Source organism: Peromyscus eremicus, chromosome 2 (genome assembly GCF_949786415.1).
Source record: "Peromyscus eremicus chromosome 2, PerEre_H2_v1, whole genome shotgun sequence".
Lineage (NCBI taxonomy): Eukaryota > Metazoa > Chordata > Mammalia > Rodentia > Cricetidae > Peromyscus > Peromyscus eremicus.
Window position 1 is genome coordinate 131,817,533 of NC_081417.1, and position 68,719 is coordinate 131,886,251.

The following is a 68,719-nucleotide window of genomic DNA, read 5'->3' on the forward strand; positions in this document are numbered from 1 at the left end:
GGCATTTGTCACAATGCCTAGCTAAAAACTAAAAATTTTTTTAAAGAATATTTTTTTTAATTTGAAGGAGTTGTTAAACTACTCCATTTATCTGTCCTTCAAAATATGGATCCAATTAAATCAGTGGTTTTAACCTGTGGGTCATGATCCCCTTGCAGGTCAAACAACCCTAAGACATTAGAAAACACAGATACTTACATTACGATTCATAACAGTAGCAAAATTAGTTATGGAGTAGCAATGAAAATAATTTTATGGTAGGGTCACCACAACATGAGGGACTGTATTAAAGGGCCACAGCATTAGGAAGTTTGAGAACCACTGAGTTAAATGATGAATTCAAGAGTCCAGGAAAAAAAATGGGTTAAAAAAAATCTCATCTTACTTATGAAGCCTGACAACCCAGAGAATGTAAATGGTGTTTATGACAATAAATTTTGAACATTTCAGTCTAAAAGAAGAAAAACTAAAGAGAAAATTACATGTTGGTTTATACCCTGCTGATCCCATTGGAAAACGCTTGAGCGTTAGGAAGGAATTAAGCTCACAATTGTAGACCTGAATGTAGCTGGCTTTCTTGGACCACCAGCCCAAAATCATGACACAGGGACTTACTATCAACCACAATTGCTCAGCCCTAACGTAGGCTTGTTTCCAGCTAGCCCTTTTTAAATTCAAATCAACCCATTTCTATTAACCAATGTGCTGCCCCAAGGCTCATTTACCTCATCTACATACTGTCCATCCTGCTTTCTCTGCACGTGGCTGTGGCGGTTGTCTGGCTGGCTTCCCTTTTCTCTCTGCCCGCCAGCCCCGCCTATCCTGTTCTGCCCAGTCACCAGCCATCTAGCCCTCCACTAGACCAATCAGGTGCTCCAGGCAGGCAAGGTAAAACAGTAACACATCCCCACACAGTTAAGCAACTGCAGCATAAACAAATGCAACACATCCTTACATAGTTACATATTCTATTCCATGACATCCGAGTTTTCCAAAATTCCAGTTTTCATATGAAAGCCCACATTTTAAACCATGTATTCCAAGTGTTTGTTTGCATGTATATATGTGCCCACAGAGGCCAGAAGAGGGCATGGGATTCCTGAAACTGGGGTCACAGATAATTGTGCACTAACATGTTGATGCTGGAAACAAAATCTAAGTCCTCTGCAAAAGCAGGCAGTGTTGGTAACTGTGGAGCTGTCTCTCCCGCCTCCCAAAACACACCCCTCTCCCCACAGAACTTTTTCTTGAAATGACAGGCACACTCAGTTCACACTTCAGGAAAACCCAGTTGGACTTGCCCTAGCTTGTGTGTTTGACCTCCCAGGGGGAAGTAAATCTTCAGGTTAGAAATGGGAAAATGGACTTTTAGAGATTAAACATTTCACTCAGGACCAGACCTACAAAAGCAATAGGGTTCTGTCACAGGATTCCTCAGACATGGAGCATTGCTTTGAGAAAGCAATCTCCACCACCCTGGGTTTAGACCAGAAACCCGCCTAGACTCCCTCCCTGACTTCATCCGAGTGCTGAATGAGCTCTCACGTCATCCTTTACCTTTGTGCTTATGTGGAAGCCCAGGAAGCGTGTCAGAAAAACTGCTTTCTAGGAAATAAAGGTGCTGAGGTGAGCTGGCAGATGACCCCCAGCCTGCTGAGAGACAGCCAGACTCTGCAAGGAACTCTCAGCTGCCTTGGCACTGCCCCGTGTCACTAACCCAAGGGGCAAAAGCAAACCAATAGAGTGAGAGTTATTACTGCTACAGTTGCTGAGTAGTTCAGTTGTCAAAGCCGCCTTCTTAACTCTGCTCCTGCCACTTAAAATGGACCCGATTCTAGTGGCGTGCTTGTTTGAGGGTTGGTTTGTTTGTTTTGAACATAGAAACAGCCAGAAATCATTTGGTTAAAACTCGGAAGTAGTGTGAGGACACCATTGACTAATCTCAAATATCAGGTTTTTGAACAAAATTGAATTGGTTGAGAATAACGCAAGCATTGTTTCCTCACACCTACTCTATGGAGGCGCCATGCTAGCTGTTGGTCCCTAAGCTCATGCGACAATCGTTGTGAAGGTTTGGGTGAGTGTAGACTCACACTGACATGAGTGTTCAGCATGGAAGACCCCAAGTGGATGTACTGTTACTATAATAACCTTCTTTATAACATCTGAGAATCCACAGGGAAATCTGCAAAGTAAACATTTTCTTTTTAGTGCTGGGCACCTTGGCACGTAGTAGAAATAAGCATAAATGAAAGGCAATAATGTTCTAGCAGAACATAGCAGCTCTGTCTAACAGTGACCGCAGAAGAGATGAAATGAGCACTGGGGAAGAGAGCCTGGGAGAGAGGGTGCTGCCAGCCTCTAACCTAGAGTTGTAATGATGTTGGCATTTTCCTTTGTTCCTTAATTTGCAAGTTTTTTTTTTAATCTAGTTTTAGATTTGAGGCAAATTGACCACATATATGCTACTCTTAAGACGCCAATGGCAGACACGTTGTAGAGGAGCTCAGGCGCCACCGTGTGGGAAGAGGCAGAATTAGCCAGCAGTCCTTTGGATGTTCCGGCTGAAGACAGAATCCAGAGTGAAGCTGGGCTCCCTGGTTATTCTCCTTAAGGTGCAGCTTTGGATACGATATAAGAGCATGCAGTATTTCCATCTGATTTGTAGTTTCACAAGACAAAGTGACATCTGAGTAGAGTTTAGTGTTTGAGAACTTAGAAAAGATACACACAGAGTGGGATCCCTGAAGCCAGGTGTGATGGCTAGTCTTGGTTGTCAGCTACATCTGGAACTAACTAAACCCAAGCAGGTACACCTGTGAGGGATTTTTCTTTTTCTTTTTTTTCCCCCTCTTCTTTTTCAGACAGGTTCTCTCTTTGTAGTACTGGCTATCCTGGAATTCTCTATGTAGACCAGGCTGGCCTCGAACTCACAGAGATCCACCTGGCTCTGCCTCCCGAGTGCTGGGACTAAAGGTGGGAGGCAGAGCCAGGCAGATCTCTGTGAGTTCGAAGTCTGCCTGGTTCGAGGCAGAGCGAGATCCAGGACAGGTACCAAAATTAAACAGAGAAACCCTGTTTTGAAAAACAAAACAAAAAAAGCATGTGCCACCATGCCTGGTGGAATTTTCTTAATTTAAAGATAGAAGACCCACCTTTAATCAGGATTTTTTGAGGTGGGAAGATCCACCTTTAATCTGGGCCACACCTGGTGGCAGCCTATAGCAGTAAAGCACATGGGAGAAGGAAGCTTCTGTTCTTTGCCTGCTTGCCCTCATTCCTTCACTGGCATCAGAGCCTGCTTCTTTAGGATTATGTCATATACTGAAGACCAGCTGAGATGTCCAGCTTCATAGACTGAACAACTACTGGATTCTTGGTATTTCTGTTGGTAGACAGCCATTGTTGGACTAACTGGATCACAGTCTATAAGCCTCTCTAATAAATCCCCTTTACACATAGATAGATAGATAGATAGATAGATAGATAGATAGATAGATAGATAGATAAACAGACCGACAGAGACAGATTCATTCTATCTGTTCTGTTCCTCTAGAGAACCCTGACTAATACACCAGGTGATGCATTTGGGCTGCCAATCAATTTTTTGAGATAACATCTCATGTATCCAAGGCTGGCCTGGAACTCCTAATCCTGAGCTGAAACTCAAACCCAGCCCAAACTTAGCTTGGAAACAAAAGTTTATCGTACATAACTGATTCAAGTATTACCCAAAATGGGTGGTGGTGGTGCATACTTTTAATCCCAGCACTCAAGAGGCAGAGACAGGCAGATCTCTGAGTTCAAGGCCAGCCTACAGAGTGAGTTCCAGGACAGCCTGGGCAACACAGAGAAACCTGTCTCAAAAAACACAAAAAGCAAACAAAAAAACCTGTTTCAAGTATTACCCAAAAGGTAGTCTGAACCCTGAATAAGGAGAAAAAAGCAAAGGCTTCTGGGCGCACTGTGGGTTGCTGTGATTCAAGACAAGAGATAGCATATGAGAACACAGGTGCCAGGAAAGCTTTAGTGAGGATGAGGCAGGTCTTGATCCAGCATGCTAAGTGCAGAGCCCACAGAGCCAGCAGGAGTGGTGAAGCTGTGGTTTCCTCCTTGCTAGAGCTTAATACAAATTCCCCTGCCCCACAGTGCATCTGGGAAGAAGATGTAGGAGAGCGACCAGATGAGGCAGTAAAAGGCGGTGAGTGAGAATGGGGAGAGGAACAGCATGATAACACCTGTGAAGAGAGAAGCAGACGCTCAGTTTCATGAAGTGCCTCACATGGCTCCTACCCCACCCTCTGTCCCTCACAGGTCACCCACAGAGCTGAGGAAACAGCACCAAGAGAGGCAGAAGCCCCATGTTTAAGGTCAGTTTAGTAAGTATATGTAAGCCCTTAATTGGAAGCTAATGCAACCTCAGGGTCCATTCTGTTGATCTCGGACCAGAAGCCAAGTCCTGGCCAAACTGAATCAAGTTGACCAGAACCTTTTCTTGGGGGAAAAAATCTTCCTGATTGTTTGGAGTTTAACATGCAAGGTTACATGCCTGAGACTGCTTACAGAATGACCTCCGCTCTCACACCAAGATCTCTGAGTAAGCAGAGTGGCTCGCTTTGCCTAGACTATGCAAGTCCATGGTCTGTGCTGAGCAGCCACTCTCTTTCAGGAGTCTGGAATTCGGTACCTGCTAGGCAGAGGGTCCCTAAGTGAGTCTCTGATGACCTTCCCTGGGAGACAGTGCTTCATGTGAATGACTGCAGTTCAGGGCTTGAGGAATTGAATGTGACTCTGATGCCACCTGGAGAGGACTCTGGGAATCCGCATCTCATTTCGTGGTCACTTCCCATGCACCTTTGCCCTCTGCTGATCCTGAGCCACATCCTTGTTTCTTCTTTTTATTTGTTTGTTTCAGTTTGTCAAGACAGGTTTCTCTGTTCTAGCCCTGGCTGTCCTTGAACTGGCTCTGTAGACCAGGCTGGCCTAGAACTCGAGCTCCAGCTGCCTCTGCCTCCCGAGTGCTAGGATTAAGGTCATATGTCACCAGCCCACATCCTTGTGTTCTAACTGGTTTTAGCTATGAGTACATGCTGAGTCCTGAGGCCACTGTTAACAAATTGCTGAGCCTGGATCTAGTCAGGAACTCCCAAGACCATCTGAATTGCAGATGAAACACTATCAGGAATAAGGACTCCAAAATTAGTGGCACATCTACTCAGTACTAGCTACTCTGCTAGGTACTACCGATTGCTTCACTTCATAATACTCCCATGACTTAGAATTGCATCTGTGTTCCTCATAGATGATAGAGGGGAAGTAACTTACACAGAGGCCTGACATTTAAAAACTAGACAGTCTTCCTCAGTTAATAAGAATATGGGGCAACAATAGTCTCATGACAGGCTCTCACGTAACACAGGCTGGCCTCAAACTTGCTATGTAGCTGAGGAGGACTGTGAACTTCTGACCCACCTCCAGAGTGCTGAGCTTACAGGTATGCACCACCACAGCCAGTGTGTGCAGTACTATAGATCAAACCCCAGGGATCTGTGCAGGCTAAGCAAGTACTCTTCCAGCCAGGCTACAGGCCCAACCTGACCACCATGTATTTGGTGAAATCCTGCTAGATCATGACAGGTGACCTAACAAAAGGTCATTTCTGGGGACAAGAATCAGTTAAGATGTGCTAGAGTTTTGAATACTGCAATTGGAGAGCAGTCATTGATCTGCTGAGGCAAGGAGGCGATGTTTAAAGCCAAAACTGTCCTAAAAAATAGATGGCATTATCTCTCCAAAACTAGCCATGGCCAGCTTCTTGAAGTCTGGAGCTCTGTAGGAAGAAGGGTCTTCAATCTGAGGTAACTGGTTGTCCCCCAGGCAAGCGGAAGATCAACAGCATCCACTTTGAAATGTGTACAATACTGACATTAACTGGTGTCAGAATCTGTGAGGTGCCATTTCCTCCTTAATTCACACAGCAGTGCAGCCCAGGAGTCTCATGCTAAGTGTATGGTTTATTTGAGCAAAGGGGAACACTCCAGGAACAGTGACCTCTGAGGGAAACACTTGCTAGGAGCTAGGAGAGGGGAGGTAGAAAAGATGGAGCAGGGGCTGGAGAGATGGCTCAATGGTTAAGAGCACTGACTGCTCCTCTAGAGGTCCTGAGTTCAATTCCCGGCAACCACATGGTGGCTCACAGCCACCTGTAATGAGATCTGGTGCCCTCTTCTAGCCTGCAGGGACACATGCAGGCAGAATACTGTATACATAATAAATAAATAAATCTTAATAAAATAAAATAAAAAAATTTAAAAAAAAGAAAAGATGGAGCAGCAATTGTCATTTATAGCCCAGGAGCCACCAGAGAACTACCTCATTGCCTCATTCAATCTCAGTGAGGCTCTAAGCTAGCAACTTGGAGCTTTATTTATAGGTGAAGAAAACTGAGTTCAAAATGTGCAGAAGTCAGAGCTTCAACTGAGGTATGTTTAGCTACAAACCCAGACTCTCCTCGCCATTCTGCCTCTGCCTAGGCACAGGAGAGCCAGCACACCACAACTTGGTTAAGCATACTGTACTAATGCCACATAAGGTATACACCTGAAGGAAACCCTACAACCACCCAGAGTGGATTCACAGCAAAGGAATAATGGGAGAAACTCCAGCCCCCAGGGCTTATCTCAAGGCCAGTTGCCTTCTTCATCCATCACGCCACCACCTCCCATCTGAACACCTCCTCCTGGTACCTGCTGTCTGTTCTCCACAGTCCAGTGGTTGTCAGGAAGCTGCTGCCCTGACCATCTATCACCTGCTACCTGGGTCTTCCCCCACAAGTTCCAGCCACACTGCTCCACTAACATTTCCAGCACCTTCTTGGTCTCCCAGCCATCACAAAACAGTGTCCTCTCCTGAACCACTCTTCCTACTCATCTGTGAGCTTATCTTTCCAATCTCACTTAAACATAAAGAGCATTTCCTCCTCTCACGTCATCTCGGTCTAAATGAGTCACCCTCTGAGAGCACCCTGTACTTTCCCAGAGCATCAAACTGTTTGTAAAGCCGGGCGGTGGTGGCGCATGCCTTTAATCCCAGCACTCGGGAGGCAGAGCCAGGCGGATCTCTGTGAGTTCGAGGCCAGCCTGGACTACCAAGTGAGTTCCAGGAAAGGCGCAAAGCTACACAGAGAAACCCTGTCTCGAAAAACCAAAAAAAAAAAAAAAAAAAAAAAAAAAACCAAACTGTTTGTAGTTACTTTATTTATTGCTTTAGACAGAATTTCACTCTATAGCTCAGGCTGTCCTGGAACTCACTATATCTGGAATTTGCAATGATCCTCCAGCCTCAGCCTCCTAAGAACTGGAATTACAAATACAAGCCACTGTACCCAGTTTTGTTTGTTTCCAATTATTTTGGCCATTTTTATTTGTTGGTTTGTTTTGGTTTTCAGTAACTTTCTCCTTACCTGAGACAAGGACTGTCTAGTGCCAGATTGACTCCCTGTACCTAGCACATAGGCACACATTCCCTAAATTCTACTGAACTCATTAACATTAGGTAGGTATTTATTGAGCACAGCCTAATTCTATGCACCGGAAATTAGAGCATAAAGAAAAAGGCCTCCATGGAGGTGAGTACATTTAGTATTTTCAGACACTAAGAAATAGTCACTGTGTCCTATGTTGGATAATGCTGATGTGAGAAGTGCAGGAGACAAAGGGCATGGACAAAGCTGCTGTGAGACACTGTGACGGTAAACATCTGGTGGCAGTTATCTGAACTCACCTCCCATATAAACCACTTTTTTCCAGTTCTCTGACTCCAGGATCTCATCGTGTGGGTAGCAACTCTGGTCGATCATGAACAGAATCATGAGTGAGGCCATGCAGCAGAGGATAAACGTGTTGCCCTTAGTCAGAAGGCAGGTGGAGGCCAAAACACAGGAAGCGTAGGGGCAGGGTAGACCTTTGTATGCAGAGGGACCTCCTAGGGAAAGATCATGGGGTCAGCAGCTTCCTGGCTTCAAGGGCATCTGTCACTTTGGGGCTCCTCTCCCTGAGCTACCAAATTCCCTTAGCCCAGGGGTGCGGAGGAGGGTGTAGCTCATTTGGTCATTACTAGCAGATGCTGTGCAGGTTTGGCTTTGTGTTGGTTTCTGGGGGACAGCAGGCAATTAGTGTAGACCAGGGGTACCCACACCTTAAAGGAGTCCTTGGAAGCCAGTCTGAGCTCAGTGCTGGGTTTGCACCCCTTTCTGTGTGGTCTTAGGAAGGCAGCTACCCTCCCTTTATCACAGCTTCTCTTGTTTGGGGGAACTGGGGAACCCCATTTCTAGAGTGTGCAAAGCAATGCTCCATACAAATACAATACAGGACAGAGCCATAGATGCTCAAGAAGCAAGAGCTCATTTCTCTTAGACCAGGGCTCTGCCAGTACAGCCTCAACTTGCAGTAGGCACGGGGCTCATGAGGAGGAAGAGGGAGTCCATGAGTGGCTGCTGGCTTCTGGTTCCCAACAGTTTCTCCTGCCCCTTGATCCCTGTCACAGTCCTAAGATAGACTGGGTTCCACTCACCAGTTGAATAGAAACACAGGCGGAAAGACGTCGTTAAGACATAGATGACGGCCAGGAACCCATTCAGAGGCCCTTCCACACCAAGCAGCAGAGCCGAAGCCAGGCCAAAGGTGGTGAAGACAGCAAAATCATTCAGCTCAAGTCCTGCTTCAGAGGTCAAGGTTAACTTACGGGCATGTGGTCTACACTCTAGCCTCTCTCAGGTGGCTGGAGCAGTGACAGTTGGGGTGCTGGGGTCTCAGAGGGCAGCAGCTGCTCCCTAAAGATGGCCTGTACATCAAAGTCTGGGTCGTCCCCCCACCCCCCAGCTCTGCCTCTGCTGGTCCTCATCACTCAACATGCAAGGCTTAGCACACAAGTTCACAAGCCTTAGGACCTTTTTCAGGCAAAATCTTACATGAAAACATTTTGAGGTACTTTGAACCAGCTGCTTTGCCTAGGGGTGTTTCTCATCTCACTGACCCTCACCATCCTCCTCACTTCACTAATAAATCTATAGAGGATATTCTTCACTTAGAATGAAGGTGAGCCCAGTGAACACTTGGAAGGCAAGAAAGGATAAACAGCAAAGAAACTGCTTGAGTAACTCAAAGGGAAATCTTACCTCATAAAACTCAAAATAACATAATAATACACTATAAACACAAGACCAAAATCTTCAGCAAAATCACATAAATCAGAAGAAGAGTAAATGAAATTAAAGCAGAGGGGTGAGGAAGATAAGGACTAAACCCTACGGTGAGGACGGGGCAAAGATGGGGAAGAGAGCCAACCCAGGAGATGGCTCCTGGCTGCAGACAGCCTGACTCCCAGGGCAGGACTGCTTCCGCTGTTAACAGAGGCATATGAACAATCGGGGGTGACTGAGGAAGGCCTGCCTGATGGAGAGGATGGATGGCAGCCTGAGATGGATGCAGGGTAGGGACTAGAGGGGGGCTGAGGTCCAGACTCACCCAATTTGTGGCAGATGTTGAGGTGTCTGGTCATCGTCCCTATTGCCATGTCTAACAGGAAGCTGATCAGCAGCATCCAGGAAGCACAGTGGGGTTTCCTAGAGTGCAGGTCAGCAGGGCAGCTTCTCGTACCACCCACTCTTGACAAACTCCTACACCCTCACACATAAGCATACCCATGTGCATTCCCTCACTCATATCTCCTCTGGTATACACTGCTTTAAGTGTTTCACACACACCCTCATATATGGCTCTGTCCCTCCCAAACTCCTAACCATAGTCTTTTTTAATAATTGCTTGTATTATTTTATGTGTCTGACTTGTTATTGCCTGCATATATGTCTGCACCACATTCAATGCATTGCCCAGGAAGACCAGAAGAGGATGTGGGATCTCATGGGATGAGCTACAGATGGCTGTGAGCCACACCATATGGGTGCTGATAATCAAACCCAGGCTCTCTAGAAGAGCAGCCAGTGCTCTTAACCACTGAGCCAGCTTTTCAGCCTCCAAACCATAGTTTAAAGAGGTTCTCTGACACTCCCAACCTCCAGTAATCACCAAGGTCCCTTACAACTCTTTTTTTTTTTTTGAGGGGGGAGGATATTTTGAGACAGAGTTTCTCTGTGTAGCCCTGGCTGTCTTGAAACTCGCTCCGTAGACCAGGCTAGCCTCAAACTCAGAGATCCACCTGCCTCTGCCTCCCAAGTGCTGGGATTAAAAGCATGCACCACTACCACCCGGCCCCTTCTAACTCTTAAGCCTCAGTGTATGTGATGGCACAGACTCATTCCTAGTTCCTAGTGCAGCCTCTGCCACTGTCCCACTGTGACTCTTCAGATAAATTACTGTTTGTCTCTCTCTGTCTCTTTCTCCGCTTGTGAAATGAAGGACTTGTGCTGTGACTTCCTCTCCTTTCTTCTCTTCCCCCTCTTCTCTCCTTTCCTTTCTTTCATTCTGTGGGGGTTTGAATGAGAATGTCCCCCATAGCTCATATGTTCAAATACTTGGTCCCCAGTTGGTAGAACTGTTTGGGAAGGATTAAGTGTCGCCTTGTTGAAGAAGGTGTGTCATGGGGACAGACTTTGAAGTTTCAAAAGACTCCTGCCATTCCCAGTGTCACTCTCTCTGCCCCTGGCGTTCAGATCAAGATGGGAGCCCTCAGCTATTTCTGACACGTGCCTTTGCTCTGCCATCCTGAACGCTCATCCTAGGAAACTGTAAACCCAACTAAATGCTTTCTTTTGTAGTTGCCTTTGTCGTGGTGTTTTATCACAGCAGTAGGAAAGGTAACTAAGACAACTGTTCTTTAGGAGCCACTGGCCCTATTTTGTGAAACAGGGTTTCTCACTGAGACCTGGGGCTCACTGGTTTGGCAAGGCTGGATGGCCAGTGAGCCCTGTAGGCTCTCCTGTCTCCACCTCCCCAGCACCGGGATTCTGAATGCACACCACATGGCCAGCTTTCTTACATGGCAGCTAAGAACTGAACTCAGGCCCTCATGCTTGTGCCACAGCACTGTCATCTGAGCCATCTCCCCCAACCCTGGTCTGAAGACTCTTGATCCTCCTCTGCCTCCACCTCCCAAATTCTGGGATTACAAGCTTATGCCACCATACCTGGCTCAATTCTAATTTGCCTGCAACCTTAACCATCTGGTACTTTTTTTCTTTTCTTCTTCAGTACTGGAGACTGAAGCTTGGGCCTCACACATTCTAGGCAAGTGCTCTCCCAGGAGCTATCCCGGGTCAGGACTGTGCATTCTTTCTGTTTCTCAGCTTTAGTTCCATTTGACTTAAAATCACCTTCTTTATGACTTCTAGTCTTGTATATGCCTAGAGTGCAGAAGAAATCCTCCAAGAGAGCTTGAGGATACTGTGCATTCTGTGTTCTTGGACAAAGTGTCTACAGGTGTCAGTTACATCCAGACACCGAATGGTGCCGCCAAGGTGAATGTGCTTGCTGATTTTCTATGGATTAGCAATAGGTGTTGGCATCGCTCACGTGGTATGGGTCAGCCAGTGTCTGCCACAGTTCTCTTGGGTTTGAAGTGTGGCAAGGATCCCTGTGTCTCCCACATTCTCTCACATTTGATGCTGGCTCTACTCTAAGTAGTTTCCCAGAGTTCCTCTAGCCCTCACATTCTTCATTCACCTCATCCATCCTATGCTCCCATATGGTCCCTTTGTGAGTAGCCACACAGTCCAGAGAAAAACCTGCCCCCAGAGGTCCACTGCCAGCTCTGCACTGGATCACAGTGCTTAGGTGACCCAGCAGAAGCAAAGAGCCTGACCTCTGACCTCAGCCATCCCCAAGCAACTTTAACATTCCTTAGACCACAACTGAGTGTCTAGAGGGGCCTGAGGCTAAATGAAAATAACAGAACTTATAATTGTAACATAAAATTACCCTCTCAGAAGATTTGGTTAAACTGAGTTTTTCCTGCCACAGATGTGCCTCCTCCCACTTTATTAGACTACAAAACTCCAAATTTATGACTGAAAAACAGATTCAGAAAGAAGTCACATGCCAGGCCTGGAGAATCAAGTACATCAGGAGCATACCATAAAGAGTTTTCTTTAAAGCCGGGCGGTGGTGGCGCACGCCTGTAATCCCAGCACTCGGGAGGCAGAGCCAGGTGGATCTCTGTGAGTTCGAGGCCAGCCTGGACTACCAAGTGAGTTCCAGGAAAGACACAAAGCTACACAGAGAAACCCTGTCGAAAAAACCAAAAAAAAAAAAAAAAAAAAAAAAGAGTTTTCTTTAAAGAGATGACCTGCCAAAGGCCTCGAAATAGAATCCAACTTACAGGAATATAAATTTCTCCCACTTTCTTGGTGGTACCTAAGTATGACAGAATTTCCAGAACAGTGCTAATGTCAGATGTGCAAATCATATGTTCTGATTCAAGAACCAGAAAATATGAACAAAGCCAAGTGAGGTGGCTTACACCTACAATCCCAGCACTTGGTGGCTCATACCCACAGTCCCAGAGTTGGGAGGTGGAAGCAGAAGGATCAGAAGTTCAAAGCCAGCCTAAGCCACATAGTGAGTTCAAGACTTTCCTGGGCTCTGTGGAGGAGAGGGTGGGGGGATGGGGAGAGAACAAGGTAGTGGTGGGGTGCTATGAATACTACTATGCATTTTTTCTCCTACTAGCCATTCTGAACTGCTATAGCTGAAGGAATAGGAAAGATTTTAACACAAGCTCCTCATACTACAAAAAGAGACGGAGGCTCAGAGATGTGACCTAGCTGAAGTCACTTATCAGACTGATAGCAACATGGAGGCCATGATCCTGACTTTGAAGCCACTATACTGTCCTTGTCCCCAAGTTGATCTTCAGCCACAGTGGCTAGGTCTCAAGTCTGCCTCCCCTTCCTCATGACATAGGCTCCACCTCTGAGCTAAGAGCAGGCTGTGCCCCAGACCTACCTGCTGAAGCTGCAGAAGATGGAAAAGAGCCCCAGGACCATGTTGGCCAGAGACAAGGCATTAATAACATCCTTCCAGGAAAGTTCAGTCATCTGAGAAATGGTCTGCTCATGGCTCAAGATGCGCTGACCTACAGCCCAGAAGAGAGGTGTACAGGGTTCCCAAGGTCAAGGGGGGCCTCCAGAGAGGCTCCCAGAGACCCCATCACAGAACATCATCATCTCCACACTCTATCTCACTGATTGAGTCTCCAAGTTAGTGAAAACACCAGAGTTAAAGACAAGGTTTGGGAAAGCTTAGCAGCAGGGTAGATGAACTCACATAGTCATCCCATCCTCCCTTGCCCTGGCCCCACAGCACAGACATCCTCCCAGGAGCCTTTTGACACCTCAAAGGCACATCTGAGAGACAGAGCCTTGTCATAGATTAATGGCTGACTTGAGAGAGGCTATGCTCACTCCCTCAGAGATCTTGGGGCACACCACAACACTGGTCCTATCTCCAACAGAGAAGGAAATCAACTTCACAGAATGGATGTGGACAGCATTCAGTGGCTCCCCAGCACCTTCCACTGTGTTCTTTCCTTTGGTCTGGGCCAGCTTAAAGGGTATACTCTTTCTTCTCCTAGTTTATGAATGAGGAAACAACTTCAGCAAACTGGAGACATCTGTTCAAAGTCACACAGTGAGTGAAAGCAAACCCTGATGCTTGGTCCTCAATCTGCTGCTGCTTCTGACCCCAGCAGTAGGTCGTTTGGAGGCTAGGACTAAGGAGTTCACTGGGATAGCCTTACCACAGCCTCTGCATGCCAGGACAGGCCACATCCAGGCCTTTGACCACCCATGACATCTCTTACAGCAGCAGGGAACCAGCTGGCTTATCCATCTTCACAAACAGTCTTGACTCTGTTTTTACACCATGTCCAAACAAATATGCTCCTTACACATCAACTGCTTGTGTCCTCTCTGAGACAGACAAGCCCCACTGATGGGATAAACACATCAGCCACACAAAGTAGCCCTACCCTTGAGTGATATGAGGAAATTCTCGTTCTCACATCCACTTTCTCTTTAATCCTTCACTCATTTCGAGGCTTGGGCTTGGCCCCCAAGCAGGCCCTCTGGACAGTTCCAGCCCTTAAGGTCTGAGCAAGAATTGAGACAAGGCCAGATGTGGTGGCACACATCTTTAATCTTAGCACCTGAGGCAGAGGCAGGGGGATCTCTGTGAGTTCAAGGCCAGCCTGGTCTACATTGTAAATATTCAGGACAGATAAAGCTACATAGTGAGCCCCTGTCTCAAAAAAAAATTAAAATTAAAAATTAAAAAGGGATTGAGACGGGCTGGAGAGATGGCTCAGCGGTTAAGAGCACTGGCTGTTCTTCCAGAGGTCCTGAGTTCAATTCCCAGCAACCACATGGTGGCTCACAACCATCCGTAATGAAATCTGGTGCCCTCTTCTGGCCTGCAGGTGTATATGCAGACAGAACACTGTATACATAATAAATAAATAAATCTTAAAGAAAAAAAAGGGATTGAGACAAACTATGCTCGCTTCAAAACAAAACAAAATAAAACCTGCCACCAAGATATCCAAGGCAGGGAGGGGCTGGTGGACTTGGGGCTGGAACTGGAATATTCCAAGACATCACTGAAGGGTGGTTCCCATAGGCAGCCTCAGTCACCAAAAGAATCAACAGCTGTATGACCAAAGCCATCAGGATTAACACCTAAGATAGGAAATGACGTAAGCCTGGGAAAGCTGGGAATGAAGGGAGAAGATTTTGGCTGCACCATCCCATTCCATGAATCTACACAGCCATCTCTCCTGATTCAAGGCCAACCTCAACAGGACTATATACCTCAGTTCCTGAGCCAGGCACCTGTTCACCTGCCAGCCCACCTACCATCTCCTTGAATAGCACCCCTGTGTCTCTGCCTCTCTGAGCAGATGCCCAGTCTTCCAGCAATCAGACATTGCCTCACTTATACTACTTCATAGATGTTTTAGTCTTAATTGATGATTAGCCTTCTGCTACACTGTCTACCCTGTTCACAAAGCACTGGACACCTGGGATTCCCACTGGCTCTGGGAGCTCAATGAAACAAGGGTTGTCATCCCTGCTCATATATCCAAGTAAGGCAAACACAGCAGAGAGGAGAAAGCCTTGGGAGAGGTCACTCTGAAGTTACAGGATGAGATGCAGCTCTGTCTTGAGTGTTTTTTCCTCTGTACTCTGCCATCTACCAGGAAACAGGACAGACTGTTTCTCAGGCTGTATGCTTAGTGTAAGCTAAGAGAACCCCTGAGTCATTACCTTCAAAGAACATACAGCCAGTCTATCTGTCTAGAGCAGTGGTTCTCAATATGTGGGTCATCACCCCTGTAAGGGGTGAACAACCCTTTCACAGGGATTGCATATCAGATATTTAGATTACAGTTCATAACAGTAGCAAAATCACAGTATGAAGTAGCAATGAAGATAATTGTATAGTTGGGGGTCACCACAACATGAGGAACTGTATTAATGGGTTGTAGCATTAGGAAGGTTGAGAACCACTGGTCTAGAGAAACGAGACACAAGCATAGATCTTACAAGATGGAAAAGCGAGACATCCAAATAGGAAAGAGTTTGTCCTTGGAAATGGTGGAACCAGGACTTGAACTGAGTCTCTTCTTTCTTATTTAAATACTATTTGTAAAACCACACACAGCTCCCAGCAGCAAAAGGATGGGGATTTGAGAAGGGCTGTTTAAGTCCACCAAAACAGAGAGCAGTCTACTCACTCCTACAGCAGGATACTGGTTTAGGAGCAAATCTGATGCTCGGTGCTGTGGACACAAAGATGACTGTGAATTCTCTCTCAAGGACAGTCAAGCAGAGGATGCAACCCAGCATGGAAGAGACATTAGCACAGACAGGGGCTGGCCTGCCTGGGGAGGTTTTCAGAGGAGGGCTGGAGCTGGCTTGTGCTCCAAGCAGATTGGGCCCCATGCCAGCTTCTGGAATCCCTCTGTGGAGCCCAGCCCCACACCAGCCCTGCTGAGCTCTCGAGCTCCCCCTCTCCAGGCCCCTAAAACCCCTCTCTGGGATCCTTCCTTAGGTCTTAGGCTAGTCCTCCTTGAGGAGTTCCTGACACCCCCAGAGCTGTAAGTGCTGTCTTGGAAGGCTTCTTGTGCTCACCGTGTGTCACCTGGCACTCTTTACTGGCTTCGCCTACCTTGTCTTCCTTTTTTCTTACAGGGGACGCAACTTGAATGCAGACAGGGTTCCCCTGTGTCAAGCATGAGGCCTGACAATAAAAGTGCTCAATGTTAGTTAATATAATACACCACTTAGGTCCTCTCGCTAGACTGTCTAATGTACCCAGACTCTAGCCCTCTTCATTGAGGACTCTGAGAAGCCATTTTTGATGAAGCTCCCACAGCCCCTTCAGCCCAATCCTTATTGTTTACTCATTTTCACTCTTTCCAATGCTTCCCTGTGCCACGCTTTGTGTATTTGGTAAATAAAACAAGACCCATGTGCCACCCTCGGAAGAGACGGTCTCGATGGAATGTTCAGGAGCTTGAAGAGACACGTGTTATGTGTAATTAGGGCATGTTCCAGTTGCCCTGGGTATACCAGGATGCAAAGACCAAGTCTGGGGCAAGGGCAAGGGCCAGGGAGGATTTCACCAACATAGTGATATTTACCAGGATCTCTAAGGATGGGGGGAGGGGTGTGGTTGCCAAAGAGAATTAAAAATACGAGGTCCTGGCTCCCGAAAGCCGGGTGACTGGAGATCAAGTCCGTGAGGTCTGAGATGGGGCTCACCCAGAGGTGACTGTGGGCCAGCCCTGTGATGTTTGGGAACGAAATTGAAGAGGGGGTGGGAAGAAATTGAGGAACAGGAATTGATAGTGAGTGTAAGAACCACCCACCCGCAGCACCGGAATCAGAGCTCACATGACTGTGGGTTTCTAGAGAGAGGAATGAGTGACGAAGAGGTTCCCTCACCAGGCGCCACCGTGAGTGGCGGGTGAGGGTGAAGGTGTGCTCTCCAGCAGTGATGTCTTTTGTCCTTCCTCATCACGCACACTGCCACCCTTTCCCTGGAGGCCAGAGGCCATCTCCTGCAGAGACCTGGTCTCTTGAGAACAGGTCACAACACTGGTCTCTCGCCAGCCTCCCACGCGGGTTGTCCGGGTAACCCCGTTAAACCCAATTCTGTCGGATGACGAAGGGCTGACTGGCCTGATGTCCCTGTCCCTCTTTCTTGCCCCACCTGCTCCATGTCAGTGGGGAATGCTCACCTGGAGATCAGACATCCCTAGATGGGGCTGGGGGCCCCCTGCACTCTTTCCTGCTGATGTTGAGGTGGAGGGCCCAGCCCAGGAGAGGATGCATGGATGTGGGTCCAGCCTTTTAGCCTGGCTCTTAGCTCACAATCCCGAAGGCAGGGGAGGGGCTGAGGAGCCTTTGGATAGAGGCACCGGGGCCTCAATTTACAGATCTCGCAGTGGGCGGCGAGGGGTGGGGCATTGTGGACTCTCAAAGGAGGTACCTGCTTTCTTCTTCCCCTTGAACCTGGATGGAGGCATTATTCACAGAGGATTTCTGCGAGGTGCAGAGACCCCGCTGCTGAGTGCCTGGGGTTGGAGGTGGGCTGGGAGTGAGTTGAAGACTGTGAAAAGCAGGCTGGGGTCCACATCATGAAGAGCCCAGTGACTGTCAGCTCCAAGCAGGTATGGCCTGTTATAGGACTGGTTCTTTGTACCTACAAGGAGGTGTAGACATACAATAACATTTCTAAGGGGCATGAGGACCTGAGGAACTGAGACCCAAAAATGAAGACAATGTGTTTAGGTCAGGTTCTCTCAGAAAGATGGTTCTGGCAGTCACTGTAAAGAAACGAGGTAGTAAGACCCAGGCTATGTCAGGGAATGGGGAGGCAGCCAGGGTGAGAGGAATTTTAGGAGTGTGAGGGAGGCCCTAGGCAAGGACAAAAGCTTTCCAGACAGGTTCTGGATTCAGCAGTTAGACGGATAGTATGCCACAGAAAGAAACTTTTTCCCCCTGGGACAGGGTTTCTCTGTGTAGCCCCAGCTGTCCTAAAACTCACTCTGTAGACCGGGCTGGCCTCTAACTCAGGGACCTGCCTGTCTCTGTCCCCCAAGTGCTGGGATTAAAGGCGTGAGTCATCACATCCTCACCACAGGCAGCAGTAAACCCTTCTTGTTTTATTCTTGACACTGTCTCACACTGTAGACAAGGCTAACCTGAAACTATGTAGCTGAGGCTAGCCTTGTACTCATATGATCCTCCTGCCTCAGTCTCCCAAGTCCTGAGATTACAGGTGAGACACCCAGACTTGGAAAGAAACAGTGCTGGATAATATTCCAAGGCAGAGTCTGGCCTTACCTGTCCCACATCCACACCACACTAAGGCTAAACTGCTGCAGCAAGAGCATCCAGGCCCGGACAATAGGTAATGAAAGGGTGGGGCAGAGAGGCCATGTGACACCACAATCAGCAAGGGAGACAGGGTCTCACTGAGCCCAGAGGCCATCTGGCAGACACTGGGCTGGAGGGTGTGAACAGTGTTTCCCTGGGTCTTGGACTGGCTCTGACACCAGCTCGTTCTACTCAAGGAAATGGTGGCTCAAATAGTTCATTTACTGTCAACTCCACCACTAGTCGTCAGTGGACTTGGGCTGGGGATTCGGCCTTATTATAAGCACTTGCTCGGTGTGTTCAAAGGCCCTAGACTTAGTCCCTAGCACCTAACATTATAATAAGAACTTGTAGAGCTGAGACCTGAAAAGAATCTGGCACTGAAGTCAGACCTGGGTGTCTGAAAACTAAAAGAACAGACGAGGGCAGTCAATGCCACTGCCCTCTACTGCCTCTGTGGGGGGGTCACACAGAGCCTTGGGATGTTTTGAACCAGATGCTGGGATGACAGCTAGTGTTGAATGATGGCAGTCTCTGTGGAGACACTCAAGGGTGGGGAAGGAAGCAAGGAGGCCCACCAGGAAAGTACTGCCTTAGTTAGGCTAGAGAGGTAGGTGGCTCTGACCAAGAGAAAAGGGTGAAATGATAAGAGGGGGTCGGGTGTGGGGTTGTATTTTGAAAGCAGAGCTGACTGGCATGGGGAGAGCAAATGGAATAAAGGATAGCCTAGCTTTTTTGAACTAAGTAACAATGTGAGATAGGTGGCCATGGGAATGCAGAGGATGTGAAAGGCTTGGGGGTAAATTCAGAGTCAGTGTGGACACATTACGTTGTAATAACTGAGTCAAGTAGGGATGTCAAGTACAGAAGCAGGACAAATGCATATGAACAGAGTACAGATCAGAGCTAGGAACATGTAGGAGTTGGCAGCCTAAAGGTGATATCAGGCCCTGGGAATGGGTTAGAGCATGAAGGAGGGAGGCAGGACCAAGAACCTGGCCCCGGAGGTCTGGATTACGAAAAAGTGAAGTAGAAGGGAGCAAGATAAAACAATATTCTAAATCAAGATGAAGACACTTTCAAGTAGTGAGCAATTCCACTGAATCAAATCTGCTTACAACTGTAGTTTCTCCGGGTACTCCAAGCACCAGCTCCTTAAGAAACAAACCTTACCTGTTTGCACATGGGTTTTAATGCCAGAGATATGTGGTCAGTTGCAATTCCCACAGTAGCTCACATTCTCATCTTGCTTTTATTTGATTTTGGAGGCTGAATGTGTGTATACATTCTCAGAAAGGCTGTCCACCTTGTTGCTGTTGTTTTTTGAGAGAGGGTGCTGGGGCTCACCAACTAGGCTAGGCTGGCCAGTGAACTCCATCTTGCTAGCACTGAGATTACAAGCATGTACGTCCATGCCTAGATTTTTTAAATTTAATTTTATGTTCATTGGTGTTTTGTCTGCATGTATATCTGTGTGATGGTGTTGGATCCCCTGGAACTGGAGTTACAGACAGTTGTGAGCTGCCATGTGGATGCTGGAAACTGAACCCAGGTCCTCTGGAAGAGCAGCCAGTGCTCTTAACCACCAAGTCATCTCTCCAGCCCCCATGCCCAGATTTTTTTAATGTGGATGCTGAGGATCAAACTCAGGTCCTGTTTATGCAGCAAGTATTTTACTGCCTAGCCCCTAAGCTCCCCGCTCCACCTTTTTTTTTTTTTTTAAACTTTTTCAAAAGTGTCTCCCTTGCTGTCATGCAAACTAGTCTGAAACTGGCATCCAGACCCCTGCCTCAGCCTTCCAGGTGCTGAGAGTCCAGGTGTGTACTAGAGACATGCATGCACCCCACATTGGCCACACTCATTTTGTATGTCACCTCTATAGAGCTCTAGAACTACCTGCTAAAACATGACTGAGGTAAACATGACCTAGGTGGATATGACTGTGGTTACAGCTAGACTCAAAACAAACACAGCTTTGATTAAATTTGACCTTACCTCTGCTATCTGGATAGCCATTGGCTACATTCTGAACTGGAAATGTTCCTGCTGAGATCTCATGGGTGTTGGGCCACATGAAGATTAAATCAGATAAAGGGAACATATCTGATAGAATTAAAGTTCCCTAGACAGCATCATCTCTTCATCTACGACTAATACCATCCATGTTTGGGGAGCAACTAATAATTTGAGAAGGTAAGTACACAAGTAAGGCCTCCTTCCAGACCCCTGAGGTGGACAGGGTGCTCAGTCAATGGTTACACCCAGTGAGCCTGGGCAGCCAGCAAGGTAGATTCAAATATAGATCACTAATTATGCTAGAAGATATTGGAATGTCTGTAACAGGGCCCCAGACCTCAGCACAGCTGACTCGATGGGGAAGTACCATTCAGACTGTAAAACTCAGCACCACCTGCCAAGATGAAAACATAAACCTAATCCATCAAAGTCCATAGTTCTGGGAAAGTCTCTAAATGTACTAACTTTGCTTTCTTGGCTTCTGTAGTTCTGCTTCTGGCTAAATATTCTTGTTAACTGAAGTAGGTCAACACAGGACATGGTTTTTGTGTTTAAAAGCTCACCCTGAGAAAGGCTAGGGGCTACACTGGGATCCTGAAGACCCAGTGTAGTCACTGGCTGGCTAATAAAGACTTTCTATTGGCTCAAACCCATGTCTGAGCAGTCTCTCTGGTAAATACCCCACAACAATATCTTTCTCTTCCATATTTTGTTGAGTGAATCAACACACTTGAGCCAGAAATTAAAGAACTGCCTGAAATTTTCTCCTCTCATTCTTGTCCTCAAATGTATTAGCTAACAAGATAGCAGTCTATCACACTTCAAAATGCTAGGCACCATTGAGTCAGAGGGTGCTCACTGTAAGTCACACCACTGTCATGTAGCTCTAAGGGGGAGAAGTCCAAACCAAACGGGACTGGAGAGATGGCTCAGTGCTGACCTTGCAGAGAAGAGTCTGGCATCTCTGGCCTCTATGGGCACCTGCACATGTGCACATATCCCCCGGCCCCCAAGAAAACGAAGTGACAGGCCACTGACTTTTAGAAGCACTCAAATTCCCGATATACTAACACAGAGGAGTTCCACTGTACACTGACACAACCCGGCACCTCACACTCCAGTGCTGCTAGCTCAGTCCAGATCGTTGCCTCCTGCTGGATGAGGAATGGAAGCTCTTCACACCCTTCCCTCTGTCCAGCCTCTGCTTCTCAAAGTCCAGTAGTGCAGTCCTTAGTCCCTCTCCCGTCGCCCGCCAGCGTTCCCTTCAGCTGTACTTACACGGGGTCAGGTTGCTATCAACACCCTCATGTTATTTTTGTCAATTGCATTTCTCTTCCTCTTTCATTGACCTCTTTAGTTTAGAACTTTCTAGCCAGAACAGTCTTACCACACTTCTTGTAAAGACCAGGGTTACTTTGGTTGATGAGGTTAAGAGCATATCCAATAAATTCCACCTAAAAAGAGCTCTCCCTAAGCCCCGAAAGACAAGCCTCCTATACACAGGAAGTCTTCCCTTCAAAGTCTTCCCATATTCGACAGTGTCCTTCGCACACCTCCACTAAGTCCTTCTACCATGCTGTAACTGTTAACCTCCTTGTTCCCCTAGCAGACTGTGTGTCTCTCTGAAACAGGGCCCTGTCTTGAGATCATCCTCTAGACCTGGAAATGAGAAGGCACTTATTGCTTAGGAAATTGCCAGGACAGAGGGATGAGTGCTGACGAACTGCAGTTGCTACATATACTTATTGGGTCCTAATCCCCCATTCTGAGTTGTGTATCCAGAACCACCAGGCAGGCACTCATTATCAGGAGCCATCCCTCAGCCAGGTAATCAGATTACCCAGGAAAGAGCACTGGCACTACCTGGTGGCCAGAGCTGGAAGTACATCTTCTTGAACAGGAAGTTCCTCTTTGGAAACCATTGCTCTCCAGGCACAGCTCACCATTGGAAATGTCAAAAGTGAGAGAAATCTACATTTTCAGTAGCTCAGAGTGATAACTGCATGCCAAAGGGACTGAGAAGGACAGAGGGAACTGGGATGTAGCCAGAAGGTTATTTTGCAAATGGTGAATGTCAAGTCCAGATCTGTGGTATCAACACCATCCAATCACAATCAACTTTTGCCTTTTACCCAAAATTGGTTACACTTTCTGTCTCAACACTGATCTTTACGCTCTTGTGTAAAAGTTTCCTTTAAATGTGGACTGGCCTAGAGACTGGCTTCTAAAGAGGGTACAGCAAAGATGACGTCATTTCTGTGGTGGGGCTACATAGGTTGAACTTCCATTTGCTCATGAGCTCCCATCCTTTCTCTCTGATGCAGAGCATTCCTGCATTTGCAGGGACTCCTAGGGTAAGAAGCTGAGGGTGACCTCTGCCTAATCATCAGCAGGTAGTCTGGCAATCTCCAAGGAACCAAAATTCTGCCAAAATCAAGTGAGCTTGGAAGCAGATAGGAAGGCCCCCGAGAACCCAGCCCTAGCCAAAACCCTGACTGCAGCCTTGAAGTACCAAAGAAATCCTGAGGCTGAAGACCCAGTGAGACCATGAACAGATGAGTGTCACTTGAAATCACTAACCCTGTGGCAATTTGTTACCTTCCTACTAACTATGCACTACTCAAAATCCCTCACTACCACACAGGTCAGAACCTCTTGAAGATCTGGGCAATATTCTAGAGTCAGGATCAACTAATACCCCAGTAACGTCTGTCTTCCAGCTCTGCAGCTTCCTATCAAGGGGCTTTCTGCAGCTCACACAAGACATTTCTGTTTGAACTGAATGACCAAGTATTGGCCATGTTCCTTGTCAGATCTCAGTTTCTTCTTGTGCTAAGCATGGACCGTTTCTAGGTACAAGGTGCACTGTTCATAAGGGAGGCCATGAACATCAGGACACAGTGCATACCCAAAGTTGGGTTGGTGGTCTCAAATACATATTCCTTATGTTCTTCAGCACACATTACAATAGACTACACGGCACCGAAGCAGTCACTCTGAATATGCTATAAATTTAACTAACTCAGCTAATCAAATAAGAAATGAAGGAGTCCAAAAATGCTCACTCAAAGTCATGAGAGTTTTGGCCACAAAAGGCCCTGTTCAGTACTGCTTGTCTGCAGCAGTGGAGATGGAACCAGAGCCTCACGCATGCTCTGTAAATACTCCCACGCATGCCGTGTAAACACACTAACACTGAGCTACATCCCTGGTCTCTCTTCAGTTCATGACTTACTCGGTAAGCAATAAAGAAGAGTTTCAATCAGAGCTAATGTGTTATGTGTGATAGCTCAGCTCACTAGGGATCCTGAGGCAGGATTATCACATTGACTAAGGCCAGCCTGTGCTAGTCAGTTGCAAGCTAACCTGAGCTACAGAGATCTCATAAATAAACAATCCCAGTCAACTCATAGCCTGTGGCCAGGCTGGTCATTTTTCTTGGTTTGCATCTGCACTGCTCTACTCTCTTCCACACTGTCTCTTTCTGACAAGACTTTTAAATGTATGTATGTGTCTATCTAGGTGTGCATGGCTCATGGAAATCAGAAGTGTGTGAGCTCTCTGGAGCTGGCGTTACAGGAGGTTGTGAGCTGCCTGACATGGGTGCTAGGAACAGAACTCAGGCCCTCTGGCGGAGCAGCAAGCACCCTCAATGCTGACCCTCTCTCCAGCCCTTCCGCGCTGTGTCTTTAAAATGCCATGTTTTGGGTCTGTCCTGCTGTGGTGCTGAGCTCAGGCTGTCCTAAGGAGGCTTCAGAGTGGACTCGTCCAATAGCTGCAGCCTTCTATACCTCTTCCAGTTCTCCACTTCTGCAAGGGTTAGGATGGCTGCCCAAACACGCCCGGCTTTGGCTGCTGCCTCGGTCTCCAGTCACTCTTGCTAGGTAGGAAGGGCAGAAGGGCAAACCAGAAGGACACTCTCAGGAGTAAAACTCTACAATCAACACTCTCACCCAGCCATGCCAAGCTTTGTCTGTTGTTTCTTTTAATCCTCTGCAGGCAACACTGGAATTCCTGAATCAACCTCAGATTGGCACGGCACCTCTGAAGACCGCTTCAACACCAACCTGACATGAGACAGGAAAACAGTTCCTCTTGGAAAATGACCCACCAACTTGCTGGGGGCAGAAGGCTCTTCCTTCTCCAGTGTTTTGACTTAAGGGAGGAAGAGCTGGAGGTGAAGGAAAGCACTAGCCAATCCTTTGAAACAGAGTAAGTGGGCATCAGTGAACCCACGAAGATCCCACAGGAGTTCTGCGATTCCTTACTAACCCAACTGACAGCAGACATAGCATCTACATTCACCACGGTCTCCTCCTAGGAAGTTCATGATTCACCCGAAAACCCACAGTCCTCATGAGCCCCACCCCACCCCCAACCCCCACACCATGGAAGAGAATGTGGACAAGGAGGTGGTAGTGGTCAGGCCTTTGTCATGAGGGCTGCTAGTCTGAGCCATACTCAGTGAGTTAGTCCCTGGAAGGTGGGTTCAGTGCATGGGGGCAAGGCCATGGGCTGGTTCAGCAGCTTGTCCATCATGCCAATTTTAGCATCTTGCTTCTCAATATCTTCATATGGAGTCCACGACATGTCATGTTGCAGCTTGTAGGCACCAAGGAAGTCATGGGGACAGCCTGCTCCCCATTCCTAGAGGGCAAAGGAGCAAGTCCTCATCAGGATGAGAAGTGAACAGGGTTCCTTTTCTACTCAGGGCATAGACTTCTTTTTGTGCTTTTCACCTCAGACTATTCAAACCATCATTGGAAGTTACATTACACATCAGAAATAAGGAATATCACCAGGCGGTGGTGATGCATGCCTTTAATCCCAGCACTTGGGAGGCAGAGCAGGTAGATCTCTGTGAGTTCGAGGCCAGCCTGGTCTACAGAGGGAGTTCCAGGACAGTCAGGACTGTTACACAGAGAAACCCTGTCTTGAAAAACCAAAAAAAAAAAAAAAAAAAAAAGAAAGAAAAGAAAAGAAAAGGAAGAAATATCATTCAAGCACTCACAACTTTTCATCATACCTGGGCTCTGGGCTCACATGACCTCATTTCTAGGAAACTGCTGACCAAGCTACAGGCTTACATTTTCATACAAACATGCCCAGAGTTTCTCAAAGGCTGGAGCTGGTTTAGAGTTGAGAATGAATGTTCTTACCTCTGGAGAAATGATGGAAAAGTACTGTTGGCCACTTTCCCGCTGGTAAAGATAGTAAATGTTGCCAGGTTTTTTCACCATATTGCAAGCCGCGTGGTGCAAGTCAGCATCTCTGCGAGCATCTTCCAGTACCTGCCAGACACACAGGTACGGCAAGTAATGAGAGGGACCACACCTCACCCACATTCCCCCAACCAAAGCACAAACTTCCAAGCTTTCAGTCTGGTTCCCTAGCAGCAATGACTCACTACCGGGGCCCAAACAGTTCGGAAGATGTAGAGATTACACAAGCTGCTTTGCTGGGAAAAACTGTTAGAGGGATAAGATCTTTACATGCTGAGTGTAGCTGGCTTGGGGGATACTTAAGTTCCTCTTTTCCTGGGTCAAGTATATTTTCTTTTTATAAAAGAAACTCTTTCTCCCTTAAAAAACTTTATCTTAATCACTTTTCTCCTAGCTAAGAAACAAATCCCATTCTGCTTAACTTCTGTTTTGGTTCAGATGTCATTTGTCTCCTAAAGGATTCTGGGAGCTTGGCCACCAGTGAAGTGACATAAGAGGGAGGGCCTACTAGGAGGTCCTGAGTCTCCTAGGCACTGCCCTCAGGAGGGAGATCGACGTGAAGACTGAAACAGGATTCGATGTTGTAAAAGCCTGGGCCTGACACCTGAATCTCTAGCCCTCTGTTTGAAGATGCGTCTGTTCTCCCACGCATGCCCTGCTCTGATTAGATGTGACTAGAGAATTCTCCCCAGAGCTGAGCTGCACCAGCACCATGCCCTTGACCCTCTAAACCTGTGCACAAAATAAACATCACTCTAGGGTTAACCTGCCTCAGGTATTTCATCATAGCAACACAAAATAAACTAACAAAATCTCTTGGGCATAGTTCTTGCATTTAAAAACAAAGAAGACAATATGATTCTAAGTTCAGCCAATCCTCCCAGCAAAGGAAAAGGAAAGCCTGCCTAACCTGCACTGGCCTTGGACATGCATCTCTCTTACCTTCCTAGCTTGTTCTTGCAAATGTTGGATTTGCTCAGCAATGACTGTCAGCTTGTTAGTAGCATTTGCTCGGATGAATTCATCAGCCTACAGAGGACAGAAAAGCAAACTGTAGGGTGACAACGCAAGTGGCACCTGGGGTTTCATCAAGATGCAGTTCAAGGAGTTATGCCAACAGCTCTGCTTTCTACTCCATTGCCATTTAAATCTTTACCCTAAGGCCCAACTCAGAAGCCCACACTGTAATGACCCCACACCCAGAATGAAACGCTCCATCTATCTCCATCGCCATTCACTCTGAACTCTAATCACACTGGGCTTTGGTGCTTCCACACCCTTATCTGCCACCAAACATGAGCATGCCCTCCATTACTGTGGGATGATGCCCTTGTACACTGGTTTAATAAAATGCTGATTGGCCAGTAGCCAGGCAGGAAGTATAGGCGGAGCAAGCAGATGAGAATTCTGGGAAGAGGAAACGCTGAGTCAGGAGTTGGTAGCCAGACATAGAGAAAGCAAGATGACAAGGCAGAACTGAGAAAAGGTACCAAGCCACATGGCTAAACATAGGTAAGAATTATGGGTTAATTTAAGTATAAGAGCTAGTCAGCAATAAGCCTGAGCTAATGGCCAAGAAGTTATAATTAATATAAGCTTCTGAGAGATTATTCTATAAATGGGCCACTGACCTGCAGGGGCTTGGTGGGACCCGAAAAACATTCGTCCTACACTCCATGTAATCATCATACACAGAGATGCAGAGTTTGGAGTTTGCCCAGCTGGTTTTCAGTCTTGCTTTGGTCCTGCATTTCCTCACTATGCTGGTAAAGTATATTCTGTGCCATTATATGTTGGAAGGATGTGATCTACTTTTTGATTTTGATTTTACAGGGGATTACAGTTAAGAGATTTCATGAATCTCAGAGACTTTGAACTTTAGACTTTTTTTTAAGATTTATTTATTTATTATGTATACAGTGTTCTGCCTGCATGTATGCCTGCAGGCCAGAAGAAGGTACAGATGGTTGTGAGCCACCATGTGGTTGCTGGGAATTGAACTCAGGACCTCTGGAAGAGCAGCCAGTGTTCTTAACCTCTGAGCCATCTCCCCAGCCCGAACTTTAGACTTTTAAATAAGTTTGAGACTGCTATAGACTATGGAGACTTTTGAAGTTGGACTGATTTTTGCATTCTTTTTTTTTTTTTTTTTTTTTTTGGTTTTTTGAGACAGGGTTTCTCTGTGTAGCTTCGCGCCTTTCCTGGAACTCACTTGGTAGCCCAGGCTGGCCTCGAACTCACAGAGATCTGCCTGGCTCTGCCTCCCGAGTGCCGGGATTAAAGGCGTGCGCCACCACCGCCCGGCTGATTTTTGCATTCTAATACAAGCCTTTGGGAGCCAGGGAGTGGAATGCCGTAGTTTGAAAGAAAATGGCTCCCAAAGGGAGTAGCACTATTAGGAGATGTGGCTTTGTTGAAGTAGGTATGGCCTTGTTGGAGGAAGTGTGTCATTGTGGAGGCCGGATCTGAGGTCTCATATACTCAAGATTCCACCCAGTGTCTCAGTTCACTTCCTGTTGCCAGCATATCAAGATGTAGGACTCTCAGCTCCAGCCTGCATGCATCCAAGCCCCACCATAATGATAATGGACTGAACCTCTGAAACTGTAAGCTCCCCATTAAATGTTTTCCTTTATAAAAGCTGCTATGGTAATGGTGTCTCTTTACAACAATTGAAACCCTAACTAAGACAATATGTGTATGAGTGTCTTGCCTGTATGTATGTGCACCACATGTGCCTGGCATCTGAAGAATTCAGAAGAGGGCAGTCAGTCCCCTGGAACTGGAGTAATGAATGGCTGGGAGCCATCAGGTACGTTCTAGAAACCACACCTGTGTCCTCTGCAAGAGCAAGTACTCTTAACCCCTGAGCCATCTCTCCAGTCCCAAAGGGTATTTATGATTACTAAGCAATGATCCTGGACCTAACCACTCCAAGAACCTCTGTATTAATAACAACATCTAACTCTTAGATACAATAACCTTACTTAGGCATTAAGACTCAGACAAGTGTAGCAACTATGGTTTTACCATTAATAAATGGCAGTTGAAGGATCTGAACACGAATGAGTCTAATGCCAAAAACCATGCCTCAATACCAAATCTCCCAAAGCTTTCTGAACACACATTAAGGGAGCCAAGTGTATTTCAGTATGTAGACAGTAAATATGTTGATTCACTTAGTTTTTAAATTTTTTTATTGTATGGGTATAGGTGTTTGCCTGTATGTGTGTATGTGCATCATGTTCAAGCAATGCCCACAGTAGCCAGAAGTGGGCATTTGATCCCCCGGGACTAGAGTTACAAATGGTTGTGAGTTGTAATGTGGGTGCTGGTAACTGAACCCGGGTTTTCTCAAAGAGCAGTCAGTGCTCTTAACCACTGAGCCATCTTTCCAGCTCTCAATTTGTTTTTAAAGTGTTTTTCAATTCAGCTTCTCAAAGGTGGACTGACTATACTGGAGAATTGGAGGCAATAGAGTAATATATCCTTTATATTTCACTAGATTATACTATAAAAGACAAAAACTGTGCTCCTTCTTTCCTTGGCTGAGTCATGATAGTCACTCAGAGAAACTCAAAGTGTTGTTTGCTCAAGATTTTGTCCCTGGCTACCTCCCTCTCAATGGTGATCTGACTAAACAGACACACGATATTCTTCTAATCCACAGAAGTTCCATTTCGTTCCCATCTCTATTTTAAAAAATAAAAATAAAAATAAGAAGGTAAGGTTTTAATTAAAAGGCCTTTCCTAAACATTTGAATTTTTCTTAACTAAAACAGCAGACATGGTTTTTTATGTAGGGATTTGGGCACATTATCATGAATTTTCTTGATTAAAACAATCTTTTGAACATGATGATTGCCAAATAAACTAGTTTATACAAGAGGGAGGGGACACTAGAAGCTTTTAAAGTAGCCAGGTTCTGGTACTGAAAAGGAATCTACAGCTGGAAGTCTTGCTAAGAGATGAACCTAGGGTTTCACTTAGACCCAGGAGCTCTCCCACCTCAAACCTCTCATTTTACAGAGCCTGAGCTCCAGAGAGAAGCAATCTGCCCAAAGCTGATGTGTCCAAACTTCTACTACCTTTTCTATTATCTTGCATATGTTCTTTATTCTACCGGTTATGGTAATCAATGTCTAAGCTCTCGACATAGCAATACCATATCCATTGAAATTCACCAGGTGTGGCAGCCACCCCTCTTAATACCCAGCCTTTGGGAGGATGAATAGGAAGCCAGCCTGGCTATCCAGCAAGATGAAACAGTCTCCAGTTTCTGTTGTTGTTTTAATCTAAAATGGGAATTTTTGGGGATTTAGCTCAGTGGTAGAACACTTGCCTAGCAAGCACAAGGCCCTGGGTTCGATCCTCAGCTCCAGAAAAAAGAAAAAAGAAAAAAAATAATTTTACCTTGTGCCTTTTTACATGTTTTTGGTAGTGCTGAGGATCAAATTCAGCCTAGGCAAGTGGTGTAACCATTAAACTACACCCCCAGCACCAATTTTTTTTTAAAGGAAGGAAATAGCACATATTTAAGTTCCACAAGCTCTTAGGTAACAGATAAAGACTTTACGAGAAGCAGCATAAAATAATTGACTATTGAAGAACTTGGGATAGAAGCCGAGCTTGGTGGCGCATGTCTTTAATCCCAGGAAGGAAGAGGCAGGTGAAAATGAGTTGAAGACCAGACTAGTCTAATAGTTTCATGATAACCCTGTATCAAAAACAAACAACAACAAAGAACTGGGGATAAAGTGAAATGGAATAGTAACCCATACTGCTGAGCTCACAAGCTGTCCTAGGGTGCAGATGAAATTTGAGGTCAGAGCCCAAAGACGCAGGGTTTAAAGTACAGAGATGGCTATTCCTCACCTTTTGTACCTGCTCGGCGAGCGCCACGAGGTCTAAAGGGTCCCCGACCCTGTTGGTGTGGTAGGGGCTCACAAGAGCCAGGCCGCCTGGGGTCGGGGTGAGCTCCACCAGGGCTCCTGCGACACACACCCGGGAACACGGGCGTAAGTTGTAGCCCTCAGCCTCCCGCGAGGCAGCAGAGACGAGCCGCCCGGCTGCGACCTCTTCCCCCGGCCAACCCAGTCCCACCTACCTCCAGGCCCCGCCGCCTCCTGTACCCCTAGATTTCCAGCGTCTCTTTCCAACCGGCCGGGAGCCGCCGGGTCCGCCATGACAGCACCTCAGCCCCACCGCCTGCGGTGGGGGGGGCGGGGGAGGAGGAACGAGGCGCAGGCGCACAACAGCTTGTGGGCGGGGCTTTCTCGTTCGCCGGCCATTGAACGGCGTGCCTGAGCTTGGAGGCGGAGTCCCGCGAAGAGCGGGTGTTCGGATTGGTTGAAAGCAAGAGGCGGTGCAAGCTCCCTGGCCACGCGCTCCTGGACTTGGGGCGTGGCTCGTCTCAGGGCGTGGCTTCTGTGGGGCGGGATGCTGGCTTGTGCCCGAGGCGAGCTGTCCCGTTAAGTGAAGGAGCAAGGCTATGGCGGTGGCCGCAAGGAGGCTGTTGGCCGCGCTGCTAACTCTCGCCGCAGCGGCCGCCTCGCGGGCCGCAGAGGAGTCTGAGCCGGGATGGGACGTGGCAGCCCCTGACCTGCTTTACGCAGAGGGGACCGCCGCCTACGCGCGCGGGGACTGGCCCGGGGTGGTCCTGAGCATGGAGCGGGCGCTGCGCTCGCGGGCCGCCTTGCGTGCCCTCCGCCTGCGCTGCCGCACACGCTGCGCGGCCGAGCTGCCGTGGGCGCCGGACCTCGATCTCGGTCCGGCGCCTAGCCTGAGCCAGGACCTAGGCGCCGCCGCCCTGCACGATCTGCGCTTCTTCGGGGCCCTGCTGCGCCGTGCCGCCTGCCTGCGCCGCTGCCTCGGGCCGCCCGCTGCCCACTTGTTGAGCGAGGAGCTGGACCTGGAGTTCAACAAGAGGAGTCCCTACAACTACCTGCAAGTCGCCTACTTCAAGGTACGACTGGCCCGGAGCCCGGCGGCCTGGGGAGACCTGGGGGAACTCAGGGAGCAGAGCAGGGTCGAGTCCGCAGGGAGGAAAGGGGCCTCTTGCCTAGGGAGCTCTTGGCGGACTCGGGGCGCTTCATCTGGTTCTTATGGGCAGATGCTAACCCTAAAGGTTCAGTCAGTAGTGACAGCCCAAGCCAAGAAGAACCTGACCTTTCCCTCTGGAAAGGCCTCCTAGAGAGAACCGAGGCGACCATTTGGGCCTCCCAGCCCTACTTCATTGCAAGTATCCAAGTGAGAAGCTAGGCGCTTCTGCAGCATCTTCCTTCCGGTTCGTTCTCCAATCATGCTTTTCCTGCTCCCGAATCCAAGAGCAGCGCTTTCAGGACGTGGGATTGCCACGTCGCCAGCAGGGGCTGCCTGGCTCCTCGCTGTGGAGGACCCTCTGACTAGTATGTCAGTTTTTGGTTCTGTTGTTGTTTGGGGTTTTTGTTTTTGTTTTTGTTTTTTTAAAAAATGACCGTCTTTAGGGATGCCACAACACTTTAAGGCCAAGTCAACAAACGGGCTTGGAGCACCAGGTGACTGACAGCGTGTATTTCCAGGATTCAAAGCACTTTGCCTTTATTAACTGATTTGCCCTGAAACAGTATCCTTTGAATAATGCTATTAGTCCCATGGGGGCGGGGGGCGGTACACACACAGATTGCATAGCGATAACAGTTTGAGGCTCTTGAGGACCTTAGATTTCTGCTTATTCCCTCCATTCCTTCTGGTTATTGGGATGAGAGCTGGACTTACAAGCCCCAAATGATTGGGTTCCAACTTAGGTCATGTCACTTAACAGCACTACTTAAAATTCATTGACATTGACAATTATTGAACACCTACTACATTCCAGCTCTTGGGCAGGTGATGAGGATGATTGACTGACTCTTTGTTTTACCTTTTGTTACTGCTAGGAGTCACTGGACTAAGGGCTAACTGAAATGGTTATGTAGATAGTTAGGGTTGTGGGAGCACAAAGCACTCTAGCTTTGCTTCAGTTAAATCAGGCCTGAGAGAAGAGGTGACATTGAAGAATGGTTTTTCCCCAGCGAAAGGGAAGCAGAGCTAGCGTATAATGTATTTGGGGCCACTGGGTAGTTCATTGCAGGGACTCCTGTGTGGGCATGTATGTGGAGAACAGCACGTGACTACAAAGTTTAGGGAGGCTGGATCCAGAAGAAACTTCTGCAGGCTTCGGGCAACCATCATCAGACTTAGCTTTCAGAAGGCCAGTTCTGGGAGCCAGATGGATAAAACAGGCAGAAGGAGGAAGTGGTAGCGGTGAGAACAGTCCCCTGGAGGAAACCAGGTGCCCGAGCCTGGAGGGAAAAAGGCTCATAGGTGGGGTGGATAACAACGGAAGGCACGAGCAGTCCTGCAAGGCACGAGAGTAAGCTGGGCATGGTGGCACAGTCCTCTGAGCCCAGCCAGCCCTTGGATTCTGACCACAGTGTAATTGTTAACTGCTCTTTCTGCCCTGGTCCAAAATCATTGCAGCTTTAGACCTTCAGTCACTACATTTCATTGTTTGTTTGTTTGTTTGTTTGTTTGGAGACAGAGTTTCACCTATCATCCCAGCACTTGGGGTCTGAGTCAGGAGGATTGAGGGTGAGACTGACCTACGTAGTGACACCCCATGTCAGTAGACACACGCACGCACGCACGCACACGCACGCAGAAACCAACCAAGCAGACGATCAGAACCCCACCGAGTTTGGATGGGAACTCATTCTTTCACTTCATCCGCAGATAAACAAGCTAGAGAAAGCCGTGGCGGCTGCGCACACCTTCTTTGTGGGCAATCCCGAACACATGGAGATGCGGCAGAACCTCGACTATTACCAGACCATGTCTGGGGTAAAGGAAGCAGACTTCAAGGATCTCGAGGCCAAGCCCCATATGGTGAAAAGACACCCCCCACCACTGTGTGTGTGTGTGTGTGTGTGTGTGTGTGTGTGTGTGTGTGTGGTGAAAGCTGCTATGCAGTCTTGGTACTATGTAGTCCAAGTTGGCTCTAAGTCTTCCATAATTAATTATTTAATTTAGTATCATATTTTGTGTGTATTTTCAGCACCTTTTGACCTAACATTTGAATAGCATTTTTATAAAGAACTTATGGTCTCTATCATTTTAATAGTTTATAAATCAGAACATTAGAGAGCCTAGGGATATACATACTCACTGATAGAACATGTGTTTAGCATACACAAGGCTCTAGGTTTGTATTCCACAACAAAAAAAAATTATGTTTATATATACATTATTCATATCTACATATAAATATAAGAAACACTGCCAGAATGGTGTCGCACATACACAGTACACATACTAAGCACTCTGTCACTCCCGAGTCCCAGAATGACTTTTAAAAGGAAACTTGTGTTTGCTGGACATGATGGCATGCACCTGTAATCCTAGTACTGGGGAGATAGAGGAAATCAAGTCAGGATTTCAAGGTTAGCCTCAGATGTTTGGTGAGTTTGATGCCTGCCTGAGCTGTGTGAAACATTGCTTCAAGGGGGTTAGGGTGGGTTGTGATTTATTTTTAATTTGTATGTGTGTGAGAGAGAGAGAGAGAATTTATATGGGTGCCCGAGGAGGCCAGAAGAGGATATCATATCCCCTGGAGCTGGAGTTGTGAGCCACCCTATGTGGGTGCTGGGAACTGAATTCAGGGCCTCTGGAAGTACATGTTCTTAATCACTGAGCCATCTAGCCTGTTATCTGAAAACTGGAAGCCCTAAGAAATGTATAAGAATTACAGCAAACTCTGCCTTTCCCCTGCGTGAAGAGTTACGCGTGTAAATTCCAAGGGTCCTGGGAAGCCCGTTTACTGACAGCCTTCATTATGTAGCAGCACCCAGGTGTCCCCTTTCCACCATAGTTTAGAAGTAGGGACAGGGACCTCCGTGGCAGTGGCCTAGGACAAGGTTGAGGGTCCCTCTGGAGCCTGCATTGAGTACACCTTCTCTCCAGTAGCATGAGTTTCGGCTAGGAGTGCGGCTCTACTCGGAGGAGAAACCGCAGGAAGCTGTGCCCCACCTCGAGGCGGCCTTGCGAGAGTACTTCGTGGCTGATGAGGAGTGCCGTGCCCTCTGCGAGGGGCCCTATGACTACGATGGCTACAACTACCTGGACTACAGTGCTGACCTCTTCCAGGCCATCACAGGTGCGTCCATTCAGAGCTGGGCTTCATCAAGCCCCCCAAGGCTGTAAGGTCAAACTGATACACGCACACACTGTCTGCAACCTCATCTTCAGTTTCTTTTTCTTTCTTTCTTTTTTTTTTTTTTTTTTTTTTTTTAGTGTTTTGAGACAGGGTTTCTCTGTGTAACAGTCCTGCCTGTCTTCAAACTCACTTTGTAGGCCAGGCTGGCTTTGAACTCACAGAGATCCGCCTGCCTCTGCCTCCCAAGTGCTGAGATTAAAGGCGTGTGCCACCACCGCCTGGCCCTATCCTCAATTTCTTAAGTCTGGAACTCTGACTAAAAATTGCCTTTCAGGGGCTGGAGAGATGGCTCAGTGGGTAAGGTGCTCGATGCACAATCAGAAGGACCTGAGTTCAGATCCCTAAGCACCCACATAAAACCCACTCATGTAACCCTATGCTGGAACTTGATGGTCAGACAGTCTCATTGTATGGATGAGCTTCAGGGTGAGAGATCCTGTCTCAAATAATAATAATAATAATAATAATAACAATAATAAAGTGAGGAATGATGAAGGAAGACACCTGACGTCACCTCTGGCCTCTGCAGGTGTGCATTCACACATACTGTACACCTGCACACACATGCACACAAATACATATACACCACACAGAGATTGCTTTCACTTCGATTTGTCCAGCTTAGCCAGAATTTAAATCCCAAACCATGACTTTATTATCCCTCCTCTTTGATTCCTTTCAGATCATTACGTCCAGGTCCTCAGCTGCAAGCAGAGCTGCGTCACAGGGCTGGCTTCCCACCCAAGTCGAGAAAAGCCTTTTGAGGACTTCCTCCCTTCACACTATAATTATCTACAGTTTGCCTACTATAACAGTAAGGCCTGCTTTCTTTCTCCTCTCCGAGGCCTCAGCTAAGACGGTTAGCCAGACAGCCAGGGTTCGAAACCACTCTGCCTCTCCGTGTCTGCTTCTTTGTCTATGGGAGGCAACATGCCCAGTGATTCCTGGGTATTTTGTCCTAAGCCCATGGCTCAGGTAGCCAATTTCAGTGGCCCCAAAACTAAGAACAGAGGACTCCAGGGCCTCTTTCTTTTGTACCTCTTTGTACATTTGTGATCTAATTTTGTGTTTGAACTAAAATGAATAGCAACAGTAAAGATGTACTACTGTTGAAACGAGCTCACAGGGCATGCCCAGCCCTCCTCTCAGGGTAAAGGGACTAAAAATAGCCAGAAAAAAACAAACAAAAAGCCAGCAAATCAGCAGTTGTTTACTGGGCACCAACCGTTATGGCACATCCATGAGTACATGATGTGTGTACGTGTACAGTTGAGTTGAGGAGATCTGTTTGTAACCTATGATAATCTTCCTCTTCTAAAAAGTCGCGTTGTGTAGCAAGCACTACTTTGTGCTGTTGTCATGGCCTCAAGGCTTCCCTGCCACAGATGCTAAGTGGATGTTGGTACCCATGATTACCCTTTCCTCAAAGACATCTTTTCTTCCTCTACAGTTGGGAACTATACACAGGCTATTGAATGTGCCAAGACCTACCTCCTCTTCTTCCCCAATGATGAGGTGATGAGCCAGAATCTGGCCTACTATACAGCCATGCTTGGAGAAGAAGAAGCCAGCTCCATCAGCCCCCGGGAGGTGAGAGACTTGCTTCAGAGAGAGCAGCTTCTGGCTGAACCCAGGCAGAAGGCAGAAGGGCGCTGCTGGGGTGGGGTGGGGCAGGTTCTGGACCGGGCTTGTCACTCAGGGTGGGGAGGAGGACCAGGAGTTTGCAGAACATGCCAGAGCCTCACAGCATCCTCTGGGTTTGGATGTGCATTCTTCACATTGGCACACAGAGATTCTCTGCCCCACTTGACACCCAGCCTAGATGCTGGATGCCATTTACCCAAAGTCAGGGCTGTTTCCTTCATAATGGGTTTCTGGTTCTATTTCCCTCCGAGGGCATTTCTCCCTGTCATTGTCCGTTCTCTCCTGTCAGTCAGCATTTTTCACATCTCTAAAATGAGAAGATAGCCTAGGTAGCACAGATCTGAGGGGGAAGCCACAGTCCCTCCCACATAGTCTGGAATTGAGTCTACAGAGAAAATTTGTTGACACTTGCTTTCTTGTAGTTGTCCTTCTTGGCCACTAGGTGGTGCCCATCTAGCTTTAAGAAGGCCCTTCCAGTCTTTGTCTTGCTTGGTTAGTACTTTTTCCCTCCTTGTGATCTTTTTAGGGAGCCTGGGAAGGGGAAGGAAGACACTTCACCTGGGAACGTTTACCTAGAACTCTCCTCCTGGGAAGGGAGGAGTTCGCACTGGTTTGAGCCCCAGCCCAGGCCTCATCTTTTGTAATCAGCATGGCTATCTTCAGTAGGCATTCTGCCCGATGTAGAGTTAAGAACATGCAGGTGAAATACCTGTGCTGTGGACGGTACTGGTTAGTGGAGACTGGAACCTGCTGTCTGCTTTGTCCCTGTACTGACATGGACCCTGACGCATGGCTGACACTCAGTCATTGTCCCTGTTCTGACATGGACCCTCACACATGGCTGACACTCAGTCATTGTCCCCGTTCTGACATGGACCCTCACACATGGCTGACACTCAGTCATTGTCCCTGTACTGACATGGACCCTGACGCATGGCTGACACTCAGTCATTGTCCCCGTTCTGACATGGACCCTGACGCATGGCTGACACTCAGTCATTGTCCCCGTACTGTCATGGATCCTGACACATGGATGACACTCAGTAAGTCACTGTAGGCAAACAGGTTACAGCAGCGGGGTCCTCTTGCTGCATCCTCGTTGAATTGTTGGTGGAAGATAAATGAGATAGCATACATGACTTGGGTCTGGCATTTGGAGGAGGAAACTAGTAATTTAAACTCCTTAAAATTTCCTCCTCCTCTTGGGTGGTTCTGGTAGCTGATGGAGCAGACTCCTTTAACATGTCCCCCTTGAACTGCCTCGCCTTTACTACCATCTTTTTCTCCGCCTTCTGCTGCTTGGATCCTAGCAGGGGACCTGGGGAAAGATGTGACCCCAGAAGGGACTCAGTTTCCCTGCCCTGGGTAAGCCCTCCCCCAGAGCACACATGGGATGTCAGAGTGCCAAACTGAGCTATCTGTAACTGCCTCCCTTCAGGGAGGGCTAGGGTCTGGTCATTCTGAGGGGTGGCAGGTGGCCAGGTAGCAGTCATGGGCCTGAGGACCCAGAACCCTGCGTTTGAATGTAGCAACCCTTCCAGTCCTGCTGCTCCTTCATCTCTAAGATGAAGATGACAGTCTTACCCCATGAGCTGCTACTCAGGAAGCAAAGACAGCAGGATTACAAGCTCAAGGCTAGCCTGGGCTACATAGTGAGACCTGGTCTCAAAACGAAAATGGCAGGCAAGATGTCTCGGTGGGTAGAGGTGCTTGCTGCTGAGCCTCGTGACCTGAGCTTGATCTCTGGACCCACATGGTGCAAGGAGGAAACTGTCAAGTTGATCTCTGACCTCCACACCTATGCTGCAGCACACATATGTATACACACACACACACACACACACACACACACACGCACGCACACGCACACACACACACACACACACACACACACACACACAGACACATCCCCGCACGTGTGCATACACATGCAATAAATAAATAAATAAATAAATAGAATAAAAGGTTCTAATAAAAAGATGTTTGCCCCACAAGCTTGTGACCTGAATTCAGTCTCCAGAACCCACACAGAGGTGGGTGGAGACGGCAGACTCCACAGAGTTGCCCTCTGACCGCCACACATGCACAGCGGAAGTCATACACTCTAGACACACAACGTAAATAAATAAAATATAACAAGAAACGTAAAAAGAGGGCTGTAGGTACAGCTCAGGTGGTAGAGGGCCTGCTAGCATGCTTGAAACCCTGGGTTCAATCCCCAGAGTTGCAAAAGCCAAAATGGACTCTTGGTGTTGTGAAGCGTGTGTCCCATTCTGAGGATCATCAGATCTGGTTCAGAGATCCACCAGGATCTTCTTCCCTCCTGTGAAGCCGAGTTATGCTGCCCTCAGGGTTCTTGTGAAGCACAGAAGAGAAACCTTTGGCCCAGACTGAGTAACACATAACCTGTGATGGGGAGAAAATACCTCAGTCGTGTAGGGAAATGTAAAATGCCAGGGAAGGCCACGTGAAGGCTAAAGGCTAGGGCCAGGATCTAGGCGAGTCTTTGTTTCCTCAGAATGCCCAGGATTACCGACAGCGAAGCCTGCTGGAGAAAGAACTGCTTTTCTTCGCTTACGACATTTTCGGGATTCCCTTTGTGGATCCGGTGAGCCAAAACAAGAGCTAGAAGGACGGGGAAGAGGGAGGCGCTGGGAGGTGAGGGGGTCCACACTGCACAGCTCTGAGGAGAGACTGTCCAGGGCTGAGCCAGGCACGGGATGTGTGGACCCTGAGGGTGGGAGACAAAGTGGAAGATGCTAGGGAGCGCTGGGTCACTAAAAGTCACAGGTTCCAAGAGCCCTCCTCATCACAGGGGGAGGCAGTGGACTCCTGGAAGCCCCATGTCACACTGGGACCTGGGAGATTGTCACCCTGCTTGTTGTTCTGACCCACCTCAGGACTCATGGACCCCGGAAGAGGTGATTCCCAAGAGACTGCAAGAGAAACAGAAGTGAGGGCCTTGTAGAAATGCCATGGTTGGATCGGTCTGACGAAGCGCTTGAGGCTTCCTGTGCCCAGGCAGATGGGAACTCCTCCTGGCCAGGGGTGGGAAGGTCCACTCTGGGAAGTTGCAGTGGGAACCGGGGGTGGCCCCAGCGACCTTCAACACTGCCATCCATGCTCACAGGTCAGAACGTGAAACTGCGGTCCGCATCTCCCAGGAGATCGGCAACCTTATGAAGGAGATTGAGACCCTCGTGGAGGAGAAGACCAAGGAGTCGTTGGATGTGAGCAGACTGACGCGGGAAGGTGAGCCAGCAGGAGGGTGGCATGCCTGCCGTGCAGGCAGCCAGGCAGGTCTCACATTCACCAGGCGGCAGCACCCACCAGGGCTTTGCTCAGCTCATCACATACCAGCTTCGGCTAGGACTTCCTCCACATCCAACACACCAGGAACTGCCATCTAGACAGTCCTGAGAATGGGCCTATGGCTAAGAAGTAAAATTCCTATGCCACAGTTAGACTAGCGTAGTCTCAGTAAGCATGGATGGCATAAACCATCCTGCCTCCCTCTCCAAACTCTCTTTTGACCACTCACGTCATCAAAAACCAAAACCTTCCTGTCGTCTCTGCTCCATTTGTCTGCTCCCGGCCCACAGTGATGGCTGCTCTCTCTGCTCTCCTCCCTTTGTCTTTTCCTTCGGCCACATAGGCCCAGTCACCTCCTGTGTGTTCTTATCCTTTCCCACACACAGATGCCAGGCCTGTCTTCCAAACACCAGGAGCATGCATGCATGCCCAATAGTCAAGCATCCTCCGTCCACATCCTGTGCATGTGTATATCCTCCATTTGTGCATCCCCCATGCCTCTCCATCAGATAGGCTGGGCTGGTTCTGGTCCCCTGAGCCCACAGATTGTTGCTCATGCTTGTCCCCACCCCGATGCACTTCTCACCGTCTCTGCCCTTAAAGATGCCCCAGAGAGACCTTACGTCCTCCTGTGAATGTGTAAGGGCACAGCGGTATGCCCAGCACTGATTGATGTCTGACTTGGGAACGGAGCCGTCTTCAGGTGTCAGGCTCCCTCTGCTGCATCACTCACAAAGCCTCAGCTTGTAGATGGGGTTGAGCCAGGTCTCTGGTGTGGCCCGAGTTACACACCTTACGACCACAGGAGAAACATCGGCCTTTGCCATTGCTCAGACTGACCGGGTGATATGAACAGGAGTAGCATGTGAAAAGTCTGTCCAGCCCTGCTTTGTTCTCAGAAGGTGCTTGCTGTCTTCCTTGCTTCTCATCATGTCTGAGAGGTAGGTTAGGCAGATTGCAAGGTTGCTGTTGTACGTCATGTGATGACGAAGTTACCATGGGCAACATCTTTGGACATTTCCTGTAAGCCAAATACTATACTAAGAGTTGAACTCACCTCATTTGTTGTTCGCATAAATCTGTTGTCAAACTTGTAAGGTAGATGCTGTTAGAGTAATTGATTAAAAATTAAAGTTGGGGGGCTGGAGGGATGGCTCGGCGGTTAAGAGCACTACTTGTTCTTCCAGAGGTCCTGAGTTCAATTCCCAGCAACCACATCATGGCTCACAACCATCTATAATGAGATCTAGTGCCTTCTGGTCTGCAGGTGTACATGCAGATAGAGCACTATATACGTAATAAATAAATAAATCTTTAAAAAAAAAATTAAGGTTGGATTGGTGGTTCACGCCTTTAATCCCAGCAGAGGCTAGCAGATTCTGTCTTGGAAAAAAAAATGGGTCTGAAGAAATGGCTTAACAGTAAGAGCACTGGCTGCTCTTCCAGAGGACCCAGGTTTGATTCCCAGCACCCACAGGGTGGCTCACAACTCTAACTTCAGTCTCAGGGGATCTAATTTCTTCTGAATTCCTTGGGCACCAGGCCCACTATGGTACATAGATATACATGCTGACAAAACACCCATACACATAAAATATTTTTTTAAAAAATTAACCTCAGGAGCTGGAGAGATGGCTCAGAGGTTAAGAGCACTGACTGTTCTTCCAGAGGTCCTGAGTTCAATTCCCGGCAACCACATGGTGGCTCACAACCATCTGTAAAAAAGATCTGGTGCCCTCTTCTGGCCTGTAGACATATATGCAGGCAGAACAATGTATACATAATAAATAAATAAATCTTTAAAAAAAAAAATTAACCTCAGAGGGGTTAAGTAATATGCTAAGGTCACACAGTAAGTGGTGGATTTGGGGATTGAACCTAGTTCTTTAGTTCTGGAGTTCATATTTTAAGAATACATGTAGCTGTTTAACTCAGTGGGTAGAGGCCCAAGAGCCAGTAGTTGATGGCAGAGTGAGACCTAGGATTTGGACCTTCTGATTCTGTCCTCTGGACTACCCTTGCTTTGGAAGAGACTGAGTAGGGATTTCTCTAGAAGGCCTGTTCTTTCCAAGCATGCCTTGGGCAGAGCCGCTGTGGGACTTAGTCCGTCTTGTCCTTGATTTGCAGGTGGTCCCTTGCTGTACGAAGGCATCAGTCTGACTATGAACTCCAAAGTCTTGAACGGCTCCCAGCGGGTGGTGATGGATGGTGTGATCTCTGCTGACGAGTGCCAGGAGCTGCAGAGACTGACCAATGTAGGGGTGACCCCTGCTTCCGAGTGCCTCCCTCTCAGGCGCAGCGGTCCCTGTTGCCCTCGGTTGTTACTGCTCATCAGACGCTCGGCTACCCTGACTAACTTCGCCTTACCTTTTGGGCCCATAGGCAGCAGCAACTTCAGGAGATGGCTACCGAGGTCAGACCTCTCCACACACCCCACATGAAAAGTTCTATGGTGTCACTGTCCTCAAAGCTCTCAAGGTAAAATTCATCTTGGCTCTCTAGAGCATGGAGGAGGGGGAGTCTGCTGGCCAGGAAGGAGGAGGAAAAGACTCCAGCTCTGGGAGGAGTCGGGGGTGGGGATAGATAGGGAGAAATGCCTCACTGCTGACATTCCAGCTGCCAGGGAGTGAGGGTAAGCTATGCCGAGGAGTTTCCTCGTGAATCGTGGCTGTTAGATGAGGCGCAGTAAAAATAAGGCAACTGAGACGGGATGGGTCCCCAGACATGTGGGCGTGTTCCTGAACGGTACGTGAAATATGAAAGGAGAGGAGCCAGTCGGATGTAGTGAACGGAGAGATTGCTCCTTCGGCAGTGGGATGGGAGGTGCTCTCAGTACGCAGCCCTGTACCTCAGTGTCCTGACAGCCTGTCAAGTCGGGGCAGCTGACCGCCAGTGTTCTTTCCAGCTTGGGCAGGAAGGGAAAGTTCCTCTGCAGAGTGCCCACATGTACTACAATGTGACAGAGAAGGTTCGGCGTGTCATGGAGTCCTACTTCCGCCTGGACACACCCCTCTACTTCTCCTATTCCCACCTGGTGTGCCGCACTGCAATAGAAGGTGGGCCTCATCACCCTGCAGCTTCTCAGGAGTAGGCTGCGCCCTGGCACTGTGCTAGACACTGAGGCCATGGAGAAGACCTTCATGCTGGCTGGGAAACAGGTGCAAGTACGTAACGTGGAGGAAGATCCAGCCAGGAGTCAGGAAGCCTTCAGGAAAGATGGTGGGAAGTTTGCAGGATGAGTGTTCCCGGAGTTCACAGGGAAGCAGGAGACCCTGCAAGCCAGAGAGACCAGTTCTAAGGGAATGGAAGCACCGAGGGAGCTAAGAACGTTGCCAGCTCACAGAGAAGCACGTTCTGGAGTTGGTGGTGTCTCCTTTCGCTCGGTCCCACACTGTGCTGCAGGCCTCTCTTAGTAACTGTTAGATAGGCCAGTCTTGTGTGGAAGCTAGGGCATTTGAAGTCAGAGAGGTACAAGACCTTGTTCCTTCTCCCTCGTATCCCTGTGCTTTCCTGAGCAGGGGTGAGGCAGAGCCAGGCTGCAGGAATCACATGTGGCCCACAGCCAGCTCTGTCCTGCTGTAGCATTCAGAAGACGCACTGGCACGTCCTGGAAGGTGGCAGGCGCTGGAAGGCTTCTCTCCCCCTCGGGGTGTTAAGAGCTCTAAGAAAATCTGCACACACCAAAGGAATGCGTCAGGCCCTTGACTGTGTGCCACAGAGCCTCGAGGTGGGGACCTGCTGGCAGGGAGTTGACAGCAGACAGGAAGGGCTTGGTAGAGCCTTCATTTGAAAGGATGAGCTTTGCTGCCGGGTGTTGAGAGACTGGGAGCAGGTGGATCAGACTAGAGGCGGGGAGGCTGGTCAGCAATGGCCATGGTGGGTGAGGATGAAGGCTAGACATCTGGAAGTGGCAAGGAGGCAGAGAGAAGACATGCCATAGGAAAGGTGGAAAGGAAGATAGGCAGGCGCTGGTGACTGACCGGCTGGACCTAATGAGGCGGCATCTGCCGTCCCCACACAAGTGTGCCAGGGTTTACACTGGAGGAAGGTGTGATCTGCTGGTTTTTGCAGTCATCCTGTCTGTCCTCTTTCCGTGTCCTCTCCCTGTGTGGTTTTCCACCCGTCCACACCCCCCAAGCTCTGCCTCTCTGGCTGCACTATGCGGCTTCTGTTCATCTGCGCCACCCCTCCTGCAGGCCGGCTGGAAGATGGCGTCAGTGGACCCTGTGCCCACCAGCTTTCTCTGTTTACTGCTGTGGTCCTTCCTATTTCAGAAAGTCTCTAGCTTTCCCAGGGTGATGGCACTCAGCCCAGGATCTGCCTTGTTGGTACCCTACAGGTCTGTGGGCTGCACCCTGTTCACCCCCAAAACTTGTCCTGATCGCTAAGCTGCGGCTTAGCCAGAGACTCCTCATGTCCCGGTACATGACAGTTTCACAAACTCACATACCTTTGGGGACGCCTCTCCATCCCCTGCCCTGTGTGTCAACAAGAGAGCCTCTCACTGTGTCCTACTCTGACATGATTATCTTGGCCTCAGAGTCCCAGGCTGAGAGGAGGGATGGCAGCCACCCAGTCCATGTGGATAACTGCATCCTGAATGCCGAGACCCTGGTGTGCATCAAGGAGCCCCCTGCCTACACTTTCCGGGACTACAGGTAAATGCAGTGGGTGTGGTGCCCGGGCCCTGTGCTTGACCTCGGAAGTTCCTCCATGTCCTGCACTCGGCCTCTCCACCCTGGTGCACCTGGGCACACTCAGGCAGAGGCACGTCATCTGTACAGGCCAGTCCCTCACCCTAGTCCCCACATAGGAAGACCTCGGGAAGGGTGTGAATAGGAGGGCATGCGTGGGCTTGGCACAGAAACACACCAGCTAGGGTATGATGGAGTCTCTGAGGTGGGGCGGGGGACCTTGTGAGATATTGATGGCTTCAGAAAAGCTTCTGGCCTCCAGCTGCTGAAAGCACACAGAGGAGGGTTCCAGGGAGCAGGGGATAAGCCATGTCTGGATTCCCTGCCTTCCCAGTGCCATCCTGTACCTCAATGGGGACTTTGATGGAGGAAACTTTTACTTCACTGAACTAGATGCCAAAACTGTGACGGTGAGTGCTCCCCTGTCCTTGTTCCTGGTGATGAAACCCTGTTCTCTAGAGTTGATGTCCCCAGAGGACCGTGCACAGAATGACCACTGACTGGGCTTCTCCCCAGCCCCTACCCTGCCCCAGGCCAGGGGCTTGGGATACGGCAGCTCTCCTCCGACTGTCCTCTGGGTCCCGGTCCTAATTACCCGTTACTCTCCTGAGACCTTTTTCCATTGCCCCTCTTCCCTCCGCACAGGCAGAGGTGCAGCCCCAGTGTGGAAGGGCTGTGGGATTCTCTTCCGGCACTGAGAACCCACACGGAGTGAAGGCCGTCACCAGGGGGCAGCGCTGCGCCATCGCTCTGTGGTTCACGCTGGATCCTCGACACAGTGAGCGTGTAAGAGCTGTTGGGTGGGCTGCTGGTCTGGGTCCTTCCTCTGAGTCCTACCACTAGTGGTCCAGTCACAAAGGAGTTCTGGGCTAGGGACTCCCCACCCCAGTGCACTTACATCCGCCTCACCCTCCCTGGACCTTCCCTTTCACATGGGGCGGGGTGGTGTGTGTGTGTGTGTGTGTGTGTGTGTGTGTGTGTGTGTGTGTGTGTGTGACACCAGGGTAGGCATGATGTGGAGTCCTTGGTTCACTCCCTGGACCCTGTCCCAGCCACCAGTGTGAGGCAGCAGAGCGTAGGCCTGCTGGGAAGGAGGTGGTCCCAGCGGCCCTGTGGCAGATTGCCATTGTTCTCTCTGAGGAGATGGTTTGCCGTTGCAGGACAGGGTGCAGGCCGATGACCTGGTGAAGATGCTGTTCAGCCCAGAAGAAGTGGACTTCCTCCAGAAGCAGCCCCTGCATAGCCAACAGGACTCCCCAAACCCCGGAGAAGAGTCTCTGTCACACAGAGAGCCTCAGCACAAAGATGAGCTATGATAGCAGCTAGGTCACACGTGGGTGTCTTTGGACCCGTGGGACTCTGTCCTGCCGCCTCGACTTCCCAGCCTCGCAGGGCTGCAGAGCGAGGGGTACTTTGTCCACTAGCCAGCCAAAGGATCCTGCCCACACCTTCCCCATGGTGCTACTGTTCTTAGAGTGGACGAAGCAGGACACTACTCTTCTCTGGGCTTGGCTCCAGGCTCAGGACACAGGCCCAGAACCACCCTGGGTTCCGTAGAGGCCGCTGCCTGGCAGCAGCATGATATTTCAGTGTCTGTATAGACAACCAAAGAATAAATGATTCGTGTTTTTTCATCTAGTGGTTTGTTCCAAGAGAGGAAATGTGTCCATTCTACCCAAGAGGCCGTGTTGGGTAGCAGTTACTCTGGGCAGTGTGTGGTGGCCCGTGCCGTACAGGAAGCCTGGCCCAGTACCCAGCTGAGTCACTTCCTGTACAGCCTCAGGCCAGATGCTTAGCCCAGGTACCCTGGGTTGTTACCACCGAAGGGGCATCTTGGTCGTCACTGTGCCCACCGTCTGCAGGAGCTGTGTGGCCCAGACAGAGCACCCAGTGTGGCAGCACTTCATAAACTAACACTGGACGAAGCATCCGGATTGTTACTAATCCTCTCCTGGCAGACAGCAGCAGTCAGCAGTGCTCTGGCACATTACCCTGAGGCAGCCACGTGCTTCCTGCTCTGCTGGCCTAGAGCCTGTACCTGAGAACCTCATGTGCAGGACAATGCCCTGAGAGACCAAGAACACGGACCTGGAGATTCCGCTCCTCTGGCCACACAGTGGCACCAAACCTTCACCATGCTTGAGATGCCATGGGACAGAGTATAGGAACCTGCACCAGAACAATCATTAGATTATTTTAGTGAGCAGCAGCCTGGTGCTGGGATTATGAGAGGGAGCAAGCAAGCCTGGTCCTGGCAGAGCTGTATTTCATAGGGGATACATAATAAATGTGTAAATATCCTAAGTGTGATTTGCATATCCTAAGCCTTTGATATAGAAAGTCAAGTCAGGGCCCCAAGGCAGAGGAAACAGAAGGTTGGTGAGGGCATGAGAGATGACTCAACAGGTTAGAGCCTTTGCTACTCTTTAGTTCCCAGTACCCACGTCAGGTGGCTTATAACCACCTGCGACTCCAGCTCCGGGGAATCTGATGCCTTCTCCTGGTGCCAGCACACACATGGCATACACACGTACAAGTAAAAACAATTTTTTTAAAAGACTGATACAGGGGCAGAGTGGATCAGGAAGAGAAGGGTAGATGGTCAGATGCTGAAGGCCCCAGTAAGGTTTTGAGCTTGGAGCATCAGAATGTGACTAACATATTTAAAGTTTCCTGGGGTAACACATGGAGAATAAGCTGTTGGGAGAGGGATGGAGACAGCTGAACAGGCCTACTGAGTGATCAGAGGGAGAGGGGGAGACCTGGGTCAGGGCCATAGTAGAAATGATGAAGACAGGCTTGCATTCGTTCCACAGCAGCGCCCACAGGGCATTCGTTCCACAGCAAGTGCCGACAGGAGGGACAGGAGGTGCTGAGGGGTTGTCACGAGGTCTGAGCAGAAGCATTTGGAAGTTAAGCCACTAGATGAGGCGGGGAGAGAGCAGCACACTGTTGGAGGAAAGTGAGATGTGGCCATCAGGACCCTGGGTTGGTATGCTAAGGGTGAGTTTGAGAGGCATATAACTGGGGTGTGAAGCTGGGAGAGGTACGCAGAGAACTCAAGAGAGGGCTCATCTAGGAGCAGTCTGGAGAACAGCAAGAGAGATGTGTCCTGGGCCCCACGAGGGCATTTCAAGAAGGAAGAGAATAGTGTGTGGAAGCCAATGAAGTCCTGAGTGAATGCATTGCTCACATGAGCATGGCTGAGTCAAAGACCCCAATGCCTCAGACCCATGGGAATGGCAAGGCCTCCTCCTGGGCTGAGTACCGATGTGCAGATCAAGGTAGTGGTGACAAATGGTGTCCAGAAGCTGAACAAGTGAGAACTGAAACCCTGGTGTCATGGTGCTCGCCCTTAACCACAGTACTTCAGAGGTGGAGAAAGGAGGATCAGAGTTCAGGGCCAGACTTGACTACGTAAGACCTTCTCTCAAAATAAAAACAAAATGAGAACTGAGGGTCTACTTCCGTCTTTGACAATGGGGAAGTCAGAATTCCCCAGAGATGTTTGGGTGAGGTGGTGTGCACAAGAGATGAAGGAGAGAATCACAGGAAGGGCTTACCAATGCTGCAGGAGTTAGCTGGGTGTGGAGGCAGAAGGGAGAACCGGATGGCCAGGCAGACTGCTTCTCATGCTGGGACAGTGCTGGTGAGGTGATTCAGGCCTCCTGTTCCCACTGTTGGTCCTTTCTGTCTGACCTGGGCAAGCACTTGCTGTACAAAGGACTAAAGGATACATTAAAGAAAGGGGCACGGACCTGGCCTGGGCACTGAGCTGAGCGATAATCCCGAACATGAAGTATGTGACCAAGCTGTTTCCTCATTAAGACAGAGGGGTAACCCACGTGCTGAGCTCAAGAAGTCCACGAATACTTGCAGAAGAACTCTCACGCAGCACCTGACACAACAGAAGCAGTTCCACATTACAGAACTCTACATTGGCCTCATCCTGGTTTTCCAGAAGTTTCTATATTGGGGCAGATGGCTTTTACAATTTTTGTGTGTTTGGTTGGTTGGTTGGTCAGTTGGTTTTTCAAGACAGGGTTTCTCTGTGTAGCCCCAGCTGTCCTGGAACTCACTCTGTAGACCAGGCTGGCCTCAAACTCAGAGCTCTGCCTGCCTCTGCCTCCTGAGTGCTGGGATTAAAGTTGTGTGCCACCGCTGCCCGGCTGGCTTTTACAATTTCAATGCATGCTAACTCCATACTGGCAGCAGACTGCCTCTTCTGAGCTCACAAAAGGTAGGATGTTTTCAATGGCAATAGGACCAAGGTAAGTGTATGTAACTAGGCTAGGGAGGCTCATCCAGAAGCAGTGAGTGATGGCAGGGTCCCAGCTGAGATGCAACTGCATGTGCTTGCTCTCTGTTAGGAAAGCATGTAGAAGAGCGGGTCAGCAATATAAGGAAAATGCTTGGGATGGAGACAGCCTGTGGGAGTGTCACAGGCATAAGGAACAACCCAGCAAATGCAGGGACAATATGGGCATGACACTCATTCGTCTCTGGTGCCTAGGGAAGCTGCAAAGCTGGGGTAGGGGGCACCAGAGATCCGTACACAGTGCTGTGTCCCAAGGAGTGATGGCACCATTAGACTGCCCACGTCCTTGTCCTAGTTAGACGGCGGACTGCCTGAGACTCCTCATGCAGCCTCAAGCTGCTTATGGGCCTGAGGAAGGAGGAAAACAATGTACCCGTTGCAGTGAATGGGAACACGCAGAGGATTGTGGGACTTCAGTCTGGCTGCTCAACTATGCCTGGACAGGCAGAGCAGGTGAGGGTGGCACATGGTTGGCCGTCCTCCTTTCTTGCTGTGTGGCCCAAGGTAAGTCATTTCTGTCTTGAGCCTGTGGTTGTTCAGGGAACTTAACCAGTTGGGGGTAGTAAGGTTGGCACTACTTCTGAGCCCCCAATTTCCCACGGCAGCTACAAGGAAAATAATAGATTGCAACCGACTGAATCAGACCCTCGTAACCAGCCATGGGAGAGGACAGTGGGCCGGTACCACTGTGAACCAATGATCAACGCATACCTACCAAGGTAACCGACTGAATCAGACCCTCGTAACCAGCCATGGGAGAGGACAGTGGACCAGTACCTGGTATTTCATTATGAGAGAGGAAAAAAACAATGAACCTTCCTACCAACTCATCAATGATCAACACATACCTACCAAGGCCGCCCTCAGCTGGGCACAGTGGTGAAAGAGGTGGCAGCCGGTTCCCAGCCGTAAGCAGTCTGCCATGCCAGGATGAGGCAGCCGCAGGGAAGACCCACCCTAGAGCCAATGTCTTGGGGACATTTTTGATCAGCCACTGTGATGGCAATTTGTGATCCTAATAACCTCATGAACTAGACAGACAAATGGTATTACTCCTGTTTTTCCATTGAGGACGAAGACCAGCTGAGGACTTGCCTAACGTCAAGACTTTTCAGAAGCCAGGACCCTCCAGAAGCAAAGGCATTTTATTTATTTATTTTTTAACTGTGACTTGTGTCCACCCAGGCAGTTCCTGTCAGCTCTGATGAGAGGCTGGGCTGGGAACCCTGAGCCTTCCGGTCCTCTATGCATGCCTGAGAGTCACTGGGCTGCAGGGCCACCAAGAATGGTAGGTTCCCTAGGGTGGAGAAGCCATACTGGGCTAGGGAACTTCAGGAGCAGGACTTGAATTCCAGATGGCTTTGGAACATTGGCACAGGAAGGCTGTTGAGAAAGCAGAGGATATTTAGGTAGAACAGACCCAAATCCTCAAATAACAAAGGGAAAAACTGGGAGGGCCTCAGGGGAAGATGTAAGAATCATGGAGACTTCTGCCAGGCAGTGGTATTGCATGTCTTTAATCCCAGCACTTCGGAGGCAGAGGCAGGTGGAGCTCTGAGTTCGAGGCCAGCCTGGTGTACAGAGCAAGTTCCAGGACAGCCCAGACTACACAGAGAAATGTTGTCTCAAAAAACAAAATAAAACAAAAAGGAATCATGGAGGTTCTGGGTCCTTAGGGTGGGACTTGAGGAAATGCCCAGAATGGAGACATAGACAGGCATCCTGCTGCCCCTCAGGCTTCACATCTGGAACACATTAGCTCTGGGGACAGTGACCACCTTCTGGTCTACCTCAGCTCTTGCATGTCTGAAGACAGGGTCACAGCTAGTGCTATGTGTACCCCTGAGGCTCCAGGACTCAGGTATGTGACCAGTGCTCCCAGTGGTCTGCCTCACAGAGAAGTCTTTACAAGAGGCCAAGACCCAGCTTTGGGAGGGAGGGCCCTGTCTGCCCTTTTCAGTGTGGTCCCTCTGCCTCCCCTAAGCATCCCAGCTTGGTATAACAGTGTCCCTTAGGGATGAAGACACTGAGGCTACACAGTCGTCTCCTTTGTAGGGAGCATCTTATGCCCTTCCCTATCTGCACTGGATGCCTCCCTCCAAAAAACAGAAAGGCAGAGACGTGGGGAGAGGCCATAGAAGCCAGCACCACACACATCCCAGTTTCCCGCCTATCTGGAAGGCCTCTTTGAGGTTAGCAGGGTCTCACTGCCCGCCAGGGGTCTTGTGCTTGTATCTCCTGCCCCACTCTGGATGCCTCCCTCCAAAAAACAGAAAGGCAGAGACGTGGGGAGAGGCCATAGAAGCCAGCACCACACACATCCCAGTTTCCCGCCTATCTGGAAGGCCTCTTTGAGGTTAGCAGGGTCTCACTGGCCGCCAGGGGTCTTGTGCTTGTATCTCCTGCCCCACTCTGGGCTCTGGTAACCACCCCTCCTTTCCTTCTTTTGATCCTATTGTTTTGTTCTGCAGGGCAGAAGAATTTGAAGTCGGAACCATCTTCTCTGTCACCGTTCTGGACCCCATTGGTATTTGGGGATTGGCAGGCAACCCCAAGAAGCAGGTCCTGTGTACACAGGAAGTCAGAAGGACCTAGTATGTGAGACACTGTCTAGCAAAACCAGCACACCACCCCTTGCCCAGCTTCCCCCAAGCCCTCCTAGCTTGGAGCTGGAGCTGCAGGCCATACCAGAGCCCACGCCCTGATCAGGCACACAGGCCTGCCATTGTCCGACAGTGCCAGGCACCCACGTGAAGAATGTGAGGCAGCAGACTGGGGGTTTGTCCCTGCAGTGGGGGCTGAGGCTGTGCGGGAGGAAGCTGGCCATGCTGCCTGCAGCTCAGGAAGGGCAGTGGGATGCAGGGGATGCAGGGGATGCAGGGAGGAGGCGGCCGGGAGGCTGGCTGGAGTGGGAGCAGGGGTGTGACATTCCTCCTGCACCCATGCCAAGCCTGTGGGGCTGAAATGAACGTGAGAGGATTGCTAATGAGACCCAGGGGAGTTAAACATTCCCTGTTCCCGAGGGCTGAGTGAGAAGGGGCAGACAGGGGTCTAGGAGGGGGCGGCCTGAACCCCAGGAATGTACAGAGGCCACTGCCCCTGCCAGGCTGCTCTGGAGCTAGGGGCTCAGGCCTGCTGTCTCAGGTCCCAGCAGGAGCTGCTGAGCCAGCCAGCAAAGGGATTAACTGGCTGAGCAGTTCTTCCTCCAGGCCCACGCCAGATGCTGGCGCAGGTCTCCCCAGCTCCCCACCACATCTGAGGCTGGCCTGCAGCCACTGCTGGCCTGGTAACTGTAGGGTCCTTCTTCTGACTCCTCAGATTCCAAACAGACCCTACAGCACATGTTCCCTGGTTTGGTTTCCCCTATTTTGATACACATGGCTTCCAGGTACCCAGGCCTCTTCTCCCCAACACCTCAGCTCTAGCCTAGTCTCTGCACATCTGGCCTCGGAGCCCCTACCAAAAACTAACTCTAGGGGGTATAACTCAGTGGTAGAGTGTTTGCCTTACATGTGCAAGGCCTGGTTTCCATACCCAGCATACACACACACACACACACACACACACACACACACACACACACGTACATGCACACATCTAACTCTAGTTTTTCCTGCTGTAACTAGAATCGTTCCTTCCCTTTCCATCCTCAAGTTAGTGGGCGAGAAACACCAGGTTCAGGTCAGGGACGAAAGCACAGCAAAGCCATCCACGGAGCTGGTGATTACGGGAGGGATTAGAATTCTCACTGGAATCACACTCCTGAAGGGGTTTCCCTGGCGGGAAAGGCCTTGAAAGGGGAAGAGTCACTCCCTCTAGCCCCTCCCTTCCTTACTCTTGAGGCAGGGAGGGCAAGGGTACCCCACCTTGGGCACTAGGTCCCGCCCTCCACCCCCAAGAAGCTGGGCAAGAGCTCTGCTGGGGACTGGCTGTGGGCGGGCTTTGGCCTTTTCCAGCCCCTGGGCCGCCCCCTGCATTCTGGAATCCAGCAGCCACTGCCTTTTCTAGGCTGACTGTGGCTGGCCAGCCGGCCGTCCCCTCCGCTCCCCTCCTCCTCCTGTGCCACTTAGCTTCCCTGTTCCAGCTGTTCCTCTCACCATGACCACAGCGCTCCTCGAGACCCTGGCCCACCTCTGAGCCCTGGAACCCTCGGACACCTCCCTAGGCCATGGCCAACTCAGGCCTCCAGCTCCTGGGCTACTTCCTAGCCCTGGGTGGCTGGGTGGGCATCATCGCCAGCACCGCCCTGCCCCAGTGGAAGCAGTCCTCCTATGCCGGCGATGCCATCATCACGGCCGTGGGCCTCTACGAAGGGCTGTGGATGTCTTGCGCCTCTCAGAGCACCGGGCAGGTGCAATGCAAGCTCTATGATTCGCTTCTGGCCCTGGACGGTAGGCTTCAGGCAGGGAGCCTGGGAGGGGACCGGGGAGGTCTAGGGCAAGCTTTCTTACAGCCTGCCCTCAGCCCTGGGTGGCACACTCCAGTCCCTGTGTGATTCCCTAACTGCTGTCCTGTGTACACTATAGAGAGTCCAGGCCAGCCAGGTCTCTGGGCTCTGGGGAGGCATGAGCACAAGAGGCTGGCAGCCTGGGCTCCCTGTCCTGACGCCATAGCCTGCCTGGCCATTCACCCAACCATTTGCACTGATGTCTTCCTGTGTAACCAGGACACTAATACACAGGACATGGGAGGGTAGATGAGGATCTGGTTCCATAAGCCTGTTAACACCATCTGCTCCTCTTCTCTCCATATTCTATGTTGGTAGACACATGTATACACACACACAGGTGTAAACACCTCACACAGACACAAAGCACTAGAGCACACACATCCACACACAAACAATAGAACACACCCACGCACACATACACACACACATGTCTACACACACACACACACACACACACACACACACACTCCTACTCTTGGGATGTGGCATTTCAACCATCAAGCTGGCCCACAGTCAGCCACCATTACAGCTGTAACCTTGGTGGGATCATCTCACCTGCACACCAACAGGGCTCTGCAAAGCACCTGAGCAGAAACTGCCACCAGTCAGCCCCACTGCACACTGATCCAGGCAGATCACTGGCCTCCTTCAGAGACCTAAGTTTCCCCGAGCTGTCTGCAGCCGAGATCTGACCAGCACACTCAGAGAGAAGCAGGCATACAGCTCCATGGATGATTAACAGGGCTGCCGCTGAGGACCAAGCTGGGCTTAGGTGGGCCTCACATTCTCAGCTCTTTCTCTGGCAATTCTGAGCGGCACCCGGCCCTATTCTCCTGCTGCTCGAGGGTGCACCAGACCCAAGGGAAAGTGGCAGAGGAGCAAATTCAAACTATCCATCACTCAGCACCATTCAGAGGAGCTGGTAAGGGCCAGTGGGAAATCACCTCTGCACCCTGTTCTCATATATTCCTTGTCTCTTCTCACAAGCAGGCAAGTGGTCAGACCTCTTTGAGCTTCTACTCAAGCCCTTCCAAACTGGGTTGCTCCCATCCAGGTCCAACTCCTCCATTTTGCCACCCCCTCCGAGTTCCCCACGCCTGCTCAGTGCCATCTCACTGTTCCAGGTCATATCCAGTCAGCGAGAGCCCTGATGGTAGTGGCAGTGCTACTGGGCTTTGTGGCCATGGTGCTCAGTGTCGTGGGTATGAAGTGTACACGGGTTGGAGACAGTAACCCCATCGCCAAGGGCCGTGTGGCCATCTCCGGGGGTGCCCTCTTCCTCTTGGCGGGTGAGTGCCCTGCCTCCTACCCCCTCGACCATGCAGCTAGCCCACCCCTGGTGGCTGGCTGGGCCAGGCAGAGCTGAGCACTCCCACTTGGTCCTTAGGTCTCTGTACTTTGACCGCTGTCTCATGGTATGCTACCCTGGTAACCCAGGAATTCTTCAACCCCAGCACGCCTATCAACGCCAGGTGAGTGTCGGGGCTGGGCCCTTCTTATCTGTCCTCCCCTGGCCCATTGTCTCTTGGAAGAGGAAATAGGGGATGGGCCCCAGATTGTTTCTGAGAAAGGAGAGCCACGTGGGGTGTGACCAGGCCCTTGGGAGGGACAGGAGACCTGACAAGGACATCCTGGTGTAGCCAGGCCCCTGAGGAGCCCAGGGCCCTAACTCTGGGTCTAAAGTCCAGCTCTATGTTCTTGCCAGTGACCTGGGTCACTTGTGACTTAACCTTTTCATGCCAGAACCAGCTCAGCTCTCCTGTGGTTTTGAGGCTCTCAGAGGTGGTGAGGAAAGAGATTTGTGTCCAGGGCTCAGTACACCTGGGCAGTTTTACTTCTGCTGGTGGCAGCAGGTCAAGGTGGCTCCCCAGAGGAGGTGGAAGAACGGGGGTCGGGGGCACTGGTAATGTGAGACTGGAGAAGAGCAGGGAGGAGGCCCGCACAGTGGAGGCCAGCACAGCGAAGCAGCTGTTACCTTTGTCTCCAGCAGAGGGCGCTCTGAGTGAGGGAGGTAGCAGCAGGAAGCAGGCCGTATACTTAGGAGCTACTTAAGGTTAAAGGCATTGTGAGGAAGTGGGTCAGGGGCTTTTAGAGGGGCCTGAGTATACTTGGTTCTTCCCTTCCTCTCAGTCTATCCAGGAGCAAAGAATGATAGTTCCCAGTCCAGACATCCTGCTGACTCTGGGGTGGAGGAGGATGAGAGGGATGCTTGGGCTGCCTCTATGGGAAGGCTCCATGGAGAAGACAGAGAAGGAGAATTCAGACAAGAGAATTGTGCTCTGGGTGGGCAGCTACAGCCCAAAGACCTGCCATGAAAGGTCTAACCAAGGAGCCAAGCTGGGACTAGGGCCATCCCTTCAGGACTCCTGGGGCTACCTGGGCTGGGTCCTGAGAACACAGTTAAGCCTGTCTGCCCTCCAAGTGCAGATCAAAGGATCCTTCTGGTGGGGATGAGGGGTGAGGTGAGCATGTAGAGGGGTGAAGGGGAACGACAAGGCATGTCCCCCAGTCGAGAGGTTCCATATGAACTGGACCCTGAAGGTAGAGAAGGAGCTGGGAAGGTGTTCTAGGAGGGGAAGACAGGTACCAAGGCACAGGGAAAACCCTGGGAGAGCCAGGCTGGATGTGGAGAGCCCAGAGGGCCAGGCAGAAAAGCAAGAATCTCCAGAGGGCAGTGAGGAGCCACCCTGGCTGGACTCTGGTCCGTAGACCAGACCATGACTGGGAAAGGAGACAACAGATTGTTCTCCCACATCCATCTGGATCTCTATATCCATCTCTCCACCAGCCAGATGTGGCAGTGACCCCAACTCAACCAGACTCGAGCTGTGTGGGGTGGATGCGCTAGTAGGGAGGGAGGCAGGGTGAGCACTCACCCTAGTTTATCTGGAAAGAAGGAGGAGGCCTGTGAAGTCCTTGTGTGCTATCTTCTGTCTGCCAGGTGCTGGTTGCGGGGCACAAGATCCCCAAGAGGGTTGGGGCCAGGCAGGGCTGGGTTTTGCAGCCTGATGGAGTCCTCCCTACCTTTTACAGGTATGAATTTGGCCCAGCTCTGTTCGTCGGCTGGGCCTCTGCTGGCCTGGCCATGCTGGGGGGCTCCTTTCTTTGCTGCACATGCCCAGAGCCCGAGAGAGCCAACAGCATCCCACAGCCCTATCGCTCTGGACCCTCAACTGCTGCCCGAGAGTACGTCTGAGTCTGCCTGCCCTGTCCAGCCCATCTGCCTAGCCACCCTCTTGCCTAGAACTCCAGCCAGCCTACGTGATACCCTAGGCAAGGGTAGATAGGGTACAGACCCCTTGAACTCAGTCTGGAGCTCCAAGCATCCGGTCCTCAACACAGGCTCTGAGTCACAGACTCAGATGCTCAAAGAGATCAGAAGCAAGACCCAGCCAACACATGTCATCCAGTAAGACCCAGTCTGTTCTGTCTGCACCAGAATGAGTACACAGGGTCTTATACACTAGCTTAGCCACTGGCTGGCGCCCAATGTGGGGCAAGAGTTCCACCTAAAACCTGAAAAAACTTCACCTGAAGGGGCCACCTGCCTACTATACGCTGGGCCCTGAAGATCCCAGAGCAACAGAAGGATCTCAGCTCATCACACTTTGGTCCAGAGAGCCCTTCATACTCCATCCAGCAGCTCCTCACAGCAACCATATAAAGGGAATTCTCTAGGCTAAGGACTGTCTCCACCTCACACACAAGGACACTGAGCTTCAGAGAGACCTGGAAGCATGAGTCTCCTGTCTGTAAGAGCAGGCCTCAGGCTCTAGCAGTTAGTTGCCCAACATTGTCTGGGTGTCCATACAGGTCACGAGGTCAGACTGTCTCACTCTCGTCCCCAGGAATGGACACTAGGCAGGGCTACCATCAGAATCTTGTGCCTGGGCCTGACTCCACAGCCCCTGTCTCCATCACCTTCGCTCATTCCACTAACCAGCTTTTTCTCTTTTGACTTGCAGACCTGTTGTTAAATTGCCCGCCTCCATCAAGGGCCCCCTGGGTGTGTAAAGTCCGGGTTCCCAGCCAGGCCCTCCCCACTACTACATCTAGATGGTGTGTTTGGTATTTTTTGGAAAGAGAAGTGAACATTCAGCCCCAAGTGTGATGTCATCCTATCTATTCCCACGCGTCTAGGGCGGGGCCTGGACTAGAGAGGTCAGAGCCAGCTCCTGAGGTGATTGCGGTAGGTTCCAGGACATAGGCAGAGCAAGCAGGAAGCCCTGGGGTTCCTGCTTTGTATCTCTGCCCGCCCCACCTTGGAGTTTGGACCAGGACTTCCATGAGGAGAAAACACAGCTACTCCTAGAGACCACCTAAAGCCTGGCCTAGTAAGGGTGCAGGACCTCAGGGTGAGGGAGCCCCTGACATGGAGACCATCCCATAGGTAGAATGTTCTAGGCCCTCCCTGGGAGCCCTCCTGAGGAAAAGGACAGTCTCTGTAAGGTCCAACTAGGGACCGGGTCACAGCCAAGTGAGGGGACACTGTAGGAGCTCCCTCAGTGAAGGAGGGGCTGGAGAGGGACATCACATCAGGACTGTGCTGCACCGACCCCAAAGCCCTCTGCCTCAGCTCTCACCCTAATCCTACAGTGATTGTCAGAGCTTCCTTGACCTGAAGTGCAGCCAGGTGACATGGGCTTTGGGTCTTGAAGTCTGGGTCTGACCTTCTAGAAGAGGTAAAGTCCTTGAGGAACGGAGGGAAACCAAGATCATCAGCATCCTTCATCCTCAGTGCCCATCCAGAGTGTGCTGGCCCCTGCCTTCACCCTCAGGCTTCTGCCACTCAAGCCTCTCCCTGGCCTCCAGGTCTGTCCCTCTCCTGGGAAGAGGCGTTCACCACCATCCTCTTGTTCCCCATATGCCTTCCTAGGTAGGCAGCGAGACCCCGCCGGCTTCTTCCACTTCTGGTCTGTGACCATATCTCCCACCAAGTTACTGACTCCCCAGAGCCTTCGTAGCTTCTTGTTCAAGACTGTGCAGTCTTGGGGTGCAAAGATCAAAACACTGCAGCCGACAGTGGCATGGGAGGAGGGAAGCAGGTGACGGACAGCTGCTATGGTCAGATAACGACTTACCTGCTAAATTGCTGACCGATGAATCTTCTGATGGATGGGAGCCGTCAACCCCCGTGGAAGCCTCTGATCCTAAACAGGTTTCCCGAGGGAAGCCCCTTGAGCGGTGAGAGGCGCAGAAGTGTCCTCTCTGGGTGCCTGAAGCCACCGGGTGGTTCTTGGCCTTAGGTGCACATTGGAGTCTCTTAGAAGGGAATGCCCAGCCTCCACCCAGACACAAAGACTTAGTTGGTCTGGTGGACCCAGGCATCAGAATTCACACAGTTCCTTTGCAGTGTGTGGCTCATACTAGGGGTACCTCCTTGAGGCCTACATCCAGACTAGCTGACTGATCTCTAGAGGGCAGAAGGAGCCTACCAGAAGAGGGTGGGGGAGAGGCAAGACCAGAAAGGAAGTCTCATCCACCTCCTGCCTTTCCGGAGTCCAGATCCCTGGAGGAGACACCCACATCCTTCCCATCAATGCCCCTTTGTGCTTAATGATTCTGACTTGAATCCTGTCACACGCAGCCTGACTAACACAGAGTTTGAAACCTATGAACCAAGTGTGACGCAGATGTCCCCTCCACAGGCCTGGTACTCAGCAGCATTTGGTTGTGAAGCTGGCAAGAAGCTTTGTGTCCCCTCTTAAGAGTCTGAGGGCTAGGAGGCTCAAAAGCTGATGGGGGAATTGGGAGGCAGAAAGTACTGGCTACATCTTGTGGTTGTCAGGGGCAGGCTGTGGGAGAAGAGGGCTCCATGCCAGGACTGCACCTAGAAGGAGGCTGGCATTATCTGTTCCTCCATTAAAGGAAGTCCCATTCTTATCAGTACTGGGGACTGGAAGGGCAGAGGATCACACACCTTAACGAACTACACAACCAGTTTACACAGTGATTGAAACCGTGAGGTCCTGGGGGTGGGAAGGAAGTGTGTGGGAGAAACTGAAGGAGTTTCAAGCTGAAAGTTTGAGGAATGTGATCTCCCAGGCATCTCCTCAAGTGACCTCATCCAGATGTCTACGTTAAGGCCCGAGGCTTTGTGTCCAGTCTCTTGTGTTCTGTTCTGCTCTCAAGGCTGAGGGATCGGGCAGAGACTGGAGAAGAAGGAGCTCAGGTACAAGGGGATGGTTCTAAAGCGATCGTCCTTGCCTTTGAGGAAACAGAATCCCAGGAGTGAAGCTGGCAAGTTATACATTTAAGGACCATACCTATGCGTTCGGTTCCTAAAGTCCCAGACCCTGGGGGAGCAGACCAGGAAGCTACAGGCTGAGAAGAACCTTGAAAAACAAGGATATGGCAGATGGCCACGAGACAATTTCAAGAAGTTATTATTTTTGTGCTACATAATACTGTTACTTTGTGTGATGATGACACTGGGTGTAGGCTATTTTTTTTTTTAATTTTTTAAATTTTCCTTATCTGGTAGAGGTGCAGCTGAAGCAATGGCTGGATTTGCTTTAACGTCTCTTAGAACAAGTTCATGGGCAAGGAAAGCTACGACATTGGGAAGCGCCATCCCCTGACGGGGCCCTCTACCCCTCTCTTTGTACGTTAGCTAATGAAAGAAAAATAAGAAATAAAAAGTTAGAAAAGAACTCCAGTGTTTGCTGGCTGCATCCGTCGTCATCCTCACCCTGACCAAGGAATAAAGCCAGAGCACTCTCACAGCACCTCAGACTCCTTCATTGTGTCCGTGGCCCTGCTGGCCACTCACCATCTCGGTCCCCACCCAGGCCTCCTGTCAAGCGTGACGTTTTGACAAGACCTCCTTGTCGGTGACAGCATGTTGAAGTTTGGGAAACACTGAAGCACACTCGTGAGAGTTGCGTGGTTCTTCCTTCTTAAGATGGGAAATTCCTGCATCCTCCACTTGTTAGGCAGAGTAAATCCTGTTTTTGTTTGGAAACTTTGTTATTCTGAGATAGGGTCCCATTCTGTGGCCCTGCCTAGCCTGGAACCTATACTGTAGAGCAGGTTGGCCTCAAGCTTACAGAGTCGCCTCCTCTGCCCTGAGTGCCCGGCAAATTTTCTAAAAAGTTTTTTATTTTTATTTATGTGTATGTGTTTGTATGGATGCACGCCCCATGTGAGTGCAGCTATCCACAGAGTCTGGAAGAGGGAGGGCAGGGAGCTAGAACCCCTGGAGCTGGAGTTATAGGTGGTTGTGAACCAGGTGATGTGGATGCTGGGAACTGAACTTGGGTCCTCTGGAAGAAGCAGCCTGTGCTCTTAATCACTGAGGCATTCCTTTAGCTCAGCAAAATTTTATTTTGAGAGAGGGTCCAAAAACTCGTGATTATCCTGCCTCCACCTCCCGAGCGCTGGGGTTTCAGGCATGCATTACTATACCCGTTTCCTGTAGTGCTAGGGACGAAGGGCCAGACTCGGGGCTTTGCGCATGCTCGATAAGCAGGTTACCAGCTGAGCTGCATCCCCACCTTCTCCACAAGAATTTTTAACATTTTTTTTTTTTCTGTTTCTGCAAAGAACGGCTCTGGGATTTTGATGGGGATTGTAATGAATCTGCTGACTGCTTTTGATAGGATACCCATTTTCATACTTTTAATGTTCCCAGTCCATGAGCACAGGGATATCTAGTGTCTTCATTTCGTCTCTTGTGTTTTAAAGTTTTTATTGTACAAGTCTTCCAGTTCTTCGGTTAGGTTTCTTCTTCGGTTATTTTCTTTAAGCGTGGCTAGCGGAAATGCTTTCCCGATCTTTCTCCACGCGCTTTCATTTATTTGTATATAGGAAAGCTACTGCTGAGTGTTGGTTGATTTTGTACCCTGCCACTTTGAGGAACTGGTTATCAGTTCTAAGCGTTTTCTGGTGGAGTCATTAGGGTCTCTGTTTCAGCCCAAACGATACTTCTGTGAAGCAGCCTTCCTACCTCAAGATGAGATGTTAGCTGAGACGGTTGCCTTCTGCAGTCTTTCCATGAGCTAATCTCGTCTTCAGCTGTGTTTAGTCAGCCTTTAAACCTGCCCATTGTTTTTTTTCTTGGATATTGTATTTTTGTGATCGCAGATGGCCAGCTGGTTCATTTCTCTGCAAGTACTAGAACATTCTGAGTTACTGAGGGTTAAGACTCAGTGTGTGAGTCAGGATGGCCCACACAGTGCAGTCATACACTTGCACAGTTTTCCACACTCAGTGTGTGAGTCAGGATGGCCCACACAGTGCAGTCATACACTTGCACAGTTTTCTAGCTCTCTCCTCCTACTAGGAGTGTGTTGCACAGTGGTTTTATCTTCTGACATTTGGCATCTGGATCCCATGGCTCCCTTTCTAATGTTTTTCCTACTGGGCCTTCCTCATGTCTTTTCTCTTAGGTCATGTAATGACCTATGTATGTACCTTAAACTGGTGCTGTAGTTGGCATTTGACTAAAACACTCATAGAGACAATGTAACCCAGCACAATGCTGTTTTCCTTCCGTAGCTTGCTTTAGATAGATGTCTGGGCTCCAGCAATCCAGGAACGCCTTTATTTTAAGATCAGCTCTTTAGACCCTTAAGCCCTTGGATGATACTCTTGTGGGTTCCGTTTAAATGACTAGCATGGAAGGTCCCTAACTCAAAGTATAGGATAGTTTACAAGGCTTGCCTCATTTAGTAAGGCTGTATCTGAATTTTCCCCTCCTCCAGGTCAATATTCAGGGCTCTCAGTGGCCTCTGAGAGTTGAACAGCAGTCTAGGGTGAGAGCAACCCTGAGCACCAGTGCCTCTCCCCCTATCACCATGTTCTTTTAAAAACTGTTGAGTAAACTGGGCGGTGGTGGCGCACGCCTTTAATCCCAGCACTCGGGAGGCAGAGGCAGGCAGATCTCTGTGAGTTCGAGGCCAGCCTGGTCTACAAAGTAAGATGCGGGACAGACACCAAAGCTACACAGAGAAATCCTGTCTCGAAAAAACAAAAACAAACAAACAAAAAAAAAAAAAACAGAAAGAAGACACACACACACACATATCAGGGACTATGGGGGTCCAGCCCCTCGATAGTCCCCTCCCAGGGTCCGGGAAGAATCTACAACCAGCTGATAATTAATCTTTGATGAGAAGAAATGAATCTATGTACACGAAACTCCTTAGTTCATACACTTTATTATTCTGTGATAGTTCTCTCTCTACACAGCTTCTATTCTGCTCTCATGTCTAGCTCCTCTCTTGCCTGATTTCTCTATATTTATCTACTGTCCCCTCTAGGTTCTATCTTAATTCCTTCATCTAGTTCTGTCCCTTCTAGGTTCTCATCTATCTAGTTTTTTCCCCTATCAGCTCCTCTCCTGTCTCCTTCTCTCTCATCTGGCTCTTCCTCATCTTCCATCTTGTTCCTCTAGTCCTCTCTTTTAGCCCTTCAATCTAGTTCTTCCCCATCTCAGTTTGTTCCTCTCAAGTTCTTACCCATCTAGTTCTTCCATTCTCTTTTCTCTTCTCTGTCCCGTCTGTGCCCTGGGAGTCCTGGTATATATACACTTACAAGCAGTAATCCCTAGCAGTGCAAAACCAGGCTTCCAGGGTCAAACGAAGGGTGATAAGAATCAAATAGGGAGGCAATAACCGTTAATTATCATTTGCAACCCCAAAGGAAGTGACCAATGGGGAAATGAATTAACTAAAGGCTAAATTCAGGTAATATCTAGGAAGAGGGATCTTATGTGCTCAACTATAATCTTAAACGTGATTGGTAGAAAACGTTAAGAATCTATAAGTTGCTAGGTCAATGGGAGAAAATAAAACTGTCTTCTTTTTTCCTGTGGCTCCTATCTGTCCAAGCTATCTGCCGTTTTTCTGCAGGGTAGGGGAAAGCGTGCTCAGTCGCTAGGCAACCTGTGTACAGCTAGATACCTCTGGTGATAGTTAAAGGGAGATCTGGAACTGGAGGTGAGGTTTGGGAAAGGAGGAAGTAAGGCTTAATTGACACATCCGCCAGGCCTGCTCAAACAGGTAGCCTGGATGACTAAGTCTGTTCTTAGAGAATACAGAGGTATCTCTGATAAAGTACTCTCCTCCATCTGGGGATGGACCTGGCCGGATGCTGCCAATGATGATAATTACAGGGAGGCTTGAACTGGGGTTCTGGCTGAGCATAGCTGTCAGTGCAGAAGGTTATCTAAATATTCCTAGAAGTGCTTAGGTAAGGAGTTAGAGGTCTATAAAGTTAGTAAGGCTGTAAGAAAGGAGGGTCCGAGCTGAATTGTGTAAAGCTATTACTTAATCCACCTGACCTAGGTGGTGTCTCCTTGTGGAATTTATCTTAAATCAGGAGACTTGCATGTGGACTGTTATTAGTGCTAGTCCTTGAAAGTGGCCAAGGGAGATATCTGATTCCAGAGGAAGCCTTTCCTGAGGCTGTTCTCCAAATACCTGGAATGTGTATGTCCAGAGAGTGATCAGTCCACACTGTTAGTCCTTCTTGGGGAGAAGTCAATTGGGAAAACTATGAAGGCACACATGACTTTCATAACAGAAGACAGCTGATATATAACAAGCCAAGTAACACCAAAAACTCCTTGGGATTTGGCTTCCTCTGGAGGAATTCCCTGATTCCTCCAGGTAGTGACTTTGCCATAATTAGCTGAGTTCTTATAATATATTCCTGCGGCCCGCAGCACACACACACACACACCTGAACATCAGGGTCACTTCCCTCTATCATCATGTTCTTTTGGAAACTCTTGAGTATTTGCATTCAGAAAGACCGCACGCACACACCCTGAGATTTGGGACACATAGCAAGTTCCAGGAGAGCCTAGGTTACAGAGATCCTGCCACAAACAAATGAACAAAGTCAGCTGTAGGGCACAGGCCTGTGATTCCAGTATGTAGGAGGTAGAGGCAGAAAGATCAGAAGTTTAAGACCAGCCTCCAGCCTCCTCTGCTACACAGTGGACTTGAGGCTACCCTGGATCCATGGGACCCTGTCTCAAAATAACAGCCACCACAAAAAGAGGAGGAGGAAGAAGAAGAGAAAAAAGGCTGGAGAGATGGCTCAGCAGTTTAGAGCAATTGTTGCTCTTGAGAGGACCCAGGTTGAGTCCCAGCACCCACATGGTGGCTCACGGCCATCTGTAACTCCAGTTGCAGGGATCTGATACCTTCTTCTGACCTCTGAGAGGAACTAGGCACACATACAACGCACATACAGACAGACAGACAAAACACATGGACACGGAAAACAAAAATAAATTAATTTTTTAGAAAAAAAAAAGTCTCTCAATAACCTAAGACAGGAACTAGTGAGATGCTCAGTGGTAAAGGCACTTGTAACCAAGCCTGGTGACCTGAGTTCAAGCCCTAGGACCAACATGGTGCAAAAAGAGCTGGCCCAACACATGCACACGCACAAGCTAACAATAAGATGTGAAAAAATACTACCAGACGGGGTTGGGAGTTAGCTCAGTGGTAGAGCGCTTGCCTAGTAAGCGCAAGGCCCTGGGTTCGGTCCTCAGCTCCAGAAAAAAAAAAAAAATACTACCAGGCCACTTCACAATACAGTTTAAAATTAGTATTCAATTAGAACGATTGTATTTTTCTTTTGTGTGACAATCATGCATTCCAATCCAAACTCACAGAACTATTAGATATTAAGATACCACATAATCAGGTTAAATATCACCTCCTTAGGGTGTTTTGTTTAGTTTTGTTGAGACAGGGTTTCTCTACATAGCTCTGGCTTCTTGGAACTGCCTATGTATGCCAGGCTGGCCTTGAACTCACAGATCCACCTGCCTTTACTGTGTGATTGTATTCATTTTCTTTCTTTTTTTTTTTTTTTTTTTTTTTTGAGGCAGGGTTTCTCTGTGTAGTTCGGTGCCTGTCCTGGATCTCGCTCTATAGATCAGGCTGGCCTCAAACTCACAGAGATCCACCTGGCTCTGCCTCCTGAGTGCTGGGATTAAAGGCATGTGCTACCACCGCCTGGCTTGTATTCATTTTCTTGGTAGCTACTCTGACTAGGGTGAAATGAATCTTAAAGCAGGTTTGCATTTCCCTGGTACCTAAGGATATCGAAGTATTTATTGGCTGTTGTATTCCTTCTTTTGAGAACAGTTTCTTCAGTTCGTGGCTAATATTGTAAACTTGATGGAATCTCAATCTCTTAACAAATTTTTAAAAGATTTATTTATTTATTATGTATATAGAAGAGGGCACCTGATCTCATTACAGATGATTATGAGCCACCATGTGGTTACTGGGAATTGAACTCAGGACCTCTGGAAGAGCAGCTAGTGCTCTTAACCTCTGAACCATCTCTCCAGTTCCGAATCTCAATCTCTTAGGAGTCAAGTCTATTCGTGTTTGTGAGCAGCAACATTTTTCTGGGCTGGGCTCCTGGATTGGGTAAAAAGGAGAGAGCAAGCTAAACACAGTCATTCATCCATCTCTCTCTTCTTCCTGAATGTGGACAGTGTGAAAAGCAAGCCAGTGGGCAGCATGCCTTCCTGTCTCTGCTCTGTTCCTGCCCTGACTCCCTTTGTGATGGACTACAAGGTGAGGTGAAATAAATCCTTCCCTCCCCTGGTTAGTTTTGGTCAGTGTTTAGCACAGTGACAGAAAGCAGACAAAGGCCTGTCAGCCTGAGTAAACCCAGTAAGTTGCTCTGGTCACGGGGTTTGCTGAAGCAGTGAGTAAAGCAACTGATAGGCTTCATTGGCTTATTTGACTAGTTTCTTTTTCAGCATTTAACTTTTGCAGATCTTTATATATGTTATAGATGTTCTTCCTGTCCTGGGATCAGTTGGCTGTGATGTGTCCCCACCCTGGGGGCTGTCTCTTCACCCAAGTGGTGGTTGCTTCCTATTTGAGTTATTTATTCTCTCCTGATTTAAAGTTTTATTTGGTAGCTCTGTGTGTGTGTGTGTGTGTGTGTGTGTGTGTGTGTGTGTGTGTGTGTGATGTGACACATGCCACGGTGCATGTGTGGTGGAGGTCAGAGGATGACCTGTAAGAGTCAGTTCTTTCCACCCACTATAGGGGTCCTGGGGATCAAACTCAGGTCATAAGGTGAACCACTTGCCATCCTGTCCATTTGGTTTAATTTTGGTAGATCATATGTCCAGGAACTTACTTCTTCTAGATATCCCAGATTTTTTAAATGTTTTCAAAATATCCCTTCATAAACCTCTGGATTTCATTGGAATTGTTAGAAACACCTCTCAGTTTCTAATTTTATTAATTTTGGTCTTCGTTCTCTTTGGTCAATCTTACTTTTTCAAAGAGTCAAGTCTTTAATCTATCCTACTCATTGTTCCTGTAGTTTACATTTCCATAATTTCTGCCCTATCACTTTTTGCCATTTTCTGCTTATGGGTTGGATTGTTTAAGACTTTGAGATACCATCATTAGGTTATTTATTTGAGCTGTTTTGTAAAATACTTATATCTGGGTATATGTACATATTGTTACATGTGCAAATGTGTGTGTGTGTGTGTGTGTTAGGACAGAGGATCTGTTGCTCTTCAGTGTGTGTGTGTGTGTGTGTGTGTGTGTGTGTGTGTGTGTGTTAGGCCAGAGGCTGACAGAGGATCTGCTGTTCTTCATCTTAGTTCTTGAGACATGGTCTCTCTCAAACTGGAACTTATCAGTTTGGCTGTATTGGCCAGTGAGCGTCAGAGACCTTCCTCTCTGCTACCTCAGATGTGAACCATAGCACTTGGCCATTTTTTGTTTTTTTGTTTTTTTTTTAATGCAGGTGTTGGCCATCTGAACTCAGGTCTTCATGCTTGCATGGTAAACTTTGTCATGTCCCCAGCCCCTTTCCGACTCTCTCCCTACCCCCAAGACAGGCTTTCTCTGTGTAGCCCTGGCTGTCCTCGAACTAGCTTTGTAGACCAGGCTGGCTTTGAACTCAGAGATCCATCTGCTTCTGCCTCCTGAGTGCTGGGATTAAAGGTGTGCGCCACCACTGCCCAGCACATTCTGACTTTTTAATGTAATCACTCATCACTACTTAGAACCGCCTAGCCACATATCCCCATGGTTCTAGTGAGCTGTTTTCATTTGATCTGATCTAAGGATTTTTCCATTTCTTTAATGACTCACTGGTCATCCAAGGTTGTACTGCTCAGTGTCCATGTTTCTGTCAGGGTCTGCTGTGTTTCTTGCTATTAACTTCTACTTCATTGGACTAAGACCTGATAGGATGGAAGGAATGATCTTAGTTCTTTTCTATGCAGAAAATCTTATTTGTGGCCTAGGATGTATTTTAGAGCACACTGGCTGAGAAGCATATGTATTCCCTATCTGTTGGATGGAATATTCTGCGTACATTAAGTCTATGTGTTTTGGCTCTGTTGTCTTTGCTGATGTTTAGATCAAGTGATCTATCTAGAGATAAGAATGGAGAATTGAAATTACCTAGTATTAATGTGTCAGGACTTATCTGAACTCTAGTGTTTATTTACTATAGTACAACTTCCTGATTAATTACTTACTACCTTTATTAACATGGAGTGACCTTATTTTTCTAACTTTAGTCTGGTCTGTTTTATCAGACAGGTAAGTCAACTTGTTTTTAATGTGTTTGTCTCATATTAATCGACTACCGTTTGACTCTTCACTGTAGGCTTATTTTTCAAGACAAAGTCCCACATATGTAGCTCTGGATGGCCTGGAATCTGCTCTGAGGACCAGGATTCCTCTGCCTCCCGCTGGACATGTGCCATTATATCTGGCTCCTACTTTCATTTGTGAGTTTGGTAATTTGAATCTTTTTTCTTGGTTCACACATCTAACATTTATGAGTGATATTCTTTTGAGACAGTGGCGGTGTGCTGTTCTTGAGACAGTGGCGGTGTGCTGTTCTTTTGAGACAGTAGTTTTAAGTGTATCATTGAGTCTGGGAAGCAGCTCGGTGGTGAAGCAAGGTTCTGGGTTCCATCTTCAGCACTGACCACTCCCACGCCTCATGGGTGTTAATTTCCACAATTTTTGAGACAGGTTTCTCTATGTAACCACCCTGACTGACTGTCCTGGAACTCACTCTGTAGACCAGGCTGGCCTTGAACTCACAGAGATCTGCCTATCTGGTGTGCACCACCACCGCCTGGTCCAATTTCCTTCTTTTGCTGATTTCTAATTTCCCCGTACCGTGACCAGAAAAGACAATGTGTAAGAGCTATCTTAGGAGGCTGGAGATCTCACAGCTGCCTGTACCTGCAGCTCCAAGTGTACCTGACACCTCTGGCCTCCACGGCATCTGTACACACCCACACACAGAATTCAAAAACATAGTAATAGCTGGAGGATGGGCAGGTGAAGAGCATTGGTACTTTTCCAGAAGACTTGGGTTTGATTCCTAGCACCTACTCGGCCACACTCACAACCATCTGCAGCTGCAGGGTTCCAGACACCCTCTTCTGGCCTCTGCAGGCA

At 49.1% G+C, this 68,719-nt stretch overlaps 4 protein-coding genes and 1 long non-coding RNA gene across 14 annotated transcripts; 3 read left to right on the forward strand and 2 right to left on the reverse strand.

Moving 5' to 3' along the window:
- Positions 1–4,001: 4,001 nt before the first annotated feature.
- Positions 4,002–18,442, reverse strand: Tmem269 (transmembrane protein 269). Of its 9 annotated transcripts, none has more exons than XM_059254861.1 (8): positions 18,365–18,442; positions 17,508–17,720; positions 16,182–16,253; positions 12,960–13,089; positions 9,525–9,676; positions 8,572–8,718; positions 7,783–7,983; positions 4,002–4,238 (listed from the first exon to the last, which is right to left on the reverse strand). In XM_059254861.1, exons 2-8 carry the CDS (start codon positions 17,542–17,544, stop codon positions 4,117–4,119), a joined length of 861 nt encoding a protein of 286 aa, XP_059110844.1. In that variant the 5' UTR covers positions 17,545–17,720; positions 18,365–18,442; the 3' UTR covers positions 4,002–4,116. The 9 variants fall into 9 exon arrangements, with proteins under 9 accessions (XP_059110844.1, XP_059110848.1, XP_059110843.1 ...); XM_059254865.1 differs by having other exon boundaries at positions 16,145–16,253; XM_059254860.1 differs by lacking the exons at positions 17,508–17,720; positions 18,365–18,442 and adding an exon at positions 17,257–17,388 and having other exon boundaries at positions 16,145–16,253.
- On the forward strand, positions 17,233–26,400 carry LOC131903971 (uncharacterized). Its single transcript, XR_009377638.1, has 3 exons — positions 17,233–17,688; positions 24,413–24,625; positions 26,074–26,400. It is a non-coding gene; the product is annotated as an uncharacterized LOC131903971 (long non-coding RNA).
- Positions 24,382–30,877, reverse strand: C2H1orf50 (chromosome 2 C1orf50 homolog). 2 transcript variants are annotated; one of them, XM_059254869.1, is made up of 6 exons: positions 30,743–30,877; positions 30,511–30,626; positions 26,578–26,664; positions 25,573–25,704; positions 24,875–25,060; positions 24,382–24,480 (listed from the first exon to the last, which is right to left on the reverse strand). In XM_059254869.1, exons 1-5 carry the CDS (start codon positions 30,819–30,821, stop codon positions 24,875–24,877), a joined length of 600 nt encoding a protein of 199 aa, XP_059110852.1. In that variant the 5' UTR covers positions 30,822–30,877; the 3' UTR covers positions 24,382–24,480. The 2 variants fall into 2 exon arrangements, with proteins under 2 accessions (XP_059110852.1, XP_059110851.1); XM_059254868.1 differs by having other exon boundaries at positions 24,382–25,060; positions 30,743–30,874.
- Positions 30,878–31,057: 180 nt separating this feature from the next.
- On the forward strand, positions 31,058–46,151 carry P3h1 (prolyl 3-hydroxylase 1). Its single transcript, XM_059254870.1, has 15 exons — positions 31,058–31,600; positions 33,388–33,540; positions 34,618–34,807; positions 35,550–35,681; positions 36,318–36,457; positions 39,030–39,119; positions 39,412–39,464; positions 39,642–39,763; positions 41,951–42,078; positions 42,206–42,301; positions 42,729–42,879; positions 44,364–44,481; positions 44,852–44,927; positions 45,163–45,303; positions 45,678–46,151. Exons 1-15 carry the CDS (start codon positions 31,127–31,129, stop codon positions 45,831–45,833), a joined length of 2,220 nt encoding a protein of 739 aa, XP_059110853.1. The 5' UTR covers positions 31,058–31,126; the 3' UTR covers positions 45,834–46,151.
- Positions 46,152–52,995: 6,844 nt separating this feature from the next.
- Cldn19 (claudin 19) lies at positions 52,996–57,299 on the forward strand. The gene is made up of 5 exons (XM_059256086.1): positions 52,996–53,226; positions 54,410–54,574; positions 54,673–54,757; positions 56,319–56,471; positions 57,251–57,299. Exons 1-5 carry the CDS (start codon positions 53,004–53,006, stop codon positions 57,297–57,299), a joined length of 675 nt encoding a protein of 224 aa, XP_059112069.1. The 5' UTR covers positions 52,996–53,003.
- Positions 57,300–68,719: the final 11,420 nt, after the last annotated feature.

What these genes read in the sequence shown, in the direction of transcription:
- Tmem269 (XM_059254858.1), bottom strand. Translation starts at nt 17,033, where the DNA reads ATGAGGAAGGACAAAAGACATCACTGCTGGAGAGCACACCTTCACCCT. An exon ending in TAAGAAAAAAGGAAGACAAG is followed by an intron (nt 13,090 to 16,181) that starts GTAGGCGAAGCC and finishes TCTGGGCTGTAG; the next exon opens with GTCAGCGCATCTTGAGCCAT. An exon ending in AAAAGTGGTTTATATGGGAG is followed by an intron (nt 4,239 to 7,782) that starts GTGAGTTCAGAT and finishes CTCTCTTCACAG; the next exon opens with GTGTTATCATGCTGTTCCTC.
- C2H1orf50 (XM_059254869.1), bottom strand. Translation starts at nt 30,821, where the DNA reads ATGGCGGACCCGGCGGCTCCCGGCCGGTTGGAAAGAGACGCTGGAAAT. An exon ending in GGAGGCGGCGGGGCCTGGAG is followed by an intron (nt 30,627 to 30,742) that starts GTAGGTGGGACT and finishes TGTGTGTCGCAG; the next exon opens with GAGCCCTGGTGGAGCTCACC. An exon ending in TTTCCATCATTTCTCCAGAG is followed by an intron (nt 25,061 to 25,572) that starts GTAAGAACATTC and finishes TTTGCCCTCTAG; the next exon opens with GAATGGGGAGCAGGCTGTCC.
- P3h1 (XM_059254870.1), top strand. Translation starts at nt 31,127, where the DNA reads ATGGCGGTGGCCGCAAGGAGGCTGTTGGCCGCGCTGCTAACTCTCGCC. An exon ending in CCTCTTCCAGGCCATCACAG is followed by an intron (nt 34,808 to 35,549) that starts GTGCGTCCATTC and finishes GATTCCTTTCAG; the next exon opens with ATCATTACGTCCAGGTCCTC. An exon ending in TAGATGCCAAAACTGTGACG is followed by an intron (nt 44,928 to 45,162) that starts GTGAGTGCTCCC and finishes CCCTCCGCACAG; the next exon opens with GCAGAGGTGCAGCCCCAGTG.
- Cldn19 (XM_059256086.1), top strand. Translation starts at nt 53,004, where the DNA reads ATGGCCAACTCAGGCCTCCAGCTCCTGGGCTACTTCCTAGCCCTGGGT. An exon ending in AGCACGCCTATCAACGCCAG is followed by an intron (nt 54,758 to 56,318) that starts GTGAGTGTCGGG and finishes TACCTTTTACAG; the next exon opens with GTATGAATTTGGCCCAGCTC. An exon ending in CCCTCAACTGCTGCCCGAGA is followed by an intron (nt 56,472 to 57,250) that starts GTACGTCTGAGT and finishes TTTGACTTGCAG; the next exon opens with ACCTGTTGTTAAATTGCCCG.